This window comes from Corylus avellana, chromosome 4 (genome assembly GCF_965113065.1).
Source record: "Corylus avellana chromosome 4, dhCorAvel1.hap1.2, whole genome shotgun sequence".
NCBI lineage: Eukaryota > Viridiplantae > Streptophyta > Magnoliopsida > Fagales > Betulaceae > Corylus > Corylus avellana.
In genome coordinates, this window is record NC_142493.1 from 4,639,825 (window position 1) to 4,710,399 (window position 70,575).

The window sequence follows — 70,575 nt, forward strand, 5'->3', positions numbered from 1 at the left end:
AGCCATAGACAAGGAGCCTATTATCTACAGGATGCAGAAGGAAAGCCACTGCTGAGACCCTGGAATGCCGATCACCTAAAAAAATATTATCAGTAATTTCCATTGCATTCATTTCTTGTAATTTTTTATTATTTATAAAAGTCAATTTATAGCGACTCATTTGAGCGTCGGAGAACCCTTGGTCAAAACGACCATTGGGCCTGGTGATAAATTCCCAGTCTTGCAGTAGTCTCGGGAACAACGGAGTAAACCCTTAACAAAAAAAAAAAATATCCTCGCCTCGGAACAAGGGAGTAAACCCTTAACGAAAAAAAAAATCTCCCATCTCAGGAACTAGGGAGTAAACCCTCAGCAAAAAAAATCTCCTATCTCGAGAACTAGGGAGTAAACCCTTAGCAAAATAAATCCCCACATCGGGAACTAGGGAGAAAACCCTTAACAAAAAAAAAAAATCCCCACTTCTAGAACCAGAGAGTAAACCCTTAGAAAAAAAAAATGCTCAATTCGGAAACAAGGGAGCAAGCCCTTAGCAAAACCCGAGGACTCATCAAACACAAGATATTCAAGCACAACAAAACAAACAAACAAGGCCAAAAAGACACAACACAATACAACAAAGGAGTCAAAGGTAACCATTTCATTTAAGACTTTACATCACAAGAAGATTCAATTACAAAAGATCAAGTCAGAACAATTGCATGAAAAGTCAAGTTACAATAGACACTTGGCTACTTGTTTATCTAACTACATCGAAGACATCACATCTGGGTTCAATCTGGTACTCTACGTCCAAAGTGACGTTGTACAAATCACATTTGAGCAATCACCCAGGAATATGATGAACAAGAAAACTAAAGCCCTAGAAGGACCATTGCCGTTTATATCGAAGGCTACCGTCGGTGACCTTCATTGGGTGGACCATTTTTCTCAAGAGCCCTAGCCTTCTAAAGACGGTATTTCATGCGAAGTCTCCAACACTTCTCTTCCTCCTTCAGGAACAGCCAGGTGGCAAAGTAAAAATCAGAGGCTTTCTCCCGTCTTTTCTCGTGAATACTAACGAGATAAGCCTCGAAATCCGCAATCCGTTGGTCTCGTGACTCTAGCTACTGGTCTTTCCAAGCTATCTGGTAATCCTTCACTTCGATGTCGGACATCAACTTCGCCAACTAGTTGGAGCGATCCACCAAGCACAGCTCCCGTGCCTCCAATAGCAAGCATAATTCAGCAATTTCTGCCTCAAAATCGCCAGGAGCACGAGAATGAGGCCCCTCAATCGACTGGTGAGATGAAGAAGCCACACTCCCAAGAAACGAAGAGGAAGCAGAAGCAGCCGATGACTCTATCTCTGCCAAACTTCAAGATGAAGAAACATAAGCCAAGAAGAAAGAAATCGAAGAGAAAAAGCGTCGTCAGTTGAATGAAAATTCCTTCAACCCAAAGGGATATTTACAGTGCGTAAGCCCTTGGAAAATGAAGGGTCACCTTTAAATGCGTCGCCGTTTGGGTTGCCTGTAATAATGGTGAACTTCGAAACTTGAAATGACAGATGCCAAAAGACTAACAGAGAATTTAATGACCGTGGTTCATAATACATTCTAATCCTCGACCATGGGGATAGGACACCCGACCGTAGAATACAACAACAATGGCATTTAAAGGTGCCCAGAAATATCAAAGCATCTAAAAAATATCGGAAGATCAAAGAAAGTCCAGATATGCATTCAAAGCATCCAAAAAATATCAAGAAGACCAACAGCAGTTCAAATAAGTAGGATCAAAAGTCCTTATACAAAACAAACAAAAATGTTTAAGTATGGGAAACCGCTCCCACTTCATTGGTATCATCATTTATGAGGATCTCGAGACCAAAAGGCTCGGGGGGTAAATTTGCTTATGGGCGGAACCCATGCACATTGACTTCCGGAGCATCAGGAATCAACTCTCTGCCTGCGTCAACTATTTCGTCAACAGCAGCAGCTGGCACCTCCAAGAAATTCAACTCCATTGTAGCAGGGTTGATGCCAAACTGATCTTTATGGATGGTGAGGTACCGATGATTCTCAAAACCCCAATGAAACCCACAGGCCCACAACAAGTCCTGAAGCCAAGGATCAAACGATAGCTCCGCAAGGTAATGAATCGCTTTAGCTTTCCCATAGTGGTACCCTTGGCGAAATCGATCACATCTGGCTCGGGAAGCTTCCAAATCACTTACAAGCTTCTCATGGGCATCTTCTGATTAAGCTAATTGAGCCTTAAGCGTCTCAAAAAGTTTCTGAAAGCGCTTCTCGGAAACCTGAAGCTTAGAAAGCTCCTCTGCATTTTTTGCATTTTCTGCAACCAATTGGGCAACTGTGGACTCCACCTCCATAACCCGCTTCGCCAACTCCGGGCAGTCCCAGTTGGCAACGTCGAGGCATGTCGAAAGATGGGCATTGGCCAACTTTGACTCACCAAGCCTCTGTTTGATCAATATAAGCTCGTCCTCCTTCCCTACCAATAGACTGCAAAGACTCTCCACCTTAGAACAAGGGTCTTGAGAACAGAGGCCGCTTGCTGCTTGCTCAGCTTCTGAACTAAGCCTCGAAGCTCGATTCTCTCATCAGCATACTCTCGCTGGGCTTCCTGAAACTCTTTATACCAACTCATGATAAGAGAGGAGCTCTACAGGAAGGGAAATCACGTCAGAAACAGCAAAGGCACTCGAAAAAAAAAAAACAAGGAAGAAGTGTACAAAACTTACCGAATAATGACAAGGGATCAACTTGTCCACGAACATCTTTGGAGTAAGCCGACCCTCTCCTTGGGTATAGTCCGCTAGAAGTAGCCTGGTGACTACCGACAAAGGGTTTCCCACCAAACCTGAGGCCAAAGATCTGATAATCGGAGAACTCTTCCCGGAATGCCCCCTAATTGGTTGTCCTCGATATACAGGAGGCTGATTGGAGGGCCCAACTGGGGGGTCTACAGGCCTATCCTTAGAAGGAGATGCAATACAGGTCTCACGACGAGTGGCCACTGGCTCTCCCAGCTCCCGTGGTCGCGCCTCCAAGGGTACTATGTGGAGAGGAGTAGCTTCCATTGTAGAAATGGGCTTTAAAGCCTTGTTTGAGCCACTAGGGGGACCAAAATTTATCAGTACAGAATCAGACTGAACAGAAGACAATACGTCCAGAAGGTCCCTTGACTTGTCCACACGCCCTTTCTTCGCAAGTGGTTCCAAGGGTGCCTTACCTCTATCAGCCTTCCTCTTCAACACCGGCGGATCTGTTGCAGACTTTGGAGCCGAAAAAACCTGGCCTTCAACATCGGAACCCGATGGCTTTGAAGCCTGGCTGGAATCTATTGAAGCAGACGCTGTAATTATAGCCAGCTTGCCCGAAGAAGAGACATTCTTGTGTGCTCGACTCTTCTTGCTCGAGGGTTGGGCAGGTGACTTCGAAACCACCTTGTCACCAGTGGGATTTGGTCTCTTAGGGTTCCCCTGACTGTAACACCCCGGTCCCATATTGGGAAGATGAGAAGAAGCCCACATAGAGTGGGTAGTTTATAAAGATAGTCATGGGTGCTAAGTCCCACATTGCCTAGTTACTAGGTGAAACTGGGCTTTATAATGAATTCTAGGGAAACTCCAAATTGACTAGTCCTTTTGGGGTAATAGCGCAGATGTGGCTAGCGCTTTTCCCTGGGTCGTTACAAGTGGTATCAGAGCCACCTATTAACGCCAGGCCATGTGGTACGTATTAGAGCACTGCAAGACGTAGCCCTGACGAGGACGTCAGGAATTTAAGAGGGGGAGTTTGTAACACCCCGGTCCCATATTGGGAAGATGAGAAGAAGCCCACATAGAGTGGGTAGTTTATAAAGATAGTCATGGGTGCTAAGTCCCACATTGCCTAGTTACTAGGTGAAACTGGGCTTTATAATGAATTCTAGGGAAACTCCAAATTGACTAGTCCTTTTGGGGTAATAGCGCAGATGTGGCTAGCGCTTTTCCCTGGGTCGTTACACTGACGATCCCAGACAACCTTGTCCATTGGAATCTGGTACCCCAGGCACTCCCGAAGAGTGGAATCATTAACGATGCTACCAAAAAGCATCCAATCTTCGTTCTAGGGAAGCTGAGAATACTCCAGGATGTAGTCAACTCGGCCTTGCTGCTCCGAGCTCAACGCAGGACATTCCTTCCCTGCAGTAGAAAGGGAAGTAAGGATGTATGAAGTAGGATAAAGAAGAAAATAGGAGGAATCAAAAACACTTATAGCTTTCTCGGAAGACTCCCCAATCCCAGGGAACAGAATGCTGCAAGGGCAGAACCTCAGAAGTCGACACCTCCCAGGTCTCGGATATGTAAAAGAACTGCTTCACCCAATGCTTGTTGTTGGAGAATGTCTTCTCGAGCTCAATAAATTGGTTCTTCCTACGAACCATAATGGTGACCATCTCGGAAGTGGGATAAAAATGAGGCCCAAATATGTTAAAGAATTCGGGGATCGATAGGGTCTTCCCTGAGAGTACAGAAGGCCATAATAGAAGGGTAGCCATGAAATAACGCTAGCCATTCGGGGGCCACCCCCAAGAAGGATAACATCTCCCTCACTATGGGAGAGAAGGGTAGACGAACTCTTGCCATGAACATACGTTCATGAACGCAGATTTCCCCAGGACCACCCACCATTCCAGTAGAGTCATCTGGAAAATACAACGAAACCGACGAGGGTATGTCATAGCTGTGGTGGAGCACCCTCTCGTCCTCCACCGACAAGTAGGATCTTTGCCAGTGCGCAAAGTCCAAGCGCAAGGATGAAGGAGATCCTTCACCAACTGGACGCACTCTGGCTGAAGAACCGCCTAAGCGGCGAGTCAAAGGAGTCTCCGATGATTGCTCATCGGCGATTTCGTCAACCTAAACTGGAAGTTTCTGAGAAGACATGGCCACTAGGAAAATCAAATGCTCTAAGACCTAAGAAATGAATGGAAATCTAAAAGGCTTAAACAATGAAGATTGATGGCGAAATCTTTATAGGAGAAGAAACCTCGAACAAGACGCAAGGCATTTAATGCAAGAACATCATGAGCCTGTAGTCACGCCTAAACCGAAGAGACTCAAGCCAACTTTCCCTTTAAAAAACACAACCATTGGCACCGTTCACACATTGGAATCTATTTCGTCCATTTTTGAATCATGCCTAGCAAAACACGTGGACAAGAAACGGTGCATTTACGTGGATAAAGACAAAAGATTTGAAAATCGTAAGATTGCAACAAATCTCGGAATATCCGGGACATGCGAATGTCAGGTTCCTTAAATGGTTAAGACACCAAGAAAAATGGCTATAGGGAACCGAGCAAGGAAAGACACTTGAGCGGTCCACCCTTGAAAAAGAACACCACTAAAAGATCAAGAGTTTAAATTCTCTCCTTCCGAAGTCTCGGCAGAAAGAATTTGGGGGGTAACTGTTACACATAAACCCATCGCCTAAGCCCACAAGTCAAAGGCCCATGAGCCCAAGAAAGCCCGGTACATCCAAATGGGCTCACCAAATGCACCCAATGCAAAGCAATGGATACAACGTCGTCCCTTATGCTCTCGGACGGCCAAAGTCCAAGTACGGCGTCACAATAAACCTCCCGTACTTAACATCCAGATACATCTATCATATCAGAGACAAGACTCGTCCACATAGACAGCTCCCGCATAGCAGGATCACTGAGACGGTTACGATCCTACTCTTAAAGATGCCTCGCAGATACAAGCCATCCTCGGATCAACGAATGCAACGGCCTCCTACCGGTCACAAAGAAAGGGAACACAAATATTAACTCTTCTGGCCGTTACGCCCAAATCCCAGATCCTCTGCCCGGCCATCGTAACCACCTCCGCTTGCTCAACTATAAAATGCTTCACCCCAAAGGTATGAGAGACTACGAATATGCATACTAAGCTAATATACATACAGACTTAAGCATCGGAGGAGGAACTGCCGGATAACACCTGGCGCATCCTCTTAACGTGTGCTTTGATTTTGTAGGTTTACTAAAAGGCTTACAGAAAGGCGAACCACGAAAGGTGTAGCTTGAAGACTTAGATTCTCTTGAATTCATCGTGCCAGAAACTGCTTCAACAAATAGTGTTAAGGTTCTCCCAAAATTTACAACAAAATGCCTCTAAGGACAAAAGACCCTTCATAAAATTAAAAGAACTCTTCAAATTATTAATTAAAAAAAAAAAAACAATTTATAAGGATTTTATTTTATTTTTTAAAAAGTTTTTGGAATTTAGCAGGGATTTTGGAAAAAAGAAAGGTATAGGTTTCTGAAATAAAGATAGGACATTTAATGAGATTTCAAGGGAGGGGTCATTTCTTGCAGCGTAAAGTGAGATAGGATTGGAGACATGTTTTGAGGGAAAGTCAGAGGATGAGTTGGGGGAATTGACATTGAGCAACTTTAAGTAGCTGCCCTAAACCTTTGCCAATGGCAATGGCATTTCTGGTGGTCATGGTATTCGCGCGCCGGGGGGGGAGATCATATACTTGAATCCCATGGGAAGTCGGGTTCGATATTGGGAAATTTTGACTTTGGGTTTGTTGTTGTTTATTTGATGGGATTATGTGGAAGGTCTAAATTTGGTTAATATTAGGGCTTTTTTAAAAAAAACTTCATTTTAGATCTTGAATTATAACAGGTTTTGAGAATACTCTTATAAATTTCAAAAATTATCAATTTTATCCCATGAACTTTTAATTTGATACAATTTACCCCCTCCGTCAATTTTTTAAACGTTAAAAGTAATAAAATGACCATTATACCCCTGACTTTTTTATAAAATTTTAAATTTGCCCTTAATTTCACATTAAAAATTTAAAATAAATAAATTTATTATAAAAAAAATTAAAAAAAAAAAAAAAATCGCAAGGTGACCCACGGTTGGGCCACCTTGTGACCTTTTCTTTTCAATTTTTTTATAAAAAAAATTGAAGGGTAATTTTGTCTTTTTAGGAGTTTCCGTTAGGGTTTAACGTTAAAAATTGACGGAATTGGGTAAATTGTATCAAATTGAAAGTTCGAAAGGTAAAATTGAGAGTTCTTGAAATTTAGGAGGGTTTTCTCAAAACGCGCAGTAGTTCAAAGGTTCTTTATGACATTTCCCATTATTTTTTTTTATGGAAAAAATATAAAAAAACCCTCAAACTACGAGTCGTGTGCAATATAGCCCCTCAATGTTCAAAAGGTATTAAAGTAATCCCCAAACTACCAAAATCTATCAAAAAGACCACTTATTTTTTTTATATTCCTATAATACCCATATTCTTTTAACAAATAAAATAATTCTAAAAAAAAAAACTAAACAAAAAAAAAAAAAAAAAAACCCAAACGATTTTTTTTTTTTTTAAAAAAAAAAAAACCAATGGACAAATAAAAACAAAAGAAATGTTTTTTGGAATAATTAATTAGTTACTATAGTTGGCTTAAATTACAAATTGTTTCATGTCGTATTAAAGTAAAATCAAATGTACGGTTCTTTAGATATTCCAAAAAAAATATGTACTAAAGTAGGCCATCAAACTATCAAATTGATTTTACTTTAATACGAGATGAAGCAATTTGTAATTTGGGCCAACTACAGTAACTAATTATTTATTTATTCCAAAAAGCTTTTTTTTTTTTTTTATATATATATATATTTATTCGGCCATTGGTTTTTTTTTTAAAAAAAAAAAAAAGAAAAAAAAAAAAAGAAGAAGCAAACGCAATTATTGTTGCTTGAAAAATATTCGCAGTAACAAAATAATCAATGGCTTTGATACTAGTGTTAGAAAATTTAGTAAAAAATTAATGCACAACAAAATTAAACAGTACTTCACTTGCCAGTGGACCATACTACCAGAATTACTTGAGTAATTCTCACAAAACCCACAGTTTAAGAGCACTAAGAAAAGAGAGAAAGAGATTGTCACTGCCCGACAATTCACGTCAAATGAAAATGTCTCAGTTATTTTATAATCTCTCAACTGGGTATACAATGTTAAAAATTATATTTTTATTCTACAATACTGATGTTCCAATCACAATCAACAATTAGATCAATCACATTTGAAATAACGCCAGACTCACTATGTTTTCTTTTAAAAAGTAGGATTAGGATCCCCTCCCATTATGGGGAGGATTGGAGATTCTCCAATTTTCAATCTTGGCCATTCATTTTTATTTAACAGCTCATACGATGCAACCTGTCCTACTTAAATTAAATAATAAAATATTAATTAATTTTTTTTTTTAAAAAAAGAAAATTAAAATTAAAATTAAAATAATAAATACATAAAATCAAATAAAAAAAACTAGGGTGGCCGGCCACACCCCTAGGGTGGTCCGGCCAACGGGCCAAAAAAATTTCAAAATTGTATTTTTATTTGGACTAGACTTAATTTTTACCCCATCTCTAGCTTAACCTCATCTCTCTTTGTCTCACTGTTCTTGTATGTTCACAATCAAAAAAAAAAAAAAAAAACAAAAACAAAACAAAATTGTTAATATAAAACTAACCTGAAAAACCAAAATTTAAATTGTATTGATACGTCATTTTGTAGAGATATGGTAGCAGCATTTTTCAAATTCATTTATGAAAGCGATGGTTTTTGATTAATGAAAGTGTGTTGCGTTTGGGACAGAGCACTCCCGTTTGATCATTTGCTTTCCTATTTTTCCTATATATCTTCAGGGTCTAAGAGGACAAGCATCAGTTTAGGTGGGCTTTTTTGTTTGAGAATGAATAAAAAGGAAGAAAAAGAGGAAAAAAGATTGGAAGAAACAGAGAAATCATTTTTGAAAAATGGAGTTATTTTATTAGAGGATCTGATTGCTTCAAGTAATGGAAAATGCAATTCCATTCGAAATTTCTCTGCTTAGGAGATCATCAGAGCAACAAACAACTTCGATTCAACTCACATTATGCAAAATTGTGCATTTCATAATAAGGAGACCATATTTGATATGGATGATTATATTGTTGATCTGAATTATGATATGTATAAGGGTTATCTAGATGATCGCCCAATCATTGTTAAGAGTTCACAAGCTCGTCCTTGGGGGAGGATAAAGCTCGGCCCTATGCTATACGTGACATCGTCATTGCAACCCAGATGAGCAACCATAAGAACGTTTTAAAACTCTTACGCTGCTGTTTAGAGTTTCCTATACCTGCTCTTGTGCATGAATACTCTGCAAATGGAGCTCTCAATGATAAAGGAGGTTTTGGAGCTGATGAAGAATTCCTACCATGGAAGATTAGGTTGCGTATTGCTAAGCAGCTTGCAAATGCAATTGCATATCTGTACACTGCTCTTCTCAGGCCAGTCATCCTTAAGACCCACCTGCATTCTCTTTGACCAACACTTTGTTCCTAAACTTTGCAACTTCTCAGTCTCCATAACAATCCCTCCTCATGAATCTCATGCAAGTGATGATACGTACATCGAGTCTAAGTACTGTGACCCTGAGTATTTAAAGTTTGGCTGTGTCACCGAGAAAAGTGACGTCTAGCTTCGGTGTGCTTTTACTTACTTTCTTAACAGGGAAAAGTGTTATAGATAGTCTTAGGCGGTCAACAAAATATCAGTCATTAGTTAATAACTATGTGAAAGATCATCATGCTCCAAACGATCGAGCAGGTGACTGAATTTGTGGATCCCAATATTTTGAGGGAGGAAGGAGGAGATGGACAAGCGCAACAAGTGAAAGCTTTTTTAACACTTGCGCTGGCATGCGTCCGAGGGAAAGGTGAAGAAAGGCCTGATATGATTGATGTGGCAAAAGAGCAAATGCGGATTGATAAGTCCATATGACATTTCCTTGATGCAGAATATGACGGATTACAAAGCCTTGCATTTAGTGTCTTTTATTTTTTTCAATTAAAAATCGTGCTCTTTGGGAATATCTCTTATCAAGACAATGCCCCTAGTAATTCTAGACTTTTTTTCTTCTTCTATTTCTTAGTAATTCTATACTTGTATTGATTTATCCTGTCTCTATTTTATGTGTCCGATGAACAATTATTCAATGAATAATTATTTTTTTTTATACCGTTCAATGAGATATTTTTGTTTAAGATGAGATTTCTTTTTTTGTAGTACTAAATAAGTAAAGACCGAGAAATTTTTTTTAAGCATTTTGAGCATCTAGATGAAAGGGTAAAATATGAAAAGGACAAACTTTTCTTCTAAGAAGAAATTGAAATTTATGTGATTTTTATTGTTGATCCTATTAAAAATACACATAAGAATTATATGTTCTAAAAACAGATATTACATTAATAGATTGAAAAAAATTTTCAAGCCAATTTTCCTCGAAACTAAATGGGTAGAAAAATTTGTCCATATCAAAGCGCCTTATGGTAATGATTCACTTACATGAACCAAATTTAAGATTAAACTAATTAGCTCTAACAAAAATTGCTTGCAAAGAACAATGGGAACCTTTTTTGGAGTAAGATTCTAGTACAACGACAAGGTGTTGAAAAGGGTTAAAACGCAAGAGGATTTCACAGAGTTTTCAAATGCTACCTAGCCAATACAGCTTGTCAGCTTCTATGCAGTCTGTGTTTGAGAGGATGATTCCGTTGCAAATGCAAACCCTAGCACCGATACGACCTCGTTTCGCAGAGCTCTTGAACCGCCCTTTTCTCAGGACCTTGAGCTCCGAGCATTCTCATTGTCTTCCTTTGATTACGCTGTCCAGTCTCACGGTGGCCTCCCTCACTTCTTCTCTGGTGCTCTCCCTCCTTCCAAGGCTCTCTCTCTCTCTCTCTCTCTCTCTCTCTCATGTATATATGTATATGTATGTATGTGGGCACAATACGGCCGCACACAAGCACCGGCATGACAAACAATGTGTTCGTCTGGTGATAAAAATAGTGAAAGAGAAAGGGCCCTGAAAAACATAGTCATTTTTGGTTTTCTATTTGTTTAATCTAAGCGGGAAAGTAGGACATTGAAGAATTCCTCTCTGGTTTTTGTGCAGAGTCATTGTTATTTTTTCATCCACCTGGTGCAGTCAACTTCCTGAGCATGTTAAATTTGATTAGTATATGGAATTTAATGGATTAGATTGATGATAAAAATTTGTTCTTAATTTGTGCAGCTGTTTGTGCAGTGAATTCATTTTATGTTGTTCATGTTATGGTGATTATTGAGATTGGAATGAGAAATGTATTGAAAAAAGATTATAGTTTTTTTTTTTTTTTAAGATTAATTATAGTTTGTTTAATAGAAGGGATTGAGATTTGAGTATTTGAATAAAATAACAACATGTAAGCCGAATCTCTCGAAAATGACTTTTGGTCTTAATAGTTGAGGAGTTGGTGGCATGGGAAGGTGGGTACAATATTGGGAATTTTTGACTATGGGTTTGCTGCTGTTTATTTGATGGGATTCTGTGGAACTTGGAAGGTCTTAATTTGGTCAATATAGGAATTTTTTTTTTTTTAATTTTTTTTTTTTTTTTTTTGGTTCTTGTGGCTCTTGGCTGTTTAAGATGATCTTAGTCACTGTTGGGTCATGGATCGGCCAACATTAAGGCCCAACAGGCCTCACGGCCCAAAGATCTATCAAACTCGTTAAGACTAAGTCCACATGAAGGCTCGGTCATTGAAGCCCGACAGCTAGTCAGCCTCCGGGGCATAATAGTCTTATACCAAGGATAGATTAGTTATCTCACATGATAGATATATGTTATCCCCACACAAACATGATAGAATATCATTCAAATTCAAATAGTCATCTACACTTATCAAAATACAGGCTTGTTGTCAACACCTGAACTATCCACGTCCGACCGAGAACTACTCGGGCATTCTTATCTAACGCCAGCAAAGGCCAAATCACTTATCCCACAATCTTAGGCTACTAAGATCATTGGGCAGCTAACAAACTCTATCCTTCGCGAATAACTGCCTAGCAAATATTGAGGGATGCGAGAGCCGAAACGTGCGGGGAACAAACTCTAATCCATGCCTATAAATACAAGTCATAACTTAAACCAAAGGTAAGTGCAACTCTTGTTCTCTAGCTCTTTGTTGCTTATACACTCTTCCCTCAAAATATTGACATAGGCATCAGAGCTTCCCCTGCCGGAACACCACCGATCATTTTGATCCTTGTTATTTGCTTTTTTTGTGCAGCCCGACGTGACCCCGGACACCGCAGCACTCCCTGGAAGATGTGCCATGTCACCTCGGAAAACTCAGTTTGGCACTGTCAGTTCTTACCATCTACAATCCGATATGATGACTACATGTTCATATCCTCAACCCGAGAATCAAGCTGCTGCACCCAGCGCACTAATGAAGTAGAATGATGATCTTGCTACAAGGCTCACGATCGCCGAAGGCCGTAATGGCCGGAGGGATCGAGAGGGTAAAGAGAGGCAAGCAAAAGATCGTGAAGAGAGGCGCGAAAGAGAGAGACGTGAAGAGATCCACAGCGGGAAGCGGGCTCAAAACCACCATCACACAAGTTCTATTCATGGCAGCCATCATTCGATTGTCCAAAACGAGAGATCTCACCATGACAGGCCTTATCATGTGAGACCTTATCATGAAGGATCTCACGATACCAGGCATAATGAGACCAACGTTAATGCCACGGTGCAAGATCTCAAGAGGAAGTAAGAGGAGATGCCCGCCAGATGGTTGACGGTGGAGACAAATCAACGGCAGGAGAGCTCATGGAGAACAACAATCTGCCTTTCATTGATCGAGTATGTGTAGCTTGTTTTGTTTAGTGCTTTTTTCGGTTTATGGTTTGTTAGTGGAAAGGGAAAAGCATATTGGGTTTGGGGGATATGTAAGTTTTGCAAGTCTAGATAGTAGATGCGAGGAAAGAAGTTTTTAGCTTTGAGTTATATATCTGTCAAAATTGCTGCTATATTTGCTGATTATTTAATCTATGGTGACTGCTATATTTGTTAGATTTCCTGTAGGAGAGAAATCCCTTGGAGACTACTAAGCCAACTTAACTCTGTTTACTGATTCAGGTTTGGGTATGAATGTTGACTACTGAACCACATTGAAGGTCTAGAGTGCGTTACTGATGGTATATCTCTTGGAAATTCAATGGGTTATAACACTTCATCAGAACAAATGTGCAAATTCATGCGGTTAAATGTGAGGAGATGAGGCTAGTAAAAAGAGGAGTACTTGTTGTAAGAAGTGATGGGAACTGTGTTGGTTAAGTGACCAGAATTGCTTGTATAATTAATTGAAAGAAAGCAAGTAAACTTTGCTTTAGGCGGAATGAATTATTCTGTTGCATTCTCATTAATTATAAATAGGCTTTTACAAGATAAGTTTTACAAGTATGATAATTATCAAGTTAACAATCTAACTTGATAATAACTTAAAGATACAAACGTATATGTATTAGCTAATGATAATAAGTTGATCTCTATTTTCACGATTAATTTTAGGTGGCCTACTCGTGTCCTACTAAGAATGATGTGACTATTAAAATCGTCATTGGGCTTTTGATTGATTATTATTGAATTTTGATCAAAGAGTGATTTTAATAGCCACATCATTCTTAGTAAGACACAAGTAGGACACAAGTAGGCCACTTAGAATTACTCCTATCTTCACTGCAAGCATTCTTGAAGATTTAGAGTTGGTCTTGGTCTTGTTGAGGGTTGAGTCTTGTTGAGAGTGAATGACTTATCTTGACGATCACAAGATAAGTTCTCATCTATTTCTGAAGTGAGTTTATCCGGAGATATCAATTGTGATTGTACTGCTGACTTAATTGCTGACTTGGTGGATGAGGCCGATTGGTCTTCTTCCTTAACATTCATATCTGTAAAATGTAATCATAAGAGTTTGTTACAATTGTATCTGCTGTGATGAGATGAGACTACACATTTGAACACCAAAAATTAGAGTATGTTGAGCAGATTATAATGGAGTTAGAATAGGAGAGAATAACTTCAATATTGATAACACCATTGCCAGGTATATATCTATTGTTAATAATCCGTTGTTTAAATGGGAAAGTAATAACATGTCAACGGCACCCCTTTCATTCATAAAGTGATACAGAACTTTTTCGGAGAGCACAACTCTTGTAGACGTCGATAAGGTTAGACATTTCTCTCTCATTTAGTTTCGCTTTTTTGCTTCTAATTATTGACTGTTAACCAGATAAACTAACCATTCTCATGTGGGTGAAAAGTAAAGTTGTAAAGAAAAAATTCATGAAAGCAGGCCAAGCCAATGAAACTGTTGGCAGAAACTCTACCCCCTAGTCGAGGTAGTTCGGCCACCCTCATGGCTTTCACCCCTTTTTAAATCTCTTTTATGTGTTGTCGTGTTTAGAGCTGTTTATTAAACTGCCCATACTAAAAACTGTTGCATGGTGCAATACCCTGAATCCATATATATATATATATATATATATATATATATATATATATATATATATAAGGAATGATCCATTGGTTTGTTTGGACTCTCATGCCAATTTTATAAGATAATTAAGAAATAAAATATAATTTTTAGAGGTAATTTCACTTTAAACTCCTGAATTACCATGCGATTTGAGAAGCCCCAAAATTTCAAAAACTCTCAATTTGGATCCCTGAACTTTCAATTTCAGTCAATTTTAACCCCCTCTGTCAGATTTAGACATTAATTTCCTTGATTTTATAAAAAAAGTCAGGGGTATAAACGTTATTGTCTTACTTTTAACGTTTAAAATCTGACGGATGGGTTCAAATTTATTATAATTGAAAGTTCAAAGGTCTAAATTGAGATATTTTGAAGTTTTGGGGCTTCTCAAATTGCTTGGTAATTCATGAGTCTAAAATGAAGTTACCCCTAATTTTAACTTTAATCAAATTTAAATTTAGGGAAAATTATAGTTTACCCCCCAAGTTGACAACGTTTTTCAATTTGAACACTAAAGTTTCATTTTTTGCAATCCACCCCCCAAAGTTCTAAATTTTTGCAATTTGATCAATTGTATCCAAAATTTCTCATATTGCCCCTAATTTTTAATTTTTATTTTCTATAAAAAAATTTTAAAAAAATTCGGGGTGGCTATGGCCATTTGGCCATTTTTGCACCCCCAAAAATGTTGTTCTTTTTTTTTCATAAAAAATAAAAATTATGGGCAATATGAGAATTTTGGGATAATATTGGTCAAATTGAAAAAAAATTGAAACTTTGTGGGGATGGATTGCAAAAATTAAAACTTTAGTGTTCGAATTGAAAAACGCTGTCAACTTTAGAGGGGTAAACTATAATTTTTCCTTAAATTTATATCGTGTTAGTAGTCAATGAGTCATATATGTAGGATGACACCCTATAGAGATATTGTAGTAAAAATGGTAGTAGCATTTTTCAATTTCATTTATGAATTAAAGTGACTATTTTTCATTTATAAAAGTGTCATGCGTTTGGTTGGGACAGAGCACTCCCATTTGACCATTTGCTTCTCATTCATCAGTTTTAAAGTTGCTTTTTTTCTTCTTCATTTTTTTTTTAAAAAAAAAGATTCATTTTTTCATTTTTTATTTTTATTTATATATTTTCAGGGTCTAAGAGGACAAGCATGGATTTAGGTGGGCTTTTTTGTTTGAGAACGAATAAAAAGAAAAGAGAGAAACCATTTTAGAGAAATGGAGGCATTTTATTAGAAGATCAGATTGCTTCAAGTAATGGAAAATGTAATCCCATTCGCAATTTCTCTGCTGAGGAGCTGATCAGAGCAACTAACAACTTCGATCAAAGTCACGTTATAGAAAAGTGTATGTTAGTTCTTGTGTTGGCTTAATTCAGTTTTAAAATGCAGGGGCTACTATTTACAGGCTCAAACACTAATATAGAATGCTCAGAATCCAATCTCCACCATTCATAATGTAGATTCATGTGTTATGAACGTCTCTGCAAAATTTTAGCTTAATCGGATCACAAAAGCCGATCGATCGGAGCTTTTGATCAAGACTGGACAGCATTTCCAAAATGTTGTTTCACCCATTGCATGCCCTGTCCAGACAGGCCTTCCCCGGGTCCACACCACATTTCGAGAAATCTTATTTTTTCTCCGCAAGGCCCTGTCCGGACACCCCGTAAGTTTTAGGCCTAAAAACGTGATTTTAAGTGGGTTAAGTCTAGGATTTTGTCGAAGGTATATATACATCATTATAGAAGAGAGAGACATGAATTTTCACCCCCAGAGAGTTCGTCGGAAGCTATGCTAAGAGAGATCATATGTGGTGAGCGTTAAATTGAATCTCTTAAGAGTTTTAGTTATTCCTTTGATAAATCTACGGTTGAGAAGTCTATCGGAAGAGTCCGGTAAAGGAAAATCACATTGAAGAAGATTGTGAGTAAGGAGACGAGTTGTAGGCTTGTCGATCTTACAAAGCCAAGGTCTTGCAAAGGGTTGTAAGTGTTCCTAGTGTCTGTAATCTCAGAATAATCTTTGGATAGTGATTTCCTGGGTTTCGCTACCCTGGAGAGGTTTTACTTTTAGATCAGTTTCTAAAAGGTTTCCTCTTCGTAACCAAAATATTTGTGTCTGCCTTTTTATTTCTTTATATATTTTGGTTGATTGAATTATTTATTGCTTCATAGTATTAATTCCGCATAAATTGTGATAAACAAGTTTTTGGAGTCGACATAGCGTTTTTCAATTGATATCAGAGCAGGTTCATTCTGTTTGGATTAAATTCTTGAGTGAAATCTATTGACTCCTGTTTGTTATGAATACTTCTCAAGGGGAATATGATCTTATAAACTCCTTCAACAATTTGTTGGAATAATTCACTCTTTTGAGACATCAATATACAAATTGTTTGGAGGATTTTCAAGATCTTAAACATGTGAAATAATCTACCTTCTAAAAGGTTTATCCCTACTTGTCATCATTGTGAAAAAGTTTGTTACATTCGACCCAACTGTTTTAAATTTAAACCTCATATGCATAAAAATAAAAATTATGTTTCTAGGAAAGAACCTTTGGGGTTATGCACAATGATAATGGGAGGTTTGTCTAGATTAGGCAAGATTGAAAATGTTCACATCTCTACACCTTCTTTCAAGTAGGTTTGGGTTAGGAAGGATTATACCATTCGCCCATTGAGGGGGAGTGGTAGTGATCTCACCTAAAGTTAGGTGAGTCAATATCATGCCTAGGATTGATTGTTTTGCTTATTTTTGAATATTCTAGAACGTGTTATTTTTCTTTGCTTTGCATTTTTTTTTTTTTTTTTTTTTTGCTTTATTGTTTATCCATTGCATTGTTTTTGTTGTTACACTTTTTGTATGAAGAGTGTATATATGGTTGCTTTGAGATTCTTATTTTGAGGCATATTCATAAAGGATTTTTCAAGAAATTCATATGTCATGATCTTTGAAAAGCTTATAAATGAGATGTTGTGTGCGAACCACCAAGATTTTTGTCTACTTGCTAATCAAATGTTCAAGAATGTGTAATGTCTTATGAAGACCTAAAAGTAGTTATTAAACCAAATCATTATTTTGTAATAGGACCTATAAGATGTGATGAAAGTTTAATGCTAAAGGACATTCATGTCTTGCCTGTTGTAATCTCAATTCAAGCATGTTGTTTTGTTTTGCATTGCATTTTTGTTTGTTTTGTATTTGTTTTTGTTCGTGTGCATTTCTTTTATGAAAAATTTCAAAAAGACAAAAATATGTTACTTTGATTGTTTTTTTTTTTTTTTTTCTTTTGTCTTATGCACCTAGATAGTCCATTAATTTCTCATGTTGTTTTTTATGGATTTAATTCCTTGCGTCTTGAAATATTCTTAATATGCATGAGATAAAAATTTGTGTCAATGGACTTGTTTTTGTGATTACCTAAAGTCTGAGCTTATGTGGTACATTTTACCTATGCTTTATCTCTTGTACACATTTAAGCTTAAATTGAGGTTTTGTTTTACTTTATTTGTGAGGTCTGTTAGGTAACAATATGAGGTTTTTGACTAGTCATATTCTTCAAATTGACCATATGCTAGTTGAACCTAGGGCTTAAAAATTCTTGCTTTCTCTTTTGTGATAAGCACCAAAAGTTTAAGAATACTTTCTGAAAGAGAAAAATAAACAAGATAGTGAAACAAATAAAATCAAAAGATCATATTCCAAAATGAATTTATTTCACTGTGTCAAACTTGTACAAAATGTTTTACAAAGAGAACTGTATAGGATGAGAGTGGCTAGACCCTAGTATGATAAGGTTTGACTTTTGATTTGATATACTTGTCAAAACCGGTAGTGAAACTTTCTTCTCATTTTGTAAGTTGAAAATTTTTCTCTTTGGATGGTTTACACACACATCACACAAGCATGGGTTGAATGGAACATTTTCTTGGCTTGGGTTAAACAATATGAATTTCTTGTCATTTCTAGTCTCATGTATATTTTGCATATTTGGAGCATATTTGAAATATTCATTGTATAATACATGAGTCATTGATGTGTATATCATGTGTGTTCATTTGACTTTTGAGGGGGAGAAACATGTTTTGCATTTCTAGTTTTTTGTTGTTAATTGATTCATACATTGAGGGAGAGTTTTGCTGTTGTTTCTTTATGATCATACATTCTACGTCTTTTTTTTTTTTATTATGAGTTTTATTTATGTCTTCTTGTTTCACATATGCCTTGATATATTTTGTGAAGTGTTTCAGGAAACATGAAGACCTTTTTGTCATTCTGTGACAAAAAGGATGAGTAAATATGGGGAGATGATGGGATTGGCTCGGCATTTTGGTTTTGCCACTGAATTGCCAAAGGGGGAGTTTGTTAGTTCTTATGTTGGCTTAATTTAGTTTCAAAATGCAGAGGCTACTGTTTGCGGGCTCAAACACTAATATAAGATGCTCAGAATCGAATCTTCACCGTTCATAATGTAGATTCATGTGTTATCAACGTCCCTGCAAAATTTCAGCACAATCGGATCACAAACGCCTATCGATCGGAGCTATTGATCAATACTAGACAGCATTTCCAGAATGTTGTTTCACCCATTGCATGCCCTGTCCGGACAGGCCTTCCCCCAGTCCGGAGCGCATTTTCAGAAACCTTATTTTTGCTCCACAAGGCCTTGTCCGGACAGCCCATGAACCTGTCCAAACACCTCGTAAGTTTTAGGCCCAAAAACGTGATTTTAAGTGGGTTAAGTCTAGGGTTTTGTCAAGGGTATATATACATCATTATAGAAGAGAAATGTACGAATTTTTACCCCCAGAGAGTTCGTCGGAGGCTATGCTAAGAGAGATCATATGTGGTGAGCGTTAAATTGAATCTCTTAGAGTTTTAGTTATTCTTTTGATAAATCAACGATTGAGAAGTCTATCGAAAGAGTCCGGTAAAGAAGAATCACGTTGAAGAAGATTGTGAGCAAGGAGACAAGTTGTAGGCTTGTTGATCTTACAGAGCCAAGGTCTTGCAAAGGGTTGTAAGTGTTCCTAGTGTCTATAATTTTTGGATAATCTTTTGATAGTGATTTCATGGGTTTGGCTACCCTGGAGAGGTTTTACTTTTAGATTGGTTTTTAAAAGGTTTCCTCTTCATAACCAAAATATTTGTGTCTACCTCTTTATTGCTTTATATATTTTGATTGATTGAATTGTTTATTGCTTCATAGTATTAATTCCGCATAAATTGTGATAAATAAGTTTTTGGAGTCGACATAGCGTTTTTCAGTGTCAATTACTTCCATGTGATGGGATTATAGTTGATGAGATTGATTATCCTGGCGAAGTCACCTATTACAAGGGTTCTCTAAATGATCGCACAATTATTGTTAAGAAGGTCACGAGGGTGCCGTTCCGGAAGGAGGTTAAACTTCGGTCCCATGCTATCCGTGACATTGTGATAGCTACCCAGATGAGCAACCATAACAACGTTTTAAAGCTCTTAGGCTGCTGTTTAGAGTTTCCTATCCCGGCTCTTGTGCATGAATACGCCACAAATGGAGCTCTCAATGATAAAGGAGGTTTTGGAGCTGATAAAGAATTCCTACCATGGAAGATTAGGTCGCGTATTCCTAAGCAGTTAGCTTGCAAATGCACTTAATTACATATCTCCACACTGCTCTTCTCAAACCAGTCATCCATAGGGATTTAAGACCCACCTCCATTTTTTTTTTTTGGACCATAACTTTGTTCCTAAACTCTGTAACTTCTCGGTCTCCATAACAATCCCTCCTCACCAATCGCATGCAAGTGATGATACGAATATCATGTCCGTGTACTGTGACCCTGAATATTTATGGTCTGGCTATGTTATTGAAAAAAGTGATGTTCATAATTTTGGCGTGCTTTTACTTATTTTAGTAACAAGGAAAAACGCTGCAAATATTGTTTGGGCAACACAATTTCAATCATTAGTTGATAACTTTGTGGGAGATCATCTTCCAAATGAGCAGGTGATCACTGAAATTGTAGATCCCAATATTTTGAGGGAGGAAGGAGGAGATGGGAAAGCTCAACAAGTGGAAGCTTTTTTAGCGCTTGCGTTGGCATGCATCTGAAGGAAAGGAGAAGAAAGGCCTAATATGATTGATGTGGCAAAAGAGTTCATGCGGATTGACAAGTCCATATGACCTTTTCCTTGATGTAAAATATGGCGGATTATCTACAGATCGGGTAATTTAGTGTCTTTTATTTTTCGAGTTAGAAACTGAAATAATATATATGCAGTCAAGCGTCAACAAATGAAATTAATAATTAATTGGAAACTGCGACTGAAACTTACCTCTTTGACGTATTTATTGGAAAGCATTGAAAAGGCAAACGCTTATTTCCATGTGGGCGCTCTACACGGCTTAGAAGGATAAGTTGAGAATCGATGACCATATAATTTTGTTTGTTTTTTTGTTTTTTAGTTTTTATAAGTGATAACCATATAATTAGGTCAATGCACTCTGCAGGATAGTTGTTGAGATGGTGCAAAACATAATTTTTCTGAAATTCTGATGCTCTCTGGACATTCATAGAGTGGAAAGAATGCTCTCAGATCTTGGTATTTCTGGTCCAGAAAGACAGGCAAATAAGAGGCAAAAACAATATCTCGAATCTTGTAAGATTTTTTATTTTTTATTTTTATTATTATTATTTACTTCTCTCCTATAGTAGTATTGTTTAATTTTTGATGTGGGTTAATATGTTAAATTTTAGTATTGGACCTTGTCGATCTATTTGATAGGAAACTAGCTACACAACAAGAATAACCTTTGTTAATGTTTTTGGATAGTGTTTTTGTTTTTTTATTTTTTTTAAAAAATGTTCTGACATAGTATAAAGGTAAATTTTATTTTTGTATTTTGACAAAGTGTAAAAAACAAAACAAAACAAAAGATAAAACAAACCAATTGTTTGTGGTAGGCTTAACTTATATATTAAGAGCTATTTTGGAGGAATTAAACGCAACAAAAGCAAAAAGTTTCTGACTATTTCGAGGGAGTCAGGCTTCTTAGATTGAGAAGATACTTAGATGATTTTTATTCATTATAGCTTGGCTCTTTTATGAGAAAGTACCCTTACATATCCACCTTAATTCTTAAACCCTAGTTCGGGCTCTTTGGCTAGGCATATTAGGCCACTGCCTAAGGCTTTTAATTTATAAAAGACCCTTAAAACCCATTTTTGATATTAACTGGATCAAAAAAGTAAAAAAATAATAAAATAAAATAAAATGAAAGAAGGGCATTTGACCTTCAATGAGGGTTTAAAAAAAAAAAAAAGAAGTTATATTGCAAATTTAAAATATTAAGAAATTTCAAACTAAAGCATGACCTACTTTCTTTTATAATTTTTTTTCCTCTTATTTTCTTTTATCGCTCCTAATCTTTTGCTTGTTGGGTATGAGACGAACAAGAAGAAGATCGACGAGAGGGAAGGGAGCGTTTGATGCCTAGCTAGTGGCTTTTTTTTTCTTTTTTTTTTTCGGAACAAATAAATTTGTTAATAATTAAAAAACTAACGTGAAAATCAAAATTTCAATTGTATTGATATGTCATTTTGTAGAGACACGTACTGTAGTAAAAATGGTAGTAGCATTTTTCAATTTCTTCATTTATGAAAACGATGATTTTTTATTAATGAATGTTTGGGACAGAGCACTCCCATTTGATCATTCCCTCATTCATCAGTTTTAAAGTTGCTTTCCTAATATTTAATTTTCCTATCTATCTTCAGGGCCGGTCTAATTAAGAGGACAAGCAAGAGTTTAGGTGGGCTTGTTTTGTTGTTTGAGAATGAATAAAAAGGAAAGAGAGAAATCATTTTTGAGAAATGGAGGCATTTTATTAGAGGATCTGATTGCTTCAAGTAATGGAAAATGTAATCCCATTCGCAATTTCTCTGCTGAGGAGCTCATCACAGCAACAAACAACTTCCATTCAACTCACATTTTGCAAAATTGTCCATTACTTCCATATTTTAGTTTCGGTCTGGAATATGTTATGTTTAAGGGTTATTTGGATGATCGCCCAATTATTGTTAAGAAGTTCAGGAGCTTGTTCTCGGAGGAGGATAAACTTCGGTCCCTTGCTATACGTGACATCGTCATTGCAACCCAGATGAGCAACCATAACAACGTTTTAAAGCTCTTAGGCTGCTGTTTAGAGTTTCCTACCCCTGCTCTTGTGTATGAATACGCTGCAAATGGAGCTCTCAATGATGAAGGACGTTTTGGAGCTCATAAAGAATTCCTACCTTGGAAGATTAGGTTGCGTATTGCTAAGCAGCTTGCAAATGCACTTACATATCTTCACACTGCTCTTCTCAGGCCAATCATCCATAGGGATATAGCACCCACCTCCATTTTCTTGGACCATAACTTTGTTCCTAAAGTCTGCAACTTCTCAATCTCCATAACAATCCCTCCTGGCGAATCTCATGCAAGAGATGATACGAACATCAAGTCTGTGTACAGTGACCCTGAATATTTTGAGTTCGGCTTTGTCACTGAGAAAAGTGACGTCTATAGCTTCGGTGTGCTTTTATTTATTTTATTAACAGGGAAAAAAGCTGCAAATATTGTTCGGACAACACAATTTCAGTCATTAGTTGATAATTATGTGGGAGATCATGTTCCGAATGAGCAGGTGATCACTGAAATTGTGGATCCCAATATTTTGAGGGAGGAAGGAGGAGATGGGCAAGCTCAACAAGTGGAAGCTTTTTTAGCGCTTGCGTTGGCATGCGTCCGAAGAAAAGGTGAAGAAAGGCCTGATATGATTGATGTGGCAAAAGAGCTCATGCGGATTGAGAAGTCCATATGACCTTTCCTTGATGCAGAATATGACATTATCTACATAGCCATTTAGTGTCTTTACTTTTTATTGTATTTTATTTTTCAATTAAAGATCGAGCAAGCCTAGAGACAACTTTCACTAAAATTCCATCTGCAAAGAGACAGCAGCTTGTGTCGAAACTCCAAGTCCATCAGAGCTATTTTGGTGGTGAGTTTACTAGGGGATGCTGATGCTATGTCTCTTGGAAATTGAATGGGTGATGCTTCATAACACTTCCTCAGAACAAATGTGCAAATGCATTCGGTTAAATGTGAGGAGATGAAGCTAGTAAAAGAAGAATACTTGTATATATGCTGTCAACAAATGAAATAATTGAAGACACCGCCAGAAACCTACCTCTCTGATATATTTATTAGAAAGCATTGAAAAAAAAAAAAAAAAAAAAAAAAAAAAAAAAACCCTTATTTCCCTGTGGGCTCTACACGGTTTAGAAGGATAAGATGAGAATCGATGACCATATAATTAGGTCAATTGTACTCTGCAGGATAGTTGTTGAGATGGTGCAAAACATATTTTTTCTGAGATTCTGATGCTCTCTCGATATTCATAGACTGGAAAGAAAGCTCTCAGATGCCAAACAAGAGCAAAAACAATATCTCAAATCCTGTAAGATGTTTATTATTATTATTATTATTATTATTATTATTATTATTATTTACTTCTCTCCTATAGTATTGTTTTATTTCTGATGTGGGTTATGTTAAATTTTAATGTTGGACCTTGTCTATGTGATAGGAAACCAGCTGCACAACAAGAATAACCTTTGTTAATGTTTTTTGGATAGTGTTTTTGTTTCTTTATTTGAAAAAAATGTTATGACGTAGTGTAAATGTAAAATCTGTTTTTGTGTTTTGAGAAGTGTAAAACAAAACAAAAGTTATATAGCAAGTTTAAAATATTAAAAAAAATTCAAACTAAAGCACGACCTACTTTCTTTTTATAATTTTGTTTCTCTTATTTTCTTCTACCAGTACATCTAATCTTTTTCTTGTTGGTTATATCATTATTTATTTGTTTGATATTTTATATCTTATACTTGCTATCAAACACCAACACGTCATTGATTTTAGTTGGTTGTTGTTACAAGTTATGATCGCGTATCATTGATTTTAATGCATGACTAGTTACAGTGGCGGATACATGGTGGTCGCCCCCGGTAAATTTTTTTTTTTTTTTTTAATTTTAAAGTAAAAATTTGAAGAAATTTGAAGGGCGCCCTGGTAAAAATAAAAAAGAAAAAAGAAAAGCTCTCCGGTCTCCAACCCGCCCAGCAAAATCCAAAAATATACCCCCTACAAATTTTTTACCATCTCTACTAGACTAGAGAGGACTGGCTGGACTGCAATGTCCACAAAAAATTTAATAAATAAAAATAAAAATAAAATAGAAGTTTTTTCCTGCTTTCTGCTCAACACGCAATCACCATTTTGTCAACCAAAATTCACAAGGCACGCTACACCAAGGGAAAGGAGGCAAAGTTTGTTTTTCAAAAAATCTCAAATCTTACTCAATCACACATTCTCATCTCACCCAACCCAAACCCAAAGAAAAAGAGAAATTTTTTGTAGTTGAAGAAATACCAAAGGCAAGAGAAGCACACCAAGATTGGTTGTACATCCACCGATCTGTTGACTGTTGTACATCCACCGTCGTCTTCAGCTCGCCATGACGCTGTCCACGCACCACCAGCAGAAGTGAACAGGGCATCGTGAGTTTCACTCTCTTCTCTGTAGATTATAGTCTCTAATGTTATTTATGCTTTGAGATTTGAGGCTTTTCTAAAAGAAAAGTGGTAGGAACGTTGACACCATTTTTGTTGGCTTGAGGAGCGAAAGGTGAAATAAGACTTAGACTGTGATTATGTGATTTGTGAATATGTGATTTTGAAGAAGGTGTGGCCGTGTGTCAGTGTGTGGGTGAAACACTAAACAAAAAAAACACAAAATACGAAGAAAAAAAGTTGGGTCTTGAATCTAGGTGTGGCCGTGTGTCAGCGAGTCAATGACACACGGCCACACCTAGAATTGAGAAAATTAAAAAAAAAAAAAAAAAAAAAAAAAAAAAAAAAAAGGTGATTCGTGAAGAGTGGTGATCAAGAAAGTAATTTGTCATTATCTTTAGTTTTTAATTGAGAAAATAAATCTTTCTTTCTAGAATTGCTTAGGGATTAGGGAAAAAAAAAATTGTTGAGATGGTAGTGTGGAATAGTCTTTAAAATTGTTTTTACTTTTTAGTTTTTAATTGATAGTAAAACTCACAAGAATATTATTACTTTCAAAAAGAAAAAAGAAAAAAAGACAATTTAATTATAAACAAGAATATTGCTTTAATTATTTGTTTTCATTGGTTTGCAGCATTGTTAGACTAACTCCTTTTTGTGGTCTATGTGTTTTCAAGAAATTTTTCAAGATAACTAATTCACTCAAAGGTACTCATTTTTTTTAGATACTTTTAGTTATTTAACTGTGCTTAATTTATTTCGCAAGTAGTTTAAATTATTATGTGTTTGTGACATCGTTAGATGAAGATTTTTAATAGTTACTTTGATTTTTGTTTTTTTCTTTGTTGGGTAATTTGATGAGTTTGATTTGCTTAGTGATACATATATTGTAGTATAATTTATTTTTTGATTGTATTTATTATATTATAATAAAAATATAATACATAAAGAGAAAAAAAAAATTTATCATTATGTTTTATTATTTTTTTGTGCCCCTGGTAACATCAATTCCTAAATCCGCCACTGACTAGTTAAGTTCTACTTACAATCGTTATCTTACATTAAAGGTAAAATTTGGTTAGTCATATTATCTTTTGAGAATAATAAATTAACAAAACTTGTACATGAAAATTTGATTAATTCTAGCGAATTTTTGCAATTAGCCATTGAGTTAACGCACCAAAATAGATCACACCTCAAAATTTATTATTTTTTTTTTTTCTAGTTTTAATTGCACAAGTGCTTTGAAAATGTGAAATTGATCATTCCCTTGATTTTCTGTCCGGAATTGTTTTAGCTGTTAGTGCAACGTCATCATTTTTGTCACATCACATTAAAATAATAATTTTTTTTAGTAAATTAATAATTTTATTAAAAAATAAATCTTAAAAAAAAACAATTTTTTTTTAAAAAAAAAGAAAAAAGAGAAAGAGAATAAAGGCAAAAGAAAAAAAAGAAAATAAAAAAAATGAAGTGGTAGACAGACAGCAATGGGGCTGCCACCCATAGGGGTTGGGGTGGCAACCTCATCTCTCGTCTCACGGTTCTTGTATATATGTTCACGCTCAAACCTCATCTCTCTTCGGGTATGAGACGAACGAGAAGAAGACGAGAGGGAATGGAGCGTTTGATGATGCCAAGTGGTTTTGTAGAGATATGGTAGTAAAAATGGTAGTAGCATTTCTGAATTTCATTTATGAAAGCGATGATTTTTTATTAATGAAATTGTGATGCGTTTGGTACAGAGCACTCCCGTTTGATCATTTGCTTCTCTCATTCATGGTCGGTTTTAAAGTTGCTTTCCTAATATTTTTCCTATATATCTTCAGGGTCTAAGAGGACAAGCATGAGTTTCGGTGGGCTTTTTTGTTTGAGAACGAATAAAAAGGAAGAAAGAGAGGAAGAAAGAGAGAAATCATTTTTGAGAAATGGAGGCATTTTATTAAAGGATCTGATTGTTTCAAGTAATGGAAAATGTAATCCCATTCGCAATTTCTCTGCTGAGGAGCTCATCACAGCAACAAACAACTTCGATTCAAGTCACATTATGCAAACTTGTACATTATTTCCAGAAAAGTGGCTTGGTGGGTCAGAATATGAATTTCTTGAAGTGACTTATCTTATGTATAAGGGTTATCTAGATGGTCGCCCAATCATTGTTAAGAAGTTCACGAGCGAGAACTTGGAGGAGTATAAACCTCTGTCCCAAGCTATACGTGACATTGTGATAGGAACCCAGATGAGCAACCACAACAACGTTTTAAAGCTCTTAGGCTGCTGTTTAGAGTTTCCTATACCTGTTCTTGTGCATGAATACGCCACAAATGGAGCTCTCAATGATAAAGGAGGTTTTGGAGCTGATAAAGAATTTCTACCTTGGAAGATTAGGTTGCGTATTGCTAAGCAGCTTGCAAATGCACTTACATATCTCCACACTGCTCTTCTCAGGCCAGTCATCCATAGGGATTTAAGACCCTCCGCCATTTTCTTGGACCATAACTTTGTTCCTAAACTCTGCAACTTCTCAATCTCCATAACAATACCTCCTGGCGAATCTCATGCAAGAGATGATACGATCATTCAGCCTACGTACTGTGACCCTGAATATTTTGAGTCCGGCTCTATGAATGAGAAAAGTGACGTCTATAGCTTTGGCATAGTCTTACTTATTTTTTTAACAGGGAAAAAAGCTACAGGTTTTGTTTGGACAACAGAATTTCATGCTTCAAATGAGCATGTGACCACTGAAATTGTGGGTCCCAATATTTTGAGGGAGGAAGGAGGAGATGGGCAAGCTCAACAAGTGGAAGCTTTTTTAGCGCTTGCATTGGCATGCATCCGAAGGAAAGGTGAAGAAAGGCCTGATATGATTGATGTGGCAAAAGAGCTCATGCGGATTGAAAAGTCCATATGACCTTTTCCTTGATGTAGAATATGGCGGATTATCTACAGAGTCATTTAGTGTCTTTATTTTTATTGTCTTTTATTTTTCAAGTTAGAAACTGAACTAATATATATATATATATATATATATATATAAGTGATGACCATATATATAATTAGGTCAATGCACTCGGCAGGATAGTTGTTGAGATGGTGCAAAAGATAATTTTTTCTGAAATTCTGATGCTAATTTTTTCTGAAATTCTGATGCTCTCTCGATATTCATAGACCGGAAAGAAAGCTCTCAAGAGGCAAACGCAATATCTCGAATCTTGTAAGATTTTATTATTATTATTATTATTATTATTATTATTATTTACTTCTCTCCTATAGTATTGTTTGATTTCTGATGTGGGTTATGTTAAATTTTAATATTGGAGCTTGTCTATTTGATTGGAAACTAGCTAGCTACGTACACAACAATAATAACCTATGGTAATGTTTTTTGGATAGTGTTTTTGTTTCTTTCTTTGAAAAAATGTTATGACGTAGTGTAAAAGTAAAATCTGTTTTTGTGTTTTGAGAAGTGTAAAACAAAACAAAAGTTATATATCAAGTTTAAAATATTAAAAAAAATTCAAACAAAAGCACGACCTACTTTCTTTTTATAATTTTGTTTCTCTTATTTTCTTCTACCAATACATCTAATCTTTTTCTTGTTGGTTATATCTGCTAAGGATATTACGTTAGGGTTATTTACTTCCTTAGGTATTCTAGGTCTATTAGGGTTATCTTACCTTAGTTTACTAGGTTACTTGTTTATCACTCATAGCTTATCTACAAATAGAGGTCTCTGTAATCATTCATATCAATTCATATAAATACAATGTAGTTTATTGTGTGTTTCCGCTCTCCCTATTATTCTTCCGCTCTTCTATATCTCTCCAGCATTCTAACATGGTATCAGAGCCACTTTTCTGTGGTTTTCAATGATCGTCTTTTATAGTATTTTCCTTTTGTCGAATTTTAGTCTTATCGCCCTACATCAAGCGCCGCCAGAATTTCTGCTACCCATAATCTCAAAATCGTGCTAGCTTATAGATTCGGAATTGCCATCGGCCCTCCGACGCGCCGCCATGCGCCTCCTCCAGTTTCTGCCTACACCGTCGTTGCCCTTGCAAGAGCTACATGCTTCTACCGTTGACGACAGTTCATACGCCGCCAAGTATAGATCCAAAGAGATTTGAAGTGTCCAGGCTTCTATGGTGGTGTTCACACGTGCCACCAGAAGGTTCTATCTGTCAGTAAACGCGCGTCCCAAGAGCAGTTCACGCGCCGGTGAGACTCGGCTAAGAATCTTTTCGTTCATGTTACACGCTGCCACACAACGCTGATCACCTTGGTAATAGAACCAATCGATAGATCAGGGCCAAACGAGTCTAGAGCCATCGAGCACAGCCTCATCGAACCATCCACGTGCCTACATGCGCCGCTGCAAGTCACTCCACAAGGCTCCACGCCCCACCACGTCTTCCTGATTAGGAAGGTTACTGGTCCACCTTATAGATCCAGCTTCAACGATTAGATCCCCGCCAAGCATGCCGCCATAGAACTCCGCGCGCGCCTCCACGCGCTAGTAAAAGCTTTTGTGCGTGGGATTCATGCGCCCACGCTCCCCCACTCGCTAATCTCCTTCATCGCGTGTGAGATGCACATGCCTCACAAAGCCGCAAAGCCTGGCGCGTGCACCACACACGCCAGCGCATCTCTTCCTCTCCTGGTAGCCACATGTCAAACTCTTAGTGTGCCATGTCATCACCTCTGCCATGTCATCAACCCTAGCACGTCATCAACCCTGCCATGTCAACACATCTGCCACGTCAGCACATCGACCATGTCAGTGACTCTGCCACATCAGTACCTTGCCAGAGTTGACCGTTGACTTTGACTTTGACCATTGAAAAGTTGACCACTTAATTTTTCATCCTGATTTCAAATTTGTGGTCTATTTTTGCTTTTGGCATCTCTATATGGCAGAAAACAAGATTCTTCTCCAAATTTAGGCATTTGTTTTATGCGGTTCAAGTCGGTTCTTGCATTGTTCAATTCGGTTCCACAGCCTTTTTCTTTGGCGTAGTTCAATTCGGTTCATTCTTCTTGCGGTAGGCACTCTTGGGTCAGACCAATCTTTCCTCAGGTCCATGGGTTTTCAGGCCAAAGAAGCCCCTTTCAACCGGCCCACTTATGCCTTATCAAATGCCGCCATCACTAGTCATTGCAGCCTCTCCTAAGCCAGTGATCCATTACTAGTGAGAATTTTTTTTGGGGTCAGACCTTTCAACGGTCCAAAGGTTTCAGGCATGATTAGCCTCTTCAACCGACATTTTTCTCCCTACTTAGCTCAACCAACCAAGCGAGACGACCTTACTTAGCTCAATCAACCAGGCGAGACAGCTTTCTCTCTGCTCGACCAGACGAGGCTAGCTATTTCATTACTAGTATATGGTTTTCAAGTCAAATTACCACCAAGTGAACCAAGCTCCAACTTAAATGCATAGCTCAATTCAGGCAGAATCCACCAGTCTCTAGCAACTTTTATGGCGTTACTCCAGAAACTTTTTCGGCAAAAGCAACTTTTTTGGCGAATTCATTTTTCTTTTCTTTTTCTTTTACCCAAACTCAAGTTTACACATTGAGTTCGAGAGGGGATGTTAAGAATATTATGTTAGGGTTATTTACTTCCTTAGGTATTATAGGTCTATTAGGTTTACTTTAACTTAGTCTACTAGGTTACTTGTTTACCTTACTTTAATCTACTAGGTTACTTATTTATCATTCATAGTCTTTCTATAAATAGAGGTCTCTGTAGTCATTCATATCAATACAATGTAGTCTATTGTGTGCTTCCACTCTCTCTATTATTCTTCCACTCTTCTATATCTCTCCAGCATTCTAACATGGTATCAGCGCATTCTAACAATATCATTATTTATTTGTTTGATTTTTTATATATTATACTTACTATCAAACACCAATAGATCATTGATTTTAGTTGGTTGTTGCTACAAGTTATGATCGCGTATCATTGATTTTAATACATGACTAGTTAAATTCTACTTACAATCGTTATCTTACATTAAAGCTAAAAATTGGTTAGTCATATTATCTTTTGAGAATAATAAATTGGGTTCATAACTTTTTTGGTACCTCAGTTTTCACTTTTTTATTTTTCCACCCCTAAGTTTTAAAACATGACAAATTTAGTACCCAACCTATGAGAAAAGACAAAATCAATACCTTTGTTAGTTCTGTCAGTCTAATTTAACAGAATTTTCACGTGTCGCTTTCAAAATATGCCACGTGTCCTAAAAAGTAAAAATAATTAATAATAATAATAATAATAAAAAACTAAACCTAAAAAAAAAAAAACCACGAGCTGCTAGCTTCTTCATCTTTGTTCCTCTCTCAGTCTCTCTTTCCTCTTCCCTCTCCCCCTCACCGACGGGAGACGGCCGGCCACCGGATACCACCATAAATCTTTAACCATAAGTTTGTAGAATCATTTTCATTCTCATCCAAACAAGTACACAACCAACCAAACAACCCACAAATCTTTAACCACCATAAGCCAATGTTCCAAGAAAACCCAACATATTCTCAAATCTCAATTCAGCCACCTACCGAGAACTACCCAGAATTCAGACATGGCAGAGAACATAAAATCAAACCCAAAGTTTAATCAACAACAAACTCAATTTTCGATACCCATTCGGCCAAGAATACCCAGAAAATCAACAAAGCACCCAAAACACTAAGAAACAAAGCAAATCAACCCCTTAGAAACCCAAAACAAGGCAAATCCACCACAACCAAAACAGAACAATCAACCAACCGGCCAAAACACCACAAAAAAAATAAAATTGGACAAAACCCAACCCAGAAAATCAAACAAAAATAACCCAAAATCAAGCCTCAACTTCAACCGGCTAAGACCCGCCTGGGTTACCGGCGTGGATGAGAGAAAAAGAGGTGACCCACCGGTGTTTTCCATCCTATGTCAATCCAGTGGCCGGGGGTGGGTTTGGCCGGTTGGGTGATGGGTTTTTCGGTTGCGTTCGCAGTATCCGGTGGCCGGCTGTCTCCTGTCAGAGAGGGGGAGAGGGAAGAGGAAAGAGAGAGGAACAAAGATGAAGAAGGCAGCTCGTGTGTTTTTTTTTTTTTTTTTTTTTTTTAATTTTTTTAGGTTTAGTTTTTTTTAAAAAAAATTTGTTATTATTATTATTATTATTTTTAATTATTTTTACTTTTTAGGACACGTGGCATATTTTGAAAGCGACACGTGAAAATTCTGTTAAATGAGACTGACAGAATTAACGGAGGTATTGATTTTGTCTTTTCCCATAAGTTGAGTACTAAATTTGTCATGTTTTAAAACTTAGGAAGGAAAAAATAAAAAAGTGAAAACTGAGGTACTAAAAAAGTTATTAACCCTAATAAATTAACAAAACTTGTACATGAAAATTTGATTAATTTTAGAGAATTTTTGAAATTAGCCGTTGAGTCAACGCACCAAAATAAATCACACCTCAAAATTTATTATTATTTTTTTCTAGTTTTAATTGCACAAGTTCTTTGAAAAGGTGAAATTGATCATTCCCTTGATTTTCTATCCGGAATTGTTTTAGCCGTTAGTGCCACGTCAGTATTTTTGCCACATCACATTAAAATAATAATTTTTTTAGTAAATTAATAATTTTATTAAAAAATAAATCTTTAAAAAAAAAAAAAAAAAAAAAAAAAAAAAGAGAAGATGAGAGAATAAAGGCCAAAAAAAAAAAGAAGCAAAAATGAAGGGTTAGACAAACAGCGATGGGGCTGCCACCCATAGGGGTTGGGGTGGCAACCTCACCGCAAGCTAGCCACCTGTCCATTTTTTAAAAAAAATTTAATTTTTAATTAAATTATTATTTTAATGTAATGTGTCGAAAATGCTTGTGTGGCACTAACGGGCGGCATAATTTCGTACGGAAAATCAACGGAAGGATTTATTGCACATTTTCGATAAACTTTGGTTATTAAAACTGAAAAGAAAAAAAAAAGAAAATGAGGTATCATCTGTTTTTGGCCATTGACTCAAGGATTTTTCTAAAAAATTTTCCTTAAATTTACCTTTCAAAAAGCTAGAAGAGTGAATTTGAAATTACTTTTTAATATTTAAGATAAAAATTTATTATATTAATATTTTAAAATTAAAAAGGCTTCATCTTAATTTTTGGCAAAAGACCTCAATTTTTATTGAGCCGTCTCTAGCGTAACCTCATCTCTCTCTGTCTCACTGTTCTTGTATGTTCACAATCAACCTCATCTCTCTTCTATGAGACGAACAAGAACAAGACGAGAGGGAAGGAAGCGTCTGATGCCAAGTGTTTTTTCTTTTTTTTTTTCTTCATGAACAAAGAAATTTGTTAATAATTAAAAAACTAACGTGAAAATAAAAATTTAAATTGTATTGATACGTCATTTTGTAGGAAAAATGGTAGTAGCATTTTTGCAATTTCATTTATGAAAGCGATGATTTTTGATTAATGAAAGTGTGATGCGTTTGGGACAGAGCACTCCCGTCGTTTGATCATTTGCTTCTCTCATTCATCAGTTTTAAAGTTGCTTTCCTATTTTTCCTATTATATATCTTCAGGTTCTAAGAGGAGAAGCAAGAGTATAGGTGGGCTTGTTTTGTCTGAGAATGAATAAAAAGGAAAGAGAGAAATCATTTTTGAGAAATGGAGGCATTTTATTAGAGGATCTGATTGCTTCAAGTAATGGAAAATGTAATCTCATTCGCAATTTCTATGCTGAGGTGCTCATCACAGCAACAAACAACTTCCATTCAACTCACATTATGCAACAATGTCCATTACTTCCACAAGAGGGGATTATAGTTTATGAGCTAAATGATCATCTTGAGCATGTGACTTATCTTATGTATAAGGGTTATCTAGATGATCGACAAATCATTGTTAAGAAGTTCATGAGCTTGTCCGTGGAGGATGATAATGTAAGAAATTCAGATAAAGCTCAGTCCTATGCTATACGTGACATCGTCATTGCAACCCAGATGAGCAACCATAACAACGTTTTAAAGCTCTTAGGCTGCTGTTTAGAATTTCCTATTCCAGCTCTTGTGCATGAATACGCAGCAAATGGAGCTCTCAATGACAAAGGAGGTTTTGGTGCTGATGAAGAATTCCTACCTTGGAAGTTGAGGATGCGGATTGCTAAGCAGCTTGCAAATTCACTTACATATCTCCACATTGCTCTTCTCAGGCCAGTCATCCATAGGGATATAAGACCCTCCTCCATTTTCTTGGACCTTAACTTTGTTCCTAAACTCTCCAACTTCTCAGTCTCCATAACAATCCCTCCTCACCAACCGTATACAAGTAATGAAACAGATATCACGTCTTTGTACTGTGATCCTGAATATTTAGAGTCTAGTTCTGCTACTAAGAAAAGTGATGTCTATAGCTTCGGCATGCTTTTACTTATTTTCTTAACAGGGAAAAGTGCTAAAGCTATTTCTTGGGAAAGAAAGCCATTAATTAATAACTATGTGGGAGAACATGTTCTAAACGAGCAGGTGACTGAATTTGTGGATCCCAATATTTTGAGGGAGGAAGGAGGAGATGGACAAGCACAAGAAGTAAAAGATTTTTTAGCACTAGCGTTGGCATGCCTCCGAAGGAAAGGTGAAGAAGGGCCTGATATGATTGATGTGGCAAAAGAGCTCATGCGGATTGACAAGTCCATTTGACCTTTTCTTTTTTCTTTTTTTTATAAGTACATTACAAACCCGCAAAACTACAACAAACAAACAGAAAGATTATGTTCCTCTCCGCTAACAATCGTAGAAGAATTGAAAGGGGAAGAGGAAAAGGGAATGCTGCCAGAGTGAGATCTGGCTGCGACCCAACGTGCCAAATAGTCGGCACTGAAGTTTGCACTTCGGTGAACCTTTCTAGCTTCCCAAGAGGAAGCAAAGGGAATAGAGTCTAAAATATCAGAGATGACAGAAGAGATACTCCAGTCTGGAGAAGAATCTAATTGACGAAGAGCTAGAATAACCACTTCAGAATCTCCTTCTAGTATAAAACGATCAAGACGAAGCGAAGATGCTAAGGAAACCGCAAGACGGGCTGCCAAGGCTTCTCCCAAATTTGGAGAGCATGATGGACTGATCTGGGAGATCATTGCAATAATATAGCCTTTAGAATCACGACAAACTGCTGCCTGACATGAGAAAGAGTCCCGGATGACAGTATCAAAATTAATCTTGAACCAGAGATTTGGAGGGGTAATCCAATTTTCTGTTGAAACCTGTGTATCTGGATGCCAAGCTTGATAATGCTCGAGTGAGATTTTATTAATATGAGCTGAGACATTCCGAACATCAAAGACAGAATTGTCATGAAAAGCTTTGTTTCTGTAGAACCATAAGATGTCACATGCCACAGAGGCAAAGATTTGGAACTTATGACAGTCCTCTCGAGGGATACCGAGATATCTGCCTGGAGAAATAATCAAATTTATCCATTCCTCCATTGAAGAGAAATTGAAAGCTGTCGAGTCCAAAGGCCAGAAAGAATTTCGCCAGACAACACGAGCAAAAACACATTTGAAAAATAAATGATGCATGGAATCTGTGGCCACTTTACAAAGAGGACAAGAAGTATCAGAAATGGAAGGAAACAATTGACTTAATCTCTCCTTAGTCGGAAGAATATTCCAAGCTATTTTCCACAAAAACAATTGGAGCCTGTCATTGATATTAAGCTTCCATAAAGATTTCCAACAAATAGAAGAAGGATCTATATTGGAAAAGCAGTCAGAAATAAAATGATAGGCTGATGAAGTCGAGAAACATCCTGAAGTGGAAGGAGTCCATATATACTTTGTCTCGGGATCTGATGAAATGCGAATTTTAAGAATTTCATGAGCTGAAACATGATCAAACAAAGCATGAATGGAAGAAAACTTCCAATTACAGGAAAAAGGATTAATAAGATCCTTAATTTGAAGAGATGGCAGATTGCGATTGCTGGGGAATTTGGGCATAGGCTTGAAAGAAGGAATAGTAGGGATCCAATTTGAGGACCAGATAGAATTGGAAGATGACCTTGAAACCTTTAAACAAGCTCCCACTGAAATATACGGTTTGATTTTTTGAATACCTTTCCAGAGCCAGGAGGCAGAAGAGGGATTGGGGGAGGAAACAAAATTCCCATACTTGATATATTTATTCTGAAGTTGCTTTACCCAGAGACAATCAGAGTTTGAGAGCAATTTCCATCCCAGCTTGGCTAATAGAGACAAATTAAAAGCATGCATACGACGAAATCCAAGACCTCCTACATTTTTTGGAAGACAAATAGAGCTCCATGATTTCAATGAGAGATTTTTTGCTTTATCCTTTGGAAACCCCCACCAAAAGTTTTTGAAAGACCTATCAAGGGAAGAAGACAAAGAGGCAGGAAGAAGAAAAGTGCTCATAGCATAAGAAGGAATTGTAGCTGCAATCGATTTAATTAGCATTGAGCGTCCAGCTTGAGACAAAGTTTTAGCTCGCCAACCCTCTATCTTGCCAGAAACTTTATCTAAGATATCCTGAAAAGCTGCCTTTTTGGATCTACCAAAGAAGAGAGGAAGACCAAGGTATTTAGAAGTAGCCGAAGCCGATTTGTATGGGAATATTCCCTGGATACTGGTGATAGTGGAGGCAGCAGTGTTTTTGCTAAAGTGGACCGAAGATTTAGAACTATTGATAGCCTGTCCGGACCAAAGGCAGTATTTATCCAAGCATGATTTGATAATAACTGCTTCTGCAGAAGTGGCTTTAGCAAAAACAATAAGATCATCCGCAAACAAGAGATGCGTAATTGGGGAGCAATTACGAGCAATTTTGATTCCTTTAAGAAGATCATGAGATTCTTGGCGAAGGAGAAGCCGAGAGATGACTTCTGTGCCAAGAATAAATAAAAAGGGGGATAAGGGGTCCCCTTGACGAAGCCCTCTGGCTGGGCTGAAAAGACCAAATGGGCTTCCATTGATGAGAATGGAGAATGAGGGAGAAGTAATGCAGATTCGAATCCAGTTGATCCAAGTAGAATTAAACCCAAGCTTTGCTAGAATATCTAGAAGAAATTTCCATTCCATTCGATCAAAGGCTTTTTCCATATCAATTTTTATAGCCATAAGTCCACCTCGCCCTTTCTTAGAGTTGAGAGAGTAGAGAAGTTCATGAGCCAAAATAGTATTATCTTGAATATTCCTGGAAGGAACAAAGGCAGATTGATAAGGAGAAATGAAGAGATGAAGCAAACCTTTGAACCGATTGGCTAGGAGCTTGGAGATGATCTTGTAGATAATATTACACAAGCTAATAGGTCTAAATTGATCCACAGAAGATGCCCCCAATCGTTTGGGAATGAGAGCAATAAAAGTGTGATTTTGTTGTTTTAGGAGATGGTTTTTCCCAAAAAAATCCCATATGCTTGCAAGCACTACATCTTTCACCGTGCTCCAATATTTCTTATAAAAGAGTGCAGTAAACCCATCAGGGCCAGGAGCTTTTGTGGAACCAATACTGGATAAGATAGAGAAAATCTCTTCTTCCGAAGGAATAGCACAGATAGTATCATTTTCCTCAGGAGAGATACAATTATCAAACAAAGATAATAAATCTTCATCTAAGGTAGGAACAGAAGATGAAAATAAATTCTTGAAATGAGAGGTAAAGCAATTACCAATATCAGATCTATCGGCAGTCCAGTTCCCAGAAGGCATTTTTAAGAAGTCAATAGCATTCCTCCGTCTTTTGATAATAGTTGAAGTATGGAAGAACTTCGTGTTCAAATCTTTACAAGTAAGCCAAAGTTCTCTAGATTTATTCATCCACAGAGATTCTTCTTGAATAAGCAGATCATCCAGAGTTTTCTGAAAATTTTCTTCTAAGTCACGAGATTGAGAAGAAGGAACAGACTGCTGAATGAAATCAAGTTGCTACAATGTCGAAGCAATCCGTTTTTGAATATTTCCGAAATGGGAAGAATTCCAAGCTTTGAGAGCTGCTTTGGTAGTTTTGAGTTTATTTGCTAGGATGAAGGGTGGAGAGCCAGTAGAATAGCGACTCCAAGCCTTAGAAATAACCGAACCACAAGAAGAGTCATAGGTCCAAAATTCTTCAAACCTAAAAGGTCTAGGTAAGAATAAATTTGAAGGAGCTGTATCCAAGATGATTGGATTGTGATCAGATGAATACGCAGGGAGATGCTGAACAGAGAAGTGAGGAAATAGGTGAATCCAGTGAGAATTTGCAATTCCTCGATCAAGACGCTCCTTAATAAGTCTATGACCTTGTCGTTTATTAGACCAAGTGAAAGGATTACCAGAGAACCCTAGATCAATCATACCAAAAGAATCCAGAAAACTATGGAATGGGTCATTAGAGGAGCATGCATAAGGTCGTCCACCGTATTTTTCAGATTGAGATAAAATCATATTAAAGTCACCAATACACAGCCATGGCCCAATATAATCCTTACCCGCATCCATCAGAGAATTCCAGAAATCATATTTATTTTTATGTACAGAAGGACCATAAATACAAGAAAGCAACCAGGGAGAATTAAAAGGATCAGAGTAGCACCAAACATTTATTGTATTAACAGTAGTCGAAATACATTCTAGATTCATACCATGGCGCCAAGCTAACAAAAGCCCTCCCTTAGAGCCAGAGGGGGGAGCATGCACCATCAAATAAAAACCTAGTCTATTTAAGACCACAACAGCATCAGAAGGTTGAGCTTTAGTTTCAGACAAAAAAAGGATATCAGGAGAATGTATTCGAATCTTAACCCTTAAACTGCGAATTGCAGAGGCACGGGTTAACCCTCTACAATTCCATGCTAAGAACCTCATGCAGGAGGAGGAGGCCTCACCGGGCACTCCTCCAAAATCTCCAAATCCTCTGGTGAATCATCAACATGAGCAGGGAATGAAAGATTATCCAGCTCACTTCCATACACATAGTCATTAAAAAGCCTGCGTCTTCCCCTAGATGCCCTAAAATACCGATGTGAAGGAGGAATTGAAGCTGCAGCCACAGAAGCTGTAGTGGGAATATTCCTTTCAGACATATTATTATGGGCCGAATCAGTCACTAAAGAGGCCACAAAAACATCCGGAGCAAAAGCCATGGCAGGCTGTGGCATAACATTCAACGTCTGGCCATAAGGCCCATGAAGAGGGCTAGTCATGAAATTATGGACAGATCCCTTTGGAGGAGCAGCATCTTTTAATTCAGTGAGAGATAATGCAGCAATTTTCAAATTAGAAAGAGATTCCAAGTAGGCTTGTTGTTCAATTCGAGATTTTTTCAGTTGTGCTAGGGGTATATCATCTTCATTGTAAACAAGTTTTGATTTCCCTTTAAGTCTAGGCAAGCTTTCAGTAGATATAGCAGCAGATGCACCTAAGGTAGATAGGTTGGATGGATATGGAAGCTTTGATGGAGCTGAGGGGGAGAAGGAAAGAGCAGCACTGTGAGGACGAGTAAGAGAATAAGGCCGGAATCTAGATGGGTTATGGGATTTTGGTGGGGTTTTACGGGTGGTTTGAGGGCTGTTGGAGTGGGTTATTTGGTAATACATGGGCTGTGTATGAGATTGATGGGCTGGAATTATAGGAGGTGTTAAATGAAAGGGTGGAGGTGGGCTTATGAGGCTTGGGTTGTCTGAATTTTGGGCCCATGAATTGAGAAATTTTTTTAAAAAGTCTGGTTTTGAGAATTGAGTTGGGACCGTAGGTGTAAAAAGGTTTCCAGAAGTTTGAAAAGTTGATTCCAGCTGTTGGGTATTTGGTGAATATCCATATAAGAATGGAAGAAGATTTTTGGGATCATTAATGAGAGGGTAAGTACATGATGAGTCATGAGATTGCATAGGGAGATGAGTAGATTTACCTCTATCCAATAGCTGGCAGACCGACGGATTACAGAGTCATTTAGTGTGTTTATTTTTATTTTCTTTTACATTTCAATTAAAAATCGTGCTCTTTGGGAATATGATGAATATCTCTTATCAAGACAACGCCTTTAGTAATTTCTAGACGTTTTTTTTTAGTAATTCTAGACTTGTATTGATTTATCCTATCTTTATGTTATCCTATAGCCTATGCACTAGGTAAGTTCTCGCTGGTCCCAAGTCTACTAGAATAAGCAGATAGCCTATATAAGAACATTCACCATGGAAGAGTTAAATGTTATTTTTATCTAAAATGACTAATTAAATTTATAAAAAACTCTACATTAAATTAGCAAAAAAAAAAATACAAAATAGATATTTAATTGGAAAAGTAAAAAAGAAAAAAAAGTTATATCTAACAGCACTTTTCAATGAAACTATTTTATTTTTTATTGTTTCTCTCACATATTTTTTTCTTTTTTTTTTTCAAAACTTTTCTCACTTTTCAAGGGATCGTTATGAGAATATTCTTTCACAATTTTTAATAAAATAATATTTAAATGATTAGATAAAAATATAACTAATCGGATGTATGAGGCCTTTAAAAATTCATTAGCTAAACTAGATAAAGTGAGTTTTGAATAGCTATTTTGCATAAAAAGTTGGCTCCTCCATTGTGAATGCTCTAATATTATGTATCCGATGAACAATTATTCAATGAAGAATTATATTTTTTATACCATTGAATGAGATATTTTTGTTTAAGATGAGATTTCTCTTTTTGAATTACTAAACAAGTAAAGACGGAAAAATATTTTTAAGCATTTTGAGCATCTATGAAAGGGAAAATTATAAAAGGACAGACTTTTCTACTAAAAATAAATTGAAATTTATGTGATTTTATTGTTAATTCTATTAAAAATGCATGTGAGAATTACCTATTTTAAAAATAGATATCACATTAATAGATTGAAATTTTTTTTAACCCAATTTTCCTCAAAACTAATTGGGTAGAAAACTTTGTCCATATCAAAGCCCCCTATGGTAATGATTCACTTACATGAACCAAATTTAAGATTAAACCAATTAGCTCTACCAAAAATGGCTTGCAAAGAACAAAGGATCACTTTCACCTTTTTTCGAGCAATATTCTAGTACAACGACAAGGCGTTTTAAGGTGTTGAAAAGGGGTAAAACGCAAGAGGATTTCACAGAGTTTTCAAATACTACCAAGCCAATACAGCTTGTCAGCTTCTATGCAGTCTGTGTTTCAGAGGATGAGACCGATGCAAATGCAAACCCTATCACCAATACGACCTCGTTTCGCAGAGCTCTTGAACCGCCCGTTTCTCAGGACCTTGAGCCTCCGAGCATCATCGTCTTCCTCTGATTACGCCGACCAGTCTCGCGGTGGCCTCCCTCGTTTCTTCTCCGAAGCTCTCCCTCCTTCCAAGGCACTCTCTCTCTCTCTCTCTGTCATGTATATATGTATATGTATATGTATGTATATGGGCACATACGGTCGCACACAAGCACCGGCGTGACTGACAATGTGTTTGTCTGGTGATAAAAATAGTGAAAGAGAAAAGGGCCTGGAAAACTTAGTCATTTGTGGTTTTCTGTTTGTTTAATGTAAGAGGGAAAGTAGGACATTGAAGAATTCCTCTCTGGGTTTTATGCAGAGTCATTGTTATTTTTTCATCAACTTGGTGCAGTCAACTACCTGAGTGTGTTAAATTTGATTAGTATCTGGAATTTAATGGATTAGATTGATGATAAAAATTTGTTCTTAATGTGTGCAGCTGTTTGTGCTGTGAATTCATTTTATGTTGTTCCTGTTATGGTGATTATTGAGATCAGAATGAGAAATGTATTTTAAAAAAAATTATAGCTTTTTTTTTAAGTAAGATTATAGTTTGTTTAATAGAAGGGATTGAGATTTGGGTATTTGAAAACGGCTTTTGATCTTAATGGTTGAGGAGTGGGTGGCATGGGAAATCGGGTTCAATATTGGGAAATTTTGACTTTGGGTTTGCTGCTGTTTATTTGATGGGATTCTATGGAAGGTCTGGTAAATATTGGATTCTTTTTCTTTCTGGTTCTTGTGATTCTTGGCTGTTTAAGTAGATATTAGTCACTGATGTTGCTGTCGGTCTCATTCTTATCATTATTATTATTTATTGATCTTTTATTTAGAAAGTCTGCGGGAATTTCTTAAACTTGGTGTTGGCATGATATAGGGGGTTTTTATGTAAGACTGCTTCTTTAGGCTCTTTTGAAATATAATGTGGCACTTTCAATGCTGAAACTATTAGAGAAATTTTAACTTAGAGTCACATGATTGAAGAATATTGAAGACAGTATTCTTATTGTTTTCAATAATAATGCAGGGCAGTATTGTTCGTTTACAAGGTGATGAGTTCTGGCATATGACTAAAGTTTTGAGGTTGAGCACAAATGATAGGTATTCATAACCATTATCACTTTTAAGTTTTACCTTACCCTATTTACTTATTAAACTTGCTTTTGAGGAATTGTCTTTATTGCATATCTTATGCTATATTCTTATATGGGATTTGGAAGTACTAACGATGATTCTGAAAACAGAAAGCAGATTTAACCAATCTAAGTCACAGCACAAACAGCTGCACACATTATGAACAATATTTTAGAACTCTGTGATGTTAACCAATCAAAGAACAATGTCTTCATTATTTAACCTATCATTGTTACAGATTTAACCAATCTACTCAATCCGTGAGCCTAATCATGGGAATGACTTCATGAGAAGCTTAGTTGGCAAATTATCTGGACTTAGATAGAGTGATTGTGGGGTGTTTATTCCTAATGTTTCTGTTTGATTTCAATAAATATTCTATTTCACGCAACCCTTTGCCTGATATATTATTTCCCCTTTCAAGGATTTTTTTTTTTCCTTTCCTTTCTCTAAGTTGTGAAAAATAAAAGACAAAAAGTTGGTCTTCATTACAATTCCAATGTTCCCTTTTTTTTTTTTTATAGTTCAATTTTTTAGAATGCATCATGCTCTACAAGAGTATAGTTAAGGAAATAATTTTATGGAGGCTTCCAGTTTTCTAAGCTTGATAAGATTTTGGACGAAACTGTGATTCATAATGAGGGGTTTTGGAAGAGGAAAAAGCTCTATTTGTCCTTTTTCTGTGCATGTGAGAGGGTGAATGTATGGTTTCCAAGTTCACTTAGCATGATGTTTCTTGTATGGCACCTAGAGTAACCCTGTCAAATAAACTGAGGCCTTCCCTCAGTTCCCTGGGAGGGACCCTACGCACTTGCTTTGTTGATTTGCGTATTTTTGTTCTGGAACTTTGAATTTTAGGCCTAAGTATCTTTTCTTTGTAAAATAGATTATTGTTTAGCTTATGCTCTGCAAGTGTCTCAAGTTTTTGGATAATTGTTGGAACAAAAATTTGCTATTATATTTAAAAAAGAATAATAGAATGTATAGTCCTTTTTAGCCTTTATGATGGTGAGAAACTGCAATTAAGGTTTTAAACTTTTCACTCTTAAGTTCTATTTTGGTTTTCTAGAAATGGAGTTTATTTTTTGTCACTTGTCTAAATTTAATATTTTACTTTTTTTTTTCTTTGTATACATCCTGCACTACGGTTGCACCGCTCTATACTTTTAATGAAATGAATTATTTATCAAAAAAAATATTTCACTTTTCCAGAACTTTTTTCTAGCAAATACTATACAATAGTTTGTATTAGATGAACATATTTATGGTTGTCCAAATAATGACATGCAAGGGTAGAGCTTTTTAACGGGAAGGGAGGTCTGATACAAGGTTGCATACAGAGCGTTGGCCATACTGGAATAGATTTTGTGGCATTGGAAGATCCTAAGTTAGTTCCTCCTCAGACAACATGTTGGCATGTGTTTGCAGCTTTTGGTAAGTTTTTGTGTTTTTCAGTAGAATCAGTTCATAAAATTGGTTGCGTTGTTTTAAGGTTTAGTCATCACATGTTTAAAGCTGCTTCTGTTTAGGCACTCTAAAGGGTGGTCGCGCTGACTGGCTTGTTGAAAAATGCACAGTATGTCCCATTGCAGTTACAAATGTTCTCCTGTTAGAAACTTGCATTTCTTTATTGCTGCTAATTTATCACCTTTTAACTGTGTTAGGAGCTTGGGGCTTGTAGTGTAACCCCCCTGTTGACAGAGCGTTCTCCTTCAATTTCGGAGAATAGGGTGGACAGATTGCAACGTGTTGTTTTAGCAGCAACTAAACAATGTAAATAACTGTTTTCTAGTTCTTTTCTTGATTTAGCTTAATGATTAAATTTGATATATCTTTTCCTGTTAAGTTTGCTTTTGGCTAATGAGACTTAAAGTGGTTGAATGGTTCATTTTTGAAAGGTTTCCTGAAATTATTTTTGTTCTTTTTATTTATACCCACTCTTACCTCTGTAATAGGTCAACGGCTTCATGAATTGATTCTGAATCCACCAATGAAAATTGATGCCCTTCTGCCTCGTGTGAGTTCCTCTTCTCCACCTTGTCCACTTAAAGGTTGGGTAGCCATCTTGGCTATCAAACATCAAAAAGATCTCTAAGGTTGTGTCCAATGTATAACTTATCTTAGCAGCGAACAAATTTAAAATAATCATATGTTTTCAAACATTTAGATGGTATTCTTTATTGTTGCTTGCAAATGTTTTGTTGAATTTTCTTGCATTGTAGGCCTTGTAGCTCCTTTCATACTGTTAGTCAGTTGATATGTGTGGTTCCCAACTTCCCATTAATGTATAAAAGGACACTTTTTAAGATGTTTGAACTTTTTTTTTTCCTCTTTGTTTCTTTGTTTTGATGTAGACATTGTATTTCGTGTCCTACAGATTGCTGAGTCGAAGGTTTCTTTTGTTGCGGTTGCTGAGGCTACTCCTGTTGTTAGTGCATTGACTTCATCAGGAAAAGATTCCAGTGGGCTGATTATAGTTGGACCAGAAGGGGGTTAGTATGCATCATAATCACTGATATAGTTCTCTTTATTGCCTTATCAAGTTTTCTTCCAGTTGTATCAAGTTATTTCTTGGCATAAAAGGAATGTTCTTTTAGTTCTGACTTTTTACATGCTTACATAAGACATTTGCCATCATATTATGGATTATTCAAAATGTTATTTAAGATTGCTGAGTTATTTTGACTGGTTGCTGCTAACTCGTATTCATAACCCTTTCAAGATGAATAGTGTGTTAAAAAATTAAACAAATAAAGAAAAGCCTGCTAGATCTATCATTCCAAATGGTTAATTACAGGACTAGTTTGGACATCGGAGGTGTCTACAATCTTGCTGAATTAGTGATTTTATTGATTATGTAGTTCATAAGTTTTTTGGTCTTTAAGATATATGATGAATTAAAGGATATATGCATTTTTTGATAATTGATTGTTCCAGTTCTGACAAATCAGACTCCCAATATCCAATAGTTAAAGAAGCATTTGTTCAACCAACTCCTTCAACTGACATCCTGCAAATGATAATGAAGTCAATGATTTGAAATCATTATATTTTTCGATTTGGGGGACTAAAGTAGTTCCAACCTGCTAGGTAGTTACGGTATAATGATTTTTCACCAGTAAAAGAAAATATTCTATATCTCAAATTTTGCCTTAATGCAACAGCACCAGCTTTATGTACCTATATAATGATGATGATCTTTTCTTTTCATTTGAATACGATTAGTTCCTAAAGATGTGGGTTCATGTTGAATTTTTAATGCTTCAGACTTCACCGAGAAAGAGGTGAATATGATGTTGGAAGCGGGTGCTAGAGCTGTTGGTCTTGGGCCACTATGCTTACGAGTTGAAACTGCAACAATGGCACTTCTGTCAACTCTAATGTTATGGTCCGACTGTCAGCAAACATCCAGTTCATAGCTCTCTTGCAGGTAGACCTTATATGTTCATCTTTCGGATACTCCGAGAATTTTCTACTCATACCTTACTACATGTCTATATGATTGCTGATGTATCCTTGGGATAAGGCTCAAATGATGTTTTCCTACTGCATGGGGGATGCATATAACTAGGACAGTAAAGCACGAGCGACTGGAAGAGAGAAGGAAGTTGGGGTAATTTGAAATAAATCGATTTAACATGTACTTCTGGTTAATGGTAGGGGAATGTTGCTTCTCTCCTCTGTGCTTCATTGTCTATCCTACTTATTCCCTTGGACTAGGTTACTGCTTGTAGGCAGGATGAGGAGTCGCAGGAAAAAACACAGAAAGTTATTTCTGGAAATGACTTGGATATTATGTGTCACTGGTTTAAAGTTTTTCTTGATCAGATATTCACGTACATTGTGAAAATTTGCCTTCTATAGAGTACACTGTTGAAGTTCTGGTCAACAGCGTGACCATGTCTCTCCCCTAATTTGGAAGTAAAAGAAAAAATAAAAATAAAAAGGAGAATGAACATAACCTTCCATTTGAGTTGGTAATAGCTTGAAAAGAATTTGGTCAAACCTTTTATGAAAGAGTCATTTAATACTGTTTACACCCATTTTACATAGGTTGATGTAACATATTTAAATAGCTTTTATTTATTTATTTATTATTTTTTTTTTATAAAGTGAATGACATAGAAAGCCGATTAAAATATATTACGTCAATCTGTGTGAAAAGTGGCATCACTCATTTGGAAGCTACACAATCAAGATTGTGTTACATTAATTTGCCAATATTGGGTATATCATTCTCAATAATAGGGCTCGAGGCTTGACAACATGATTTTTTTAACATAAGTATATTCTCAATAATGGGTTGCTCTTAAATTTAAGTTTTATCGATAATTGAGTATAACATAAGCACCCTCAACAAGGACTTACTACATAAATAAATAAACCCCAAACTCTCCTGAATTATTGTTTATCAGAAGTCTCTTCAAAGCTTTACTCTATTCTATATGTTATTATGCCTGGAAGATTATCATGGTTGTAAATTTGTTGACCAGCCATACAATTTGGATGAGATTAAATCTTCCATCCCTGAAATTTGGACAGAAAACTTGTAGTGTCAAATTATACCAAAAAAAAAAAAAAATTGATTTATAATAAACAATTTGGTCATGGAAGAAACTTTAGGGATTTTGGGTAAGAGTTGGAATAAATCAAGGTCTGTCCCATTAAATATATAAAAATCAAATTTTTACTAAATTCCATTGACTTTGGACTTTGAATTTTAGACTATTTTTGTTTGTGGCATAGAAATTCTGGTGTTAGCTGGTGCTGCGTACGTGGCATATTGTTGAATAATGAATATTGTTGATTAAATTCTGTCTTTTTCTGCTCTGTTTACCAATTGATTGACAGTCAGCATACTCAATTTAGAGTATCTTTAAGCAACATTTTCAAATTTTCAAATACAAATTGATTTACAAGAGGTGCGCGGCTTTGTTTGACAAAGATTTTTCTCATTTCTTCTATAAAAAAAAAAATGGTCAAAATACTTTTTCTTACGTTACCAAACAACACTTTTTATTTTTCTTTTACAAAAAATTCAAATTTATTTATTTTTACTTTCATATCACATCAATCAATTCTTTCTCCTTTTCTCGTCAAACTTTTTACCAACACGTCATCCTTCTTAGCAGAGTGTTGGCCGCCACAAAAAACTATTGACCTCTACTTATTTAATTAATTAACTTCTTCCTCAATTTTCATGTGGGTGAGTATCATGTAAAATACTGTTGTTTTTTTTTGGTTGCTTTCTTAGAATTACTAATTTCTCTCTCTCGCTCTCTATTCTCTAATGTCAATTGGACAATAATAGACTTTGAGGCAAAAAGAAAAGGAGCTCAACCGGTGGAGGTCGTTTCCTCGTCTTTGAATCTGAACAAACAATTATACGTTACTCATTTAATATAAAGCAATACAAAAATAATTGAATTTTATAATATTGGCTCCTTTTAGTCTTCTTATTCAAGTACGGTCGAACGGCTAGTTTTTGGGATCAGAAAGATCCGTTACCCAATAAAATTGATTAAAACATCTTTTTAAGTTTTAACTTGAATATATATATATATATATATATATATATATATATATATAAAAGAGTAATGTTATAAGTTTTTTTACAGTCATCCTAAGTAATGCTATAAATTTTTCTATAGTCATCCTAAATGTTGTAACTTTTAAAATACCAATAGATAAAAAGTTAATAAATCACATTTTAAATTCAACGATGATTTTAAAAGTTACATCACATTTGAGATGACTCTAAAATGACTCTAAAAAGTCTTATAGCATTACTCATATATATATATATATATATATATATAATTATGTCCTTGGTCTGACAAAACAAAACAAAACAAAACATAAAAAAAATAAAAATAAAATAAAATAAAACCAAAATCTGCGCCGACAAAAAAGAAATTATATTTTTTTAAATCCATATGATATGACTACTTGGTGGTCGGCTGCTGAATGCTGACGATAATTGATGAAAATAAATAAAACTTCAGTGTTTGTGTCAGTGTCACATGTTGATTTAGTTCTTTTTCATATTTTTGGTCACTACATTAAGGCCTTTGTTTCGGACTATAAAAAATTTTAGTCGAAAAATGTTCAATTAATTTTAATTTTAATTTTTTGTTGTTGTTTGGTTGCAAATCTTAAAATTGTTTGGGACTGCTATGTCAGTATTGTAAGGACAATTCGTTTTTATGTATAATAATGAAGAGAGAGAGAAGGAAGGTGCCTTTCGGCCACATCTTAGATTATTTTAAGGGTTGTGTTAACGAGTGCCTTATGGTTATTATTTAAAATATATTTATTATTCTTTTTATTCATCAATTTTTTTTTTTTTAATTTCAATTCTTAAAGAAAAAAATATGAATATTTGTGAAACTTACCCAAAAAGGACAAAGTTTCCTTCAAATTGGATTGGATGAATTTTCTTCAACCTAATCTATAAATGTAACATGTGTCCCATGAACATGTGAGAATTGAAATGCACTTTTTTTTTTTTTTAATAGCAGGGACAAAGTTGAAATAAATTTTATTATAAAACATGTACATCTCACATGTTATTAAAAAAAAAAGACACATGTTACTTTTATAAATCAGGTTGAAGGAAATTCCTTCAACCCAATTTGGAGGAAAACTTTTTCAACCCAGAAATTCATGATACATGGAGTTTTTCTTGATTTTTCTTTTAAGTTGCTGTCCTAATGGCGTATTCAATGTTGAGGCAATAACAAGTGCTTTCTAAACAATGTTTTTAAGGATACTTTTTAAAGTAATGTTATATACTACATTTTTAATTTACAATTGTTTTACAAAGTGGCAGTCTCGGTCAACCTTTGAATTCTGCTTCTTATCATGAACTAATTCAAGGGTTAGTTGAGATTACCACGTTAATCCCGTAGGACCAAAACCGACACTAAAAATGGCACTTCCAAAAAGTGGCCTAGATAGACATCAAATGTGTCAATACTGCATGAGAAATGTTAGGTGCTCTTATGGTGTTCTCCACGTGTCCTCTTTGTGCTAGGTGAAAATTATTTTATAAACAAATAAAAAATAAAAAAGTTACTCTTATTTCTCTTATTTGGTTTTTATAAAATAATTTACTCTTAGAATTAGGAAGACACGAGGAGAACACCAAAAGAGCACTTAGCATTTCCCATAATTTTTTGCCAGAGAGACCAAGTCTAATTGTGATAAGTGCTAAGCCTAAAAGCCTAATTTTTAGACTTATATATATATACACGAGCTAAGATGAAAAAAAATAAAATCCTAAATCCAAATTCATGTGAAAAATTTATCATAAATTTATACAATTCTCAATCTAGAACCGTAAAGTTTTTGACTTTTTTTAGAAAAATAAAATCCAAATTTATGTGAAAAAATTTATCATAAATTTATACTTGTCACTCTAAGTATAAATTTATCATATTGTTTGCAAAAATTTGGGCTATTAATCACTTTACTTTTTGGCCATTGTTTCTGCTTAGAGTTCAGCATCTCAACATTAACGATATAAATGAAGAAAATCCATATCAAGAGATCGAGTCTCGGGGGGACGGCATGACATAATGAGATCACTATTGAAAATTGACATACAACAAAAACGTGCTCACTAACTCATATACACATAATTAAAATTGTACTTAAGTTATATGAGATACTTAGAATCGTAACAATGAGTTAGAACCGGTAACTATCGAAGGAATTGAAATGAAACTATATCTCAATTAGCTTAAAGAAACGCATAAAAATCATTTACCTTAGTGGCCGGTCTAGGTCCCTCCCGTCGGTGTTCCCCCTAAGAAAGAGAGCCGTACGTGTAGGTTTGTTGACACCACTAAATCAAAATTTAATTAATTTTCTATTGACTTTCTAAGGTGGCCCGTGCTCAAAATAAATGGTCATGTGTTATTGAGAGAAGGGTATTGGCTTTGAGTGTACGTTGACCCAAGTTACTTTGGAAGCGGCTTTTCAAGTAACGGTAGTGCCAGATGAAAGTTGACGGATAATAATAATAATAATAGATTGAGTAGTTAATGAAAAATTGGCCTTAAAATAAATTTAAAAATAGCTAGTAATAGTTTATTATGTCCAATTAATACTAAAAGCTACTTAAACAGCATCTGACAGAAAATGTTGACTTCATAATGTCCATTATTAGGTTTATGCAAATGCTATTTTTCATTCCCCTCACCATCTCCTCTCTCTTTTTTTCTTTTTCTTTTTCTTTCTTTTTTTTTCTTTTTTTTTTTTTTTTTCAAAAACAAAGTCAAAATATTGAAAGATGGAAGATGGTGGGGAGATGGTGAGAGGAATGTATTGTAGCAACCCTCATTAGGTTTATGATCCAAACAATTACTTACATAACATTACCTATAAGAATAATAGGGAGGGTTTCTTCCCTCCTCCAACTGTCTTTTTTTTTTTTTTTTAATAATACATTGGTGAGTTTGTTGATGCTTAAGTGTTCTGTAGCGATTCATGTTTGTCTTTTCTATATATTTGCATCCATTAGCGGTTTGCGAGGTGATTTTTTTTTTTTTTTTTTTTTTTTGGGGTTATGATTTTTTTTAGTCATTTTCTAAAGGTTTGTTTATACGAAATCTCAATAAGAGTAATGATCTAGATCTTCGGCCTGTCTTTTGTTTTCTCTCCAGATCTTTTTTGGGAATAAATCATTGACTAATGGCAGAAGAATTATCAAGCATATGGAAGAATTGCCACTGATGGTAGAGGACGGCGAATGGGATTCCATTTGGGGGGAGATGGAAATAGCCAGAAAATCACTTTCTAGTTGAGAAAGGTTTGATGGACCAAACAATGGCCAAAGATGTGATTCGTCGGAATATGCTTCAAATCTGGAAACTAATTGGAACAATGACATTCAAAGAGTAAAACATGAGTAATTCTAAAAGTCACTCTTGTGTTACTATAACAATGAGGTGGTTTTTAAAATCACTAATTGATCAAAATTCAATAATAATCAATCACAATACCAATGATGATTTGAGAAGCCACATCATTCTTGGAGTGACATAAGAGGGATACAAAAGTGACTTTTAACATTATTTGCAAAACATAGATCAAATTTGGGTGGAAGAAATTTCTCATTATATCTATGATATTGTTTTATTAGAGCAATATGCTCTATTTTTATGAAATGAATAGAGAAGAAACATTGTTATAAAAAATAAAAAATAAATTTTTTTTTTAAAAAAAATGTTTAAATGAATCAGCAATATATATATGCATCACATAGTCCATTAGATACATAAAATGATTTCTCTATTGTATTTGAAATGGAGAGAATTTTGTTCCTAGTTTAATGCTGTTAAAGATACCCGAGACGAGAATCTTCTCAATTTCAAGTAAAGGGGATATGAAAATGTTATGGTTTAATTAAATTAAATTCTATACATTTCATTGTTTAAATTATTTGTGACCACTGCTGTGAACTTTTGCCACTTTAAGGCAATTTGTCGGCATTGGAAGGGAGATAATAAGATAACGTTACAATTTGCTCATATTACAGTTGGATACGTTTCATCATTGATCAATCAATGACATTTCGAGCAATTTATTGAGCAATCACTCATTAAGGCGGCTTCTCGAGCAAAAAATGTTGAATTTGGATCTTTAAGTAGCAATAATATTAGAGGATGCGAATGCCCTTAAGAAACTCCTCGAGCAATTTCTTGGTGTCCTCAGGACTCAATTTATAAGTAGCAAGAGTGGATTGAGCATGTCGCGTTAGCTAGGGAAAATTACCTTTTGCCCCCATGAATTGTATCGCCTTGGCACTTTCTCCCCGTGAACTACCGTGACACCCGACCCCATGAACTACTATTTTGTGCTCAAAACCTCCATTCCGTCAGTCAATGACGTTAACTCAAACGGTCTACCCGTCACTTTACCCCCGTCATGAACTACAATTTATTGTCTCTTTGTTCTCATAAACTTCAACGCATTGTTACTTTGCTCCATGAATTACAACGTATTATCACTTTGACCGTTTGAGTTACCGTCTTTGACTGACTGGAGGAGCTTTCGACTAACAGAATGAGGTTTTTAGGCACAAAATGGTAGTTTATGGGGCTCGGATGTCACAGTTGGTAGTTCATGGGGGCAAAATGAGAATGTGTTGTAGTTTATGAGGACAAAATGTAATTTTCCCTTAGCTAAAAGCCTGAAAATGACTGAAAAATGTTAAAAAAGTATATCTCATATACAATTTCATGAGTTTTGATCAAACATGATCATTTAAAATAGTGGCCAAGTGTATATAAATGTTAGTCTAAGTTAGTAAATTACTATTAATGATCTTAAGAATTTTATATGCGTTTTAAATGTTTATAAACACTTAACACTATTTTAAATAAGTTGAAAAATATTTCATTCAAACTAGTTCGGAATAAATTTCTGTCCAAAGAAAATTTACATTTCTAGTAATAAAAGGCAGTTGGGAAAATCTAATAAATTCTCATGGCTTCTAGATTCTCTTTGCTTAAATATAACCAAAGGATAAATTTCTTTATTAAACATTTAAAAAAATCCAACAAAAAACAGGTAAATGTCAATTTTGCACTTCACTTAGGTTTGTCCTCGATCGGAAGGATATTTTATTTTTGGATCTTCTGTTCCTTTTGTTGACTTTGCTTGCAATATGTAATTTTCACTCTTCGCAAAGCTCAAAATAATAATAATAATAATAAATAAATAATAAAGATTAAAAGGATTGTGGGCTGTACTTCTCCATTGTACTGCAAAGTATTATCATGCAGACGTTAATAGGCGCTGTAGCACAACGAAAAGTCAGAAATGAGCGCCGGGTGGCAAGCTCGATATTATTTCGAAAACAAAGGGGTTTGTTAAATCATCCCCGCTGCATAAAATCCGGGGGCACAGATATTTCCATATAAATATAAATAAGAGAGAGAGAAATTAAAGTGAACAAAATTGATGAGAAATGGCGAACCAGTTGGAGAGCCTGGTGGAGTCGATAAAGGCGAAGGTGAGGGCGCTGAAGAAGAAGACGAAGAAGCCGTACGTAAAGATGGACAAGAGCTCCAGCGTCCGGGTCGAGATCCGCAGCCGGAAGGCCCGCAAGCTCATCGACAAGACCCTCAAGATCGCCGATCAACCTGGCAAGCGTAGCATTTCTTGAAACGTGAAACACCTCCTCATCATCTTCACATCGTTACAATAAGATATTATTCTCTCTCTCTGTCTTTCCGATTCTGTGTTTCTTTGTTCTCTTTAAGGTTTCAAAACCTTTGATTGAAGGAGAAGAAAAAAAAAGTGATAGGGTTTGAAAAAACCATTTCGGAACCGTTTCGGATTGGCTTTTATATATATAATATATGGAAGAAACAAGACTTTGATCCCGATATTCTGTTTTTGTTTTAGTAGAAATATGTTAATTCGGAGAGTTGTATGGTTTGTTTTTCTTTTCACTCATTAGAGGAAGAAAATGATCAAGGAAAATTATACACAATTACACATGATCATCAACCAATTAAAGTGAGACGTGATTTTTTTTTTTTTTTTTTCCCATGAAACAGCTCTCAAATAATTAATGAAATAGACAAATTGTTCGTTTTTTTTATTTCTAGGGTTAATATCATACTCCTGCGGAGGTTTTTGAGTGAGTTCTCATATGGATGATGGGCCAAAAAAACAAAGAAAAGAATGGAAAGGATCAAATTGGTAATTTTTATTATATATATATATGAGTAGTTGGCCACGGCTGAGAAGGGTGTTGATGATGATCTGCGACGACAAGCAAATGGAATCCAAAGAGGAGCTAACAATAGCGTAGCGTCATAAGTCGTGGATGGGTATGGTACGGCATGGGACATGGATGATGGACCGACCCTTATCTATGTATGGTCAAATTATACCATTATAATATGTCTTGTCACATTTATTTTATTTCCGTCTTTTAAGTAATTTTTTTTCAAAAAAAAATTGAAGTAATTGATAAGAAAAATCACTTAAAGCACAACTTGTCAATGAAAAATCATATTCATTAGATTTTTATATTTATATTATACCGTTTGAAATTTGCACTTTTCATGATGATAACACTTTTACTTTCTTTGAATTTTCTTTAAGGTATCGTTTAGTTTGTGAAGTAGCTATTATATTGAAAAAGAGTTAATTACTACTGGAAAATAGAGGGGTGAAGAATATATGTGAAAGTTTAGTTCGAATAGCATTGCTCTTCCTCTATTTGTTTTGGTTAGGTAATATAGTAAATTGCTAATGTAAACAGTTGGATCAAGACCGTTGATCAACAAGTCAAAAGCTAATTTCTTCCTTTCACGTGAATCATGAACAGTTGAACCCCACTATGTGAAAAGATGACCTGTATCATTGTTTTTAGTATTTTGAATAATTAAATCTCATTCTTGAGAAGAGGTTGATTTGATAGGGACTTCTAACCATTAGGATTCTGTTCATAATTGAGCACTTATAGCGGTGGAAAATTGTTTGGGAAGAAGGAAAATCTGTCGAAAGCTAAAACGGATTCACATTGGTTTGAACTTTGAATTTTTTCGATTGTAAATAGAATGGAAAAGGAATCTTCCTCGAAATGAGGCACGGAAAATAAATAAATGGTGGTTGAACTCCACTAATCAGTAATCACCTATCAATAAATTTTTAAGTATTTTTATTTTATTTTATTTTTATATGTCCACATAAGAGAAGGAGAATAGAAATTCAAATTAATGATCTCCGCTTCATTAAGTGTGGTCTACCGCCGTTGGAGCTACCTCTTGGGGACAAGCATTAAGTGAGTTAGTATCTTTTTATATTCAATAATAAAATATATTAGGATTTTTTTTTTCTCTCTTTTTTTTAAAAAAAAAGATATATATACCCAAAAAAGTAAAAATATCTTGTAAAAAACATTAACAAGGAATCAAGTTATTGAATTTGAGGATACAGGCCAAACTCCAATGAAGCATAGTTGAGCTCTTTCAATTCTAAGTCAAGAAATGCTATTTTTACTTCTCATGTTCATCTTTCATCTAACTTCATCAACATTAATTTTTTTTTTTTTTTTTCAAATTTACTTTAAAACCCACAACAAATAGTTGAGCTTTTTCAATTTTAAATAGAGACACTCTTACATGTGTATTAAATAACAAATAAATAAAATCATATTAATTATGAATATTCATTTTCTGTAACTGTTAGAATGTGAAGTAGAATGGACTTTGGTAACAGTTGAAACAGATAGAAGTGTAATAGACTTTGAACTTTTGTGTAGTCTCCTTATCCTTTAATAATTATGTTCTAATATAAAAAAGAACAAAAAAAATCTACTATCAAATGTGCCCTACAAATCAAATGATAAATTTGAAAAAGAGTTAGACAGGAAATAACTAAGAATTGATTGGCTCCTTAGAGTGTAAACAGTAGGGTTGACTACTTGGAAACATAGGATTAGATTTGATTGTTTATTAGAAACATGACACACGAGCCACGAGGTTTCTGATTTTTAAATTGAACTCTGATGAGATACCATGATCTTTCCTCTTGGAATGAAGCAGCTCACCTTTTTTGTTTTGAGCACATTGACATAATAATTGAGCACTCTGAAAAGTTGGCCATGCTCTCTAATCATTTCCTAATCACGTATTCGAGTCTCTTATTTATTAAGCGTGGTCCTACCCGATTGAACTGCCTCAAATAGTTTAAAAACAAAAAGTTGAAAGAATGAGTATGAATAAAATCAATGACTACAAAAATAGTTGGGTTAAATTCATTTTCTTTAAAATAATTTTTTTCATTTAAAAAAAAAAAACACTTTCTTGCATACTCGTTAGATCTCAACACTTATATATGAATATACATTCGTTTTCGTCAAAAACATTTCCTACAAAAATAAATTCAAAGCAAATTTACTTAATTTAAACGCATCGGTATAATTACACTTCTTAAACTTTTTCTTAGTACCTACAAAATTTCGTCCCGTCTACTAGGGTTTGCTAATCCCAGATTCCCAAAAGACCCCATTTCACACCCGTGTCCATGAAGTGGGTGAATTTGGGCCAATTAATTAATCAAGGTGCACTTAGCATGGCAAAGCATAGTGATGGACCACACATTCTCGTAAATGTCATCAAGTGTGGTACGCTTCCATCCCAACCTCAATACCAAGCTCATTCATCTTTAAACATTCATTGGGCCAAGATTATCTCCTCTACACACATGCCCTCATCATCATACAATCCTTACTTTTATTTTTTATTTTTTATTTTTTACTTTTTACGAAACATTTTAAGGCAATGTGTTGTTACATCTATGTAACTTAGCTTATTTAATTCACAAGAAAAAAAAAAAAAAAACCTTACCTAACGAAGACCTCCACTCATACATTTTGATTTGGAAGGAGATGCGCTTCTAGTTTTTTTTTGCAGTGAATCAGTTTCATTTATTTTCTTTTTGGCAGTTTGCTGCTATTGTATTGGATATTACTCTAGATCTTTCTTCTTTTCAAAGTTGGAAGGCTTCAAAAGTGTCTACATGTGTCAATTTTCAGACACATAATTTAGCAAAATTGGCATCTACTCACCTAGTATTTGGTAGCATTCTCTTAGGTTCTCCCATTCTCTCTTCCTTACTATCAAGAGTGGAAAAGATATTCTCTTATAACCTCTTTTTCCCTTTTCAATTTTTTTTTTTTTTTTTTTTTTTAAAAAAAACTCCACTCTTAAGGCTCAAAGGCCGTGTCTCTAACAACACCTCAGCAAATACTTTGGGCTACGATATGATAGGATTCTGGGCCACGCTTAATTGAAGACGTGCACCGACCCAATTTAATACAGGGCCGTTTTATCTCGGAGCAGACGCGTCCCACATCGCTGAGTTACAACAGTGAAGATGAGTTTATAACGCGAAGCAGGACATGGGAGTTTGTCCTTCGGGACATCCGATAAAATTGGAACGATACAGAGAAGATTAGCATGGCCCCTGCGCAAGGATGACACGCATAAATCGAGAAATGGTCCAAATTTTTTTTTCTTCCTCTGTCATCTCGCAAATTTGTGCTTCTTTGGCTTCATTCTCTCTCTTCTTCGTTCTTTTTGGTTTTTGGTTTTTGGTTTTTGTCGTCGTTTGGAACAGCAATACCCTCTCATCCGACGTCTTCATCGGCGGTGGAAAGATTGCATTTTTGAAATGATTTTGTGTGTTTCTTAGACCCTTTTGGATCAAATTTAATTGGGTGGTTTTGATTTTGGTTTTTGTTCATTTGCAGGGTTCCATTGCAGAAGCCAGAAGGTGTTTTTTCAGGTAAATATAACTATGTGTTTACAGTTTTAGTTGTGGAAAGGCTTTAGTCGGGGGAATTTACTGCCCTGTCTTTTTCTTTTCTTTTCAAAATTACCTCATAGGGATTTGTTTCAATTCTAAATTTATCCCATTTCTCTTAACTATCATCTAAATTTGCGGTCTGTGATGAAGATTGGATATTAATTCAGTTTGGATTCAAGTGTTTTTGCTGTTACACACAAAAAGAGCCAATTTCTTCACCTTCTGGAGAAAGGCATAATGGTTCTTGTCAAATATGTAAGGTCAAGGCCATAGATTTGCATCAATGACATTGATCCATTGCTCATAAGTTCTCCAACTGTGAGACAGAATACTTTAACCATGCACTTCATTGGAATTTAATGGTGTTTCAATTGGGTCCAAGAGTATGAGTTCTTTAAGTTTTTTTGTTAGCTTATGCGATTGAAGATTTGGATTTGTCATCTATTACAAATTATGTATTGGCTTCTCCTTTCTCTGCAGAATTTGTGGTTGATGGAGATGGATGGGTACTCTTGAATTTGTTATTTTGAATGCAGATAATTGGATGGGTAGTCTTGATTGTAAGGTGCCTCCAGAGTTCATTATGAAGAGTTATTACGAGATCTCTTAGAATTCTTTTTAAATTTGAAATTTTCAAATTCATAAATTTCAGCGATCTATATTATCTAAGCGTCTAAAATAAGTCATGTTTCAGAACTTAATGAGGAAGTTACCTTCATCCATCGCAATAAATTTTGAAATATGACTTATTTTAGACACTTAAATGATAAAGACAGCTGAGATTTATGAATTTAAGAATTTCAAATTTAAAATGGCCGTGGAAAAACTATAAGCACCATATATGGTGAATAGTATCTTCCTATATATCAGTATGATGTATCTTCCTATATATCAGTATGATGTTTGTTGTAATTGTCACCTTTTTTTTTTTTCTTAATCGTTATATTTTATTACATAATTGTTTGTTTCACTGACGATGTTTTCGATTTTGGCGGACTACTTTTACCTTATTATTTTGTATTGGGAGCCTTGTTATGTCCTTTCTATGGTCTCCCTCTGCTTGCCGTCCCATGCAAAATGTTGATGCCACTTCCAAGACCCTAAAATCCACACACCCCCAAATACTACACAAATCCCTCTCTCTGCTTGACCAGCTCACACTTCCAAGCTTCTCTCATTTCTTCAATCCAATTTTCTTTTCACCATTTCTTGTAAACAAAGCAATAGAGAGGCATCATAACCATGAAGAGCAAATCAAACGAGCAAAGCAAGTTGATGCACTACATCTACATGTTATCACCCATTAGGATCCTAACGAAGGCCACAGAGTTTTACGTGAAAAGCATGGTGGATTGTGCGGGAAGAGCGGGACATGGTGCTGCGGTGGGCAACCCTATTGCGCCAGTCTCACGCTTGCCTAATGACGATGAGGTTTTGAGGCAGCTTCTTAGAAAGGCTTCGAAGAGAAATATGGACAATAAGGTGAGCTTTGATATGCATAGGCAACAAGAGGTTAGGAGTTACAGTGTTGGGTTGGGAAAGATTGGGAGAATTGATGAGGACAAGCCTTGTTATTTTGAGGAAGATGATGTCAATGCGAAGAGAAGAAGTTATGGTGTTAAGAGGAGTTAGTGATGGATTAGATACTAAAATCAAACATGCATGGGAAGGGATAAAGCTAGTGATTAGAGAGATTGAGCTTTGGGTCTATGGGCCAGCTAAATTATTATTAGTGATTAGTTATGGTGTGCATAGTGTTAAATTATTCTTTGTAAGTTAAAACTAATAGAAATAAATGAATTTAATAATTTAATTTATATTCTAACATTTTCTCTTACATGTGGGTTCAAACTTTTATTTAATAGGCGAAACTTAACAAGTAAAATATTTAAGTGAAATGAGAGTGAATGACAGAGACATGATTCGAACTCAGGACCTCTGATCTGATATCATATTAAATCGACAATTATCACAAGAGTTTTAACTTTTGAGATAACTGGTGATTTACTATTTTTTTATAATTGTTGGGTCGATGAGTAATAGAAATTCCTTTTTACTAGCCATAATGTTATGAGAAATGCTATTTTGCATTCTCTCACCATTTTCTCTACGTACTCGGTTAACATATCATGTTCAGTCTATTCTTATACCAATCTTAGTTAAAAAAAAATAAAATAAAATAAAATTTAAGGGTAGATTGAGCATGCCACGTCAGCTGAATATGCTAGAAGAACGCTAAGAAAATGCAAAATAACATTTATCTAGTGTTGTTATGTTATCCGTGAATGAATGAATGAGAGAGATTCTGCCGCCGTAGCTAACCGTTTTCTCTTCTAACGGTCAAGGGAATGTGGAACAGAGGGGCTGCTGTTGTTGAAGGCAAGGTGAGGCCGAGAATAAAACCATTGAGAGAGATAGAATGGCGCTTTTTAACTGATAATGGTAGGGTTTCCCCTTTTTTCCTTCAAGGGCGATATTTAGTATTTGCTGGCCAGGGAAATATATATATATATATATATATATATATATATATATATATATTAAGGCAAGATGCCAACGTGTATTTTTTAATGACGTGGACTTCATTATGGACATGGCAATGGCATGTATGTGGCCACATGAGTCATGGGACTCATTTCTTGTCTAAATCATGAAATTATTAATTGAAATAAGAAGCGAACATGGGGTTATGATTCGAATTTAGAATTTTTACTATGATAAATTTAATAATTTAATCAATATTTTAACATTTTATGTCTTATGTGTGGAACAATTTTGGACAAGTAACTCTCCCCCGCCGCTTCTAGGGATCTTTTGGATAATTTTGGCGTATAAGAATCAATTTGATACAACTATAAACATAAGGGATCAAGTAAGTAAATTTTTCTAACTGATAAATTTAACTCTTATTGATTTGGCTCGAACATTATATATATATATATATATATATATATATATATATATATATATATATATATATATATATATATATATAGTACCAGAGTTATTTCAACATAGTATCAAAGCCACTTTTTTGTGGCCTTAAACGTCATTGACATTTTCGGGTGTTCTCTCCAACAATTTTATTGTTCCGCTACATCCACCTGCCACACTCGTCCATGCGTTACCACGCTCCGATCAGGTTCGATGCGCCGATCTGATAATCACCCAAGTGGGCTAATTTTCTTTTTATTTTTGGCTCAAGTCAGCCCTGGCCTATAGTCAGCCCTTTTTAAGTTTTGGCCCTAGTTGGCCATTTTGAAGTTTTGGCTCATTGTCAGCCCTGGCCCGTTGTCGGCCATTTTGAATCTGCATTCACCAACCACTTGCCGCCCTCACTGGTCATCGCCAATCTCTATCTCCTCCGGCAGTTGCCACCATCTACGGCTTGTTCTCGGCCTCCGCCACCGCCATCATCATTGTTTAAGATTTCAAACTCAAGGTTCTAAAATATTCCACCTGAGTTTGAGGGAATGTTAGAATATACGAAAAATATAATATATTTTTTGTATATTCCATAATTACATTAATATTGAATATTTTCTATTTATGGGTTGATTGTAATCAAATCAAGAAGATTTGATTACTATACTTGTATTTAGACATTCTCCTATAAATAGGAACATTTGTATTATAGACAAAAAAAGTTAATGAGCACAATGTAACCCTTAGGGGTATTCCGAATTGTGGACATTAGTGTCTAACACCGAATCACTCGTAAAGTTTTTTGTCTTCTTTCTCTCTCTTGCTTCCGCTCATATTTCCGCATATTCATTATTTCAACATCACATATGGAATAATAGTTTTAAATTTTGTAATATGGTGAATTCTGAAGAGCAAATATTACACCTTATTTGTTGGGATATTAGTAAAAGAATCATGGAGAGAGGCAAGTTCAAAATGGGTGACCAAACTTTTTTTTTTTTTTTTTCTTGGTGGTGGTAGAATTTTTTTTTTAATAACTTGTGATTATTTCTGTAAGAGATCATTTGTAATTGTTTGATTTGGATTTAGTTTCCCTTGTTTGATGTAAAGAACCGAGTTTTAGCTTTCTTACCTATGTGTTTGGGTGTTTAAGTTTTGTTTGTAGTGAAATGAAAATTTTACTCATCTAAAAAGGAAATTCATCTTTTACCTTTTTTTATTTTATTTTTATTTTTTTATTTTTAATTAAAAGGATGAGAATGGGCGACCAGTGTAATTTTCCCCCTTGGGGGTTACCATCGGGGTCCCCACCCGCTGTGTTTGGGTGTTTAAGTTTTTTTTTTTTCTTTTTTGTTTTTTACTCAAAAAGGAAAATATATTTTTTATTTTTTTCCTAGTCTATCGATTGATTAATTAAGGAAAGAAGTGTATGGAAAGTTTGGTAAGGAGCTGTCGTTCTCATCCTCTAGAGTTTGGCAGTAGTGCATCCGTCTAATCTTCAATCACCGTCGTATATGATCATCATCACTGACGCCGCTACTTGATTGATTGTTTTGGTCACGTGACCACCTACACGCTTGATCTAACGGTTCTCGGAAGTAGTAGACTGCTGACCTGATTGGTTGTACTTATACCCCACGTGCAAAACTACCCCTTCCCCTATGTTTGGGGATATTATTCACGTTAGTATGTTGGTGACCCATCATTTTTCCTTTATACTTTCAAAGAATATCGATCTCTCCATCAATAGTAATAACTAAGACCATTTTTAATTAGCTCTTTAAATTTTTATTTGAAGAATCGCCTTTTAAAAGAATTAAACATCAAAATATGTATGTCTTTATTTTAGTCGCTCTCCCTCTATTTTTTTATTTTTTTATATTAAAAAATAAATAACTTTTACTTTTTGACTCTGCATTTAGAGAGGATGATGGACAAGAGTTTAAATTTAATATTGAGTGAAGAGTTTGTTAATTAAATATTCTTTTTAGTGAGTTTTGTTAAAATTTTAGAGAAAAGCTAAAAGTAAATTAAGAGTTCAATGTAAATACTCTTAAATATTTAGTAAAAAGCAAAAAAAAAAAAAAAAAAAAAAATTAACTACTACTTTTTTTTTATTTTTTTTATACACACTTCAGATTTTCTATTTACTATCTATTTTATTAAAATATTATTCTTTAGTTTTTTATTTATATATTTTTTTAAAAATAGCAGTTTCAAACTACAAGGAATGTTATTTTAAAGGTTGAACGATCATTTTTTTTTTTTTTCAAACTACATATATATTTTGAAATCTCTAAACTAAACCGACATGTAATGTCTTAGATAATGGAGGCCTTATTATGTAATTACCCAGAAAATATGAATACTAATTAATATTCGTCTACCTTTTTTTTTTAACAATTGACACTGTTTGAACATGTATATGTGTAAATTAATAAATTCACTGAAGTAAATAAATTCACTGTTGGAACACATAATGTCACATAATGATTGGTCCCCGCAATTAATTAACTAAACTTCAGTGCCCTGCCCACGCAGTCAACGAGGTATGAGACGAAAATAACATCATAAAAAAGAATAAAAAAAAATTCTCTTCTCATATTAAATTACAATTTATTTTTAAAAAATTAAACAGATAAAAACAAATATATTTAATTATTTAATCAATATTTTAACATGATTATAATATATTTAATCAAAATAATCTATCATGATTAACATGGTGATGAATTCTATTTGTAGTTGGTATGAACAACATGTATTGTACGTTTAAGTAAACTTGAATTCAGCTGCCATTCTTCTTATTGATGGTGCCAAGTAGTCGAGGTATATATAAAAAAACCCAAGATCCAGTTCAAACCCAGGAACCAAATATTGAGACAGTTGTTAAAGGAAAGTTAGATATGGTAGCAGCAGAAGCTTCTGATAATATGCTGCTTTTAACGAAGCCTTTCATCTTTGTTAATCTCACAAAATGGGTGTCTTTGCGTTTGCTTATTCTAATACTTGTCTCAGCAAATGTAGCCTTTTCTGGCTCCATCGTCAAGTATCTTCCAGGCTTTGATGGTGAGCTTCCATTTAAGCTCGAAACCGGGTAAGTTTTTGTATATATATATATATACGGTAATGTAGAAATATGTTCATTTTTATGGGGAAATTGGTAATTAAGGGTTTTAATTGGGTTTCAGATATATAAGCGTGGATGATTCGGAGCTATTCTACTACTTCATTGAGTCCCAAGGAAACCCTCAAGAAGACCCTCTTTTTCTATGGCTCACTGGAGGCCCTGGCTGTTCTTCTTTCTCTGGAATTGTCTATGAAATTGGTATTTCTATCATCATATATATATATATATATACACACACACACATTATACGCTTATCTATGAAATTGGTTTTTCTTTTATCCTTTATTAATTTTCTCATTTAGCTAGACAAAGCTCTATGAAATTGGTTCTTTTCTTGTCCTTTTGTTCTCATTTTCCGAGACAAAAACTGATTTAGTTGATCGAATCCATTAAGCATTAGGTTTGTTTGATAAAAAAATTTAGAATTTCTTTTTGGTTGAAAAATACTTTAACATGACGATTGACGTAAAAATAAAAGTAATTTTGAGTATTTGGTATTCGAAATTATTTGTTAATACTTTTACTTTTTTGAAAAATTTCCTCAATAACGTTGTGAATTGAGGACACTTTCAAATATATATATAACTTGAATTGCAATTTTTTTTTTTTTTTTTTTTTTTCTAAATTGAGAACTGAACATTATTTTTTAATGTTATAAATATTTTGTTTTCAAACATATTAATCTGAAATTATTTTTAAAAAATAAGTTAGAAAACACTAATATATATTGTATCCAACTACTGGTCTCGTATGCCTAAGATACGTGGATTATTTGGCATAGTTGCATTGCATGCTTTTGTTAAAAAAAAATGATGTTGACAATAATTAGAAGTTGTTGCTAGTAAAGCAGCGAAATTTGAGGGATACGTGGGCTTTATTCAAAAAAAATTATTATATTGGTTCCTATGATTTAAACTATTTTCAAATTGCATTATTTGCTCATTTTATTTTTTAACGTGATCAAATATATATATTTAATTCATTCCCTCCATATTCCATTAGATTTTTTTGAAGGATAAGGTGTTATAAAACCACATAATTAAGAACCACCATAATTTCAACATGTGTACAAAACCCAATCTCATCTTGACACATGGCAAAAAAAACACTAAAAAGTAAAAAAAAAAACAAAAAAACAAAAAAAACAAAAAAAAAAGAGAAAGAGAAAAGTAATTGAGGGGGTGTGTCTATAGCTCTCTTCTCCACCACTCATGGGAGGATAACCCCCTCTTTACTGCCGGGAAGAGAAGAGCTCCCCACCTCCCAGGTGGACGGCCTCCCAGCCACATTTTTTTTGTTCTTTTGTTCCTATTATTTTTGGATTTTTTTTTTTTTTGTCTTTTTTAATTTTGCTAGGTGTCATAGTTTTACTTCACTAAGCCCCATGCTTGTACAATAGAATATGGACGGAATACTTTATTTAATAAAATGAAAACAAAAGGTGCTAATTAAGTGATAGAATTAAAAATTGAATGAGTGACTTACCAATAAAAAAAAAATTAAATAAATAAATAAATAAAATGAGCGATTTGATAAATCACGAGGACCAATGTAATAATTTTCCTTTTATTTTTATTTTTTATTAACTGGTAAAATGATTCAATAATGCTAGAAATTACTTTTTTATTTTATAATTATTTGGGAATGCTAACGTGGTAGTCCCAACTAACTCTTGATTTTTTTTTTTTTTTTTTTTTTTGATAATAATTAACTTAAGGGTTGATTGTGACTATCACATCAACACTATTGTAAAAAAAATTATGAGATAAGAATATAATTTTTAGCATTATTTTTATTCATTTCAATCCATAAGGTTTAGCTTTGAGAATGAAACGGTGTTCGAACATGTTGTATTAACGAAAAATGCTACACAACTCCTTAAGTGTATACTTTCTGATGAAGTAGCACTAAAATTTTTTAGTGTTACGTCAAAGAGTGTGGGGGTGGAACGTGTGTAACATTTTCGAAGTGTTATTAGTTTAATATATCATTTTAGTGGGTCTTTTTTATTTTATTTTTATTTTTTTATATTCAATTCTTTGGAGACTATACATGCCCAATTGTGGGGGTTAAAGAAAGAGTTTCTAGATTTTATTCCCCCTTTTTTTATTTTTATTTTTATTTTTATTTTTTTAATTCAGATTTTATTCCCTTGATCATGAAAAGTGGGTAAGATTATTAGTTGTTGACTAGTTGTTTTGAAAAGTTTTATATTGCCAAGGCCTTTTTGGGTGTAGAGAATGGAATAAAAGTCTATCAGAATTTCACCAACAAGCATCCGGGTCGGTCTAGGTCATTTCTCAACAAAAATTTAAGAAAAATTATATTGAAGCAAATATATAAATTATAAAACATATTACTATATATGTACTGACACGTCAAATCTTTGTTTATTTAAGGGGAAACTTTACTTACCCTCTTATACTTTCGCGGTTTTCGCAGACACTCTCCTATTGTTCAAAAACTCTCACTTTGATGTATTCAATTTTCGTTTCCTTCCACTTTGCCCCTTCCGTTAGGATTTTTTAGTTAAATCAAACGGTCAAATGAATAAAAGTCTTTTATACTCCTAAATTTTTTTAAATTCCAAATTTACCCTTATTTATAAATAAAAAATTATTATTATAATTATTATATTAAAAAAATAAAAAAATAAAAAAGTGACCCACCGGGGGTCACTTGTGACCCGTCGGTGGGTCACACGCCGTCGCTTTTCTTTTTTTCTTTTTTAATATATAATAATAATAATAATAATATGATCTGTGGGTCACAATACGGGTGGGTTAGATCCACCGAAAAACCCACGGGTCAGGATTTTTAAAAAAAAAAAATAATAATAAAAAATAAGGGTAAGATTGGAATTTCACACTCCTCCGTTAGGATTTCACAGAAAATCCTAACAGAATGGGCAAAATGGAAGGAAACGAAAGTTGGATATATCAAAGTGAGAGTTTTTGAATAATGGGAGGGTGTCTGCAAAAACCACAAAAGTATAGGAGGGTAAGTGAAGTTTCTCCTTTATTTAAACTCCACGTGTGTCATGCACTTGAACTTACTACATTATGAAGGCCTTTCACCAAATTTTCATACTTTAATCTAGCTAGGAAAAATTTCAATTATTTCCCTTTTTATTTTATTATTATTTTTTATTTTTTAAATAAAGGTTATTAATTTTTAGATGTTTGCAATGCATGTCAAGTGTCAACCTTTCCGTCCAAATTCAGTTTTAAATCAAATTATAACTGAGAAAGTAAAATTTCCAAAATACCCTATTTCAACTTCAAGGTATTTTTGTAATTTTATAAACGTTTTAAGGGCATTTTGAAAATTTCACTCATCAACTGTCTGGCCCATGAGGGAGCGCTCCCATGAAATATTTTTGGCCCATTTTGATGTTTTAACCTAGTTGGGGATTATATTTATAGTCGCTTCTTACTAAAGTTTTGTACGATGTATCATTGACGCCTCTTATATTTCTTTCGAAAATAGTGAAGAACCTTGCTAAAACTTTGTTGACATAACTCTTAGTCCTGAATTAAATAAATCTCTGTATTTTGTAATTACTTGTTGAGCTCTTCTTATTTTTCACATTTCACCGATTCTGAAAAAATATAATAGATTCCTAACAGTACTTCTCTCGTAATGAAAGAACAAAAATTGTTATCTGATCAAAAATTGTGTGCAGGTCCTATCGAATTTGATATTAACACCTACACTGGGGGCTTACCAAGATTGATAAACTACACATATGCATGGACAAAGGTTCAAAATGCAGCCTTCTTCACTCCACCCCCTCCTCTCTTAATTCTTTTTTTCTCCTGCTTTCCGGTACAATTCTCATATTAATTAATCTTCATGTGGTGATAAATGTGCAGACAGCGAGCATCATATTTCTAGATGCACCTGTTGGCACTGGTTTTTCCTATTCCACAACTCAAGAAGGCTGGCCTAGCTCAGATTCTAAATCAGCAGAGCAATCTTATCAATTCCTAAGGAAGGTATGCACAAAACTCATCCTTCAACAAGGAAAATTCTTACTTTTTTCTTAAAAATATTCATTTATGTTTTTGGGGTATGATGCAGTGGTTGGATGAACACCCACAGTATCTCCCAGTTCAACTATTTATTGGTGGTGATTCTTATTCAGGCATGACTGTTCCACTAGTTACTAAAAAAGTCATAGATGGTAAGATAGTTTAATTTCTTGATAATTAACTAGAAACTTGAAATTATTTCTTCATTGAAATCAAACCTTTTTGTATTTAATTACACTAAACTAAGCTTGGTATATATATGGACTTGCAGGTGTTGCTGCTAAAGTAAAGCCACGAATGAATCTCAAAGTACAGATTCACTTACCACATTAATTGAGGAGTTTCGTTTTGCTTTTGCACTATAGTTTTGACATTTTTTTCTAATTGTCTCAGGGGTATCTAATTGGGAGCCCAAGAACAGATTCTATTATTGATGAAAATTCCAAAATAGTATTTGCTCACCGCATGGCACTCATATCAGATGAACTTTATGAGGTGAATCATTATATACATTGTCGAACCACGTTAAATTTGTGTCTCAACTTTCTCTTAATCTCTCTCTTTTCAATTCTATGTTGTTCATCATTATTGTGCACATTAACAACTATATATATATAACATTAATGTTGACAATGGAGGCAGATACACTTCTTAGCTCTGAGATTTTGTTATGGTTTACACATTTTTCAGCAACTCAAAACAAGTTGTAATGAGAGTTATGTGAACGTAGATCCATCCAATACAGCATGTGTCATGGCTCTTGCATATTACGAAAAGGTGAGATGGATTTATATATATATATAGTTATCGATCAGTTTTTGGAGAAACTTCACAAAGAACTCTCGAATTACCGCACGTTTTGAAAAGATCTTTCTAAATTTTAAAAACTCTCAATTTCACCCATCGAACTTTTAATTTGATGCAATTTACCCCCTCCATCAATTTTTGTCATTAAAACCCCTAAAAATACAAAATTACCCTTAGATTTTTTTTTTTTATTTTTTTTTATTTTTTTTTTAATTTGAAATTAAGGGTAATTTGGAGTGTTTTAAATTGACTGCAATTGAAAATTGAAGGGGTTCAAATTGAGAGTTTTTAAAGTTGGGGTTTTTTTCTCAAAATGCGCGGTAGTTTAGAGGTTTAAAGTGACGTTTCCCCTAAGATTTATTTACTCATGAATTTTGTTCATTAAGATACTAACTAAGTGATATAATTCTCCAAAATTGCAGTGCATCGAAGATCTTTTTACTAATGATATTTTGGAACCAACGTGCGCTTTTGCATCCCCGAAACTAAATACAGAAATGGGTACTAGAAGATCTCTACAACAACAAAATCCAACAGATTTCATACTTTCACCTCCCAGAATTCCTGAAGAATGGTGTCGGGTAATTAAACATACTTGTTTGAAACATCTACAGCCGTACGATGAATAACCAGTTCATGATCACTTCCATCCATCTTCTCTGTCTGCAGAATTTTAACTATGCATTAGCGTATATGTGGTCAAATGACGAAAGGGTTCAAGAAGCTCTACACGTTCGGCCGGTTTGTAATTAAATTCTTTAGGGTGATGATGTTTGGGTTGAAATGATATTATATTGATTTGATCAGATGATGTGATTTGTGATGGCACCAGGGTTTTGTGTTGGATTGGAAGAGGTGCAACAAGAGCTTATCATACACAAAAGATATCCCAAGTGTGGTTGAAGTTCATCGATATCTTAGTCAATTTGGCTTACAAGTCCTTGTAGAAAGGTAATCACTTCATATATATATATATATATATATATATAGAAAGATAGACGGAATTAGAGGAAATGATCAATTTCTTACAACAGGCTTTCCACGAAAAATTTTAAGATATTTCTTGTTAAAATTTTGATTAAATGATTAAAGTTACCTATTTTTATTAGCTTATTTTTTTAAGATAAATAACGATTTAACATGACATCAGAGCTAGACGTTTCATATGACTGTTACTAAAGATTTTGCTCTTACCACAGTGGTGATCGCGATATGGTTGTTCCTTTTGTGGGCACGGTGAAGTGGATAAAGTCTCTAAATTTGACGGTTGCCAACGATTGGCGACCTTGGTTTGTTGATGGCCAAATTGCAGGGTGGGTATTCTTTGCAATATATATATTCTAATTTTTTTTTTTTTACCTAAATATATATTAATCTGTTAATTCTTGATTTTTTGTTTTTTTTTTTGGTAATTGAAAAATACGTTAATTCTTGAATTTAGGTACACAAGAAAGTATTCAGAAAACGGATTTCGTTTAACATATGCGACTGTAAAGGCAAGTAAACCATACTCTTATTTGTTATTTATTCATTTCGACTACTTTTTCTTATATATATATATATATATTTTTTTTTTTCCTTTTTCCTTTTTTTATTTTTGGATATATAAAGATGGAGAAGTTTTGCTTTGTCTTTGTATAGGGTGCTGGTCACACAGCTCCGGAGTACTACCGTAGAGAATGTTACCACATGTTTAAAAGGTGGGTTCATTATTACCCATTGTAATTAATTAAGGGTTGGAGCTAGCTTCAATGAACATCCGGCATTTGCTCCATGTGTAACGATCGAGCTAGCTTCTCTTATTTTATAATCTTTTGGTGCTTCGTTTATGTAATTCATGTACTAATTAAGAACATTTTATAAGTCTAAGAAGTAAGAAGTGCAAGCAGA

General features: G+C 35.0%; 6 protein-coding genes, 1 long non-coding RNA gene, 1 other non-coding gene and 4 pseudogenes across 11 annotated transcripts in view; 11 read left to right on the top strand and 1 right to left on the bottom strand.

Moving 5' to 3' along the window:
- The first annotated feature begins 8,769 nt into the window (after nt 1–8,769).
- Nucleotides 8,770–9,845, top strand: LOC148586174 (non-functional pseudokinase ZED1-like; annotated as a pseudogene).
- Nucleotides 9,846–15,599: 5,754 nt separating this feature from the next.
- LOC132177887 (non-functional pseudokinase ZED1 pseudogene) lies at nt 15,600–20,621 on the top strand (annotated as a pseudogene).
- A 1,653-nt stretch (nt 20,622–22,274) lies between these two features.
- On the top strand, nt 22,275–23,303 carry LOC148586175 (serine/threonine-protein kinase ZRK1 pseudogene; annotated as a pseudogene).
- A 501-nt stretch (nt 23,304–23,804) lies between these two features.
- On the top strand, nt 23,805–28,056 carry LOC132179383 (non-functional pseudokinase ZED1). Of its 3 annotated transcripts, XM_088515973.1 has the most exons (3): nt 24,533–25,044; nt 25,734–25,764; nt 26,886–28,056. In XM_088515973.1, exon 3 carries the CDS (start codon nt 26,903–26,905, stop codon nt 27,968–27,970), a length of 1,068 nt encoding a protein of 355 aa, XP_088372099.1. In that variant the 5' UTR covers nt 24,533–25,044; nt 25,734–25,764; nt 26,886–26,902; the 3' UTR covers nt 27,971–28,056. The 3 variants fall into 3 exon arrangements, with proteins under 3 accessions (XP_059448085.2, XP_088372099.1, XP_059448084.2); XM_059592102.2 differs by lacking the exons at nt 24,533–25,044; nt 25,734–25,764 and adding an exon at nt 23,805–23,942; XM_059592101.2 differs by lacking the exon at nt 25,734–25,764.
- A 5,626-nt stretch (nt 28,057–33,682) lies between these two features.
- On the top strand, nt 33,683–34,750 carry LOC132177888 (non-functional pseudokinase ZED1 pseudogene; annotated as a pseudogene).
- Nucleotides 34,751–34,797: 47 nt separating this feature from the next.
- Nucleotides 34,798–39,644, bottom strand: LOC148586176 (uncharacterized). The gene is made up of 2 exons (XM_088515482.1): nt 38,934–39,644; nt 34,798–37,995 (listed from the first exon to the last, which is right to left on the bottom strand). The coding sequence occupies exons 1-2, from the start codon at nt 39,642–39,644 to the stop codon at nt 34,798–34,800; spliced, it is 3,909 nt and encodes a 1,302-aa protein (XP_088371608.1).
- A 1,550-nt stretch (nt 39,645–41,194) lies between these two features.
- On the top strand, nt 41,195–46,333 carry LOC132177748 (methyltransferase). Of its 2 annotated transcripts, XM_059590192.2 has the most exons (9): nt 41,195–41,410; nt 42,347–42,420; nt 43,745–43,887; nt 43,983–44,029; nt 44,118–44,226; nt 44,409–44,470; nt 44,831–44,945; nt 45,721–45,883; nt 45,980–46,333. In XM_059590192.2, the coding sequence occupies exons 1-8, from the start codon at nt 41,213–41,215 to the stop codon at nt 45,870–45,872; spliced, it is 900 nt and encodes a 299-aa protein (XP_059446175.2). In that variant the 5' UTR covers nt 41,195–41,212; the 3' UTR covers nt 45,873–45,883; nt 45,980–46,333. The 2 variants fall into 2 exon arrangements, with proteins under 2 accessions (XP_059446175.2, XP_059446174.2); XM_059590191.2 differs by having other exon boundaries at nt 45,721–46,333.
- Nucleotides 46,334–53,406: 7,073 nt separating this feature from the next.
- On the top strand, nt 53,407–53,767 carry LOC148586177 (uncharacterized). Its single transcript, XM_088516063.1, has one exon. The coding sequence runs from the start codon at nt 53,432–53,434 to the stop codon at nt 53,627–53,629; it is 198 nt and encodes a 65-aa protein (XP_088372189.1). The 5' UTR covers nt 53,407–53,431; the 3' UTR covers nt 53,630–53,767.
- A 3,604-nt stretch (nt 53,768–57,371) lies between these two features.
- On the top strand, nt 57,372–58,490 carry LOC132179183 (uncharacterized). The gene is made up of 3 exons (XR_009439893.2): nt 57,372–57,481; nt 57,734–57,768; nt 58,270–58,490. It is a non-coding gene; the product is annotated as an uncharacterized LOC132179183 (long non-coding RNA).
- LOC132180137 (U6 spliceosomal RNA) lies at nt 57,393–57,493 on the top strand. The gene has a single exon (XR_009440032.1). It is a non-coding gene; the product is annotated as a U6 spliceosomal RNA (small nuclear RNA).
- Nucleotides 58,491–58,671: 181 nt separating the features above from the next.
- On the top strand, nt 58,672–59,600 carry LOC148586178 (uncharacterized). The gene has a single exon (XM_088515952.1). The coding sequence runs from the start codon at nt 59,032–59,034 to the stop codon at nt 59,419–59,421; it is 390 nt and encodes a 129-aa protein (XP_088372078.1). The 5' UTR covers nt 58,672–59,031; the 3' UTR covers nt 59,422–59,600.
- A 3,967-nt stretch (nt 59,601–63,567) lies between these two features.
- The window catches only part of LOC132179888 (serine carboxypeptidase-like 18), a 7,017-nt gene continuing 9 nt past the window's right edge, over nt 63,568–70,575 (top strand). Inside the window, exons 1-14 of the mRNA XM_059592678.2 lie at nt 63,568–63,811; nt 63,906–64,042; nt 67,530–67,606; nt 67,720–67,842; nt 67,928–68,030; nt 68,150–68,187; nt 68,272–68,373; nt 68,569–68,655; nt 69,108–69,266; nt 69,355–69,426; nt 69,518–69,636; nt 69,885–69,998; nt 70,127–70,181; nt 70,327–70,575. The exon at nt 70,327–70,575 is cut by the window's right edge and continues 9 nt beyond it. Of these exons, the coding sequence (XP_059448661.1) occupies nt 63,621–63,811; nt 63,906–64,042; nt 67,530–67,606; nt 67,720–67,842; nt 67,928–68,030; nt 68,150–68,187; nt 68,272–68,373; nt 68,569–68,655; nt 69,108–69,266; nt 69,355–69,426; nt 69,518–69,636; nt 69,885–69,998; nt 70,127–70,181; nt 70,327–70,410 (1,461 nt within the window). The 5' untranslated portion in view covers nt 63,568–63,620 and the 3' untranslated portion in view covers nt 70,411–70,575. The remainder of the gene's footprint in view (nt 63,812–63,905; nt 64,043–67,529; nt 67,607–67,719; nt 67,843–67,927; nt 68,031–68,149; nt 68,188–68,271; nt 68,374–68,568; nt 68,656–69,107; nt 69,267–69,354; nt 69,427–69,517; nt 69,637–69,884; nt 69,999–70,126; nt 70,182–70,326) is intronic.

Bases quoted from the DNA above. Each gene is read 5' to 3' on its own strand.
- LOC148586178 (XM_088515952.1), top strand. From the start codon at position 59,032: ATGAAGAGCAAATCAAACGAGCAAAGCAAGTTGATGCACTACATCTAC.
- LOC148586177 (XM_088516063.1), top strand. From the start codon at position 53,432: ATGGCGAACCAGTTGGAGAGCCTGGTGGAGTCGATAAAGGCGAAGGTG.
- LOC132179383 (XM_059592102.2), top strand. From the start codon at position 26,903: ATGAGTTTCGGTGGGCTTTTTTGTTTGAGAACGAATAAAAAGGAAGAA.
- LOC132177748 (XM_059590191.2), top strand. From the start codon at position 41,213: ATGCAGTCTGTGTTTCAGAGGATGAGACCGATGCAAATGCAAACCCTA. The intron at 44,227-44,408 runs GTAAATAACTGT...CCTCTGTAATAG, and splicing joins TTTAGCAGCAACTAAACAAT to GTCAACGGCTTCATGAATTG. The intron at 44,471-44,830 runs GTGAGTTCCTCT...CGTGTCCTACAG, and splicing joins TTGATGCCCTTCTGCCTCGT to ATTGCTGAGTCGAAGGTTTC.
- LOC148586176 (XM_088515482.1), bottom strand. From the start codon at position 39,644: ATGTATTACCAAATAACCCACTCCAACAGCCCTCAAACCACCCGTAAA. The intron at 37,996-38,933 runs GTGAGGCCTCCT...TCGACATTGTAG, and splicing joins AGATTTTGGAGGAGTGCCCG to CAACTTGATTTCATTCAGCA.